This window comes from Dipodomys spectabilis, unplaced genomic scaffold (assembly GCF_019054845.1).
Source record: "Dipodomys spectabilis isolate Male_0828 unplaced genomic scaffold, ASM1905484v1 ptg000498l, whole genome shotgun sequence".
In the NCBI taxonomy this organism is placed as follows: Eukaryota; Metazoa; Chordata; class Mammalia; order Rodentia; family Heteromyidae; genus Dipodomys; species Dipodomys spectabilis.
Window position 1 is genome coordinate 741,526 of NW_024871175.1, and position 72,089 is coordinate 813,614.

The 72,089-nt window shown below is 36.1% G+C and overlaps 1 non-coding gene across 1 annotated transcript; it reads left to right on the forward strand.

Moving 5' to 3' along the window:
• Window positions 1-31,746: 31,746 nt before the first annotated feature.
• Window positions 31,747-31,853, forward strand: LOC122098995. The gene has a single exon (XR_006145831.1). It is a non-coding gene; the product is annotated as a U6 spliceosomal RNA (small nuclear RNA).
• The last annotated feature ends 40,236 nt before the right edge of the window (window positions 31,854-72,089 follow it).

Below are 72,089 nucleotides of genomic sequence, written 5' to 3' on the forward strand. Positions count from 1 at the left end.
TATTAGCATTGCGACTCCCGCCTGTTTATGGGGGCCATTTGCTTGGTAGATTTTGTTCCAGCCTTTCACTTTCAAAATGTCTTTTTATGGGCAAGATGTCACTCCTGAAGGCATCAGGTTGAAGGATCTTGTTTTTTAATCCAACTAGACAGTCTATGTCACTTAATTGGGAAGTTAAGTCCGTTAATGGTGAGAGTTAGGACTGAAAGGTGTTTGGTTGTTCTGGTCATGTAATCAATCTTCTTGGGGGCTGTGACAACTGGGTTCTTCCTATGGTTCTTGGATTCTCACTTCTTGTGCTGTTTCTTTGCCTTTATTGTGGTCTTGTTGGTTTTCTATGTGTAGGACACCTTTAAGTGTCTTTTGTTGGGCTGGTTTGGTGGAGATATATTGTTTCATTTTTTCTTTTCTATGGAAGCATTTTATTTGACCTTCGGTTATGAAGGAGAGTTTAGCTGGGGACAGTATTTTTGGTTGATAGTTATTTGCCTTACGGGCATGATATGCATCATTCCAGGGTCTTCTTGTTTAAATTGTTTCTGCTGAGAAATCTGAGGTGTTTCTAATTAGTTTCCCATTATAAGTGATTGATCTTTTCTACCTGACAGCTGTAAGGATCTTTTTCTTGGTCTGAATTGATCCTGGGTGGACTACAATTTCACGGTGGGATGTCCTGTTCTGCTTTGTTCTATTTGGGGTTCTAAAAGCTTCTTGTATCTGAGTAGGTCTATCTTTTTGCATGTTTGGGAAGTTCTCTGCTAAGATCCTGTTAAACAAATTTCCTAGAATATTAGTTTCTGTTTCTAGGTGCTCCTCTACACCCATTATTCTCAGAGTAGGCCTTTTGATGGTGTGTGCCAAATGTTGAATTGATCTATCATATTTCTTGGATTTGCTTGGAGAGTTGTATGTTATTTCTCTATAATATCTAGGCTGTCTTCCATCCCAGAGATTTGATCTTCCACATGGTCTAATCTACTGTCAGGACTTTCTATATGGTTTTTATTTCTTTTCCTTCTAATTGGTCAGGTTTGATAGCTTCAAATTCATTGTTGGACCTTTGTTTTAGGTCTTGTATGAACTTCTTTACTTCCTTAATTTGGTGTTCAATGTTTATTCTCAGAGCACTTAGTTGATTGGCTATGGTTACCATGGACTCCCATTCCTAATGGTAGGCTCCATTCAGCATTCCCTTTGTAGTCTCCCTGAATTCTTTCAGCTGTCTGTTTATGGATTCCGTGAATGCCTACATTGATCGTTGTGCATTCTCATCCTATTCTCGAAATTGCTCTATTACTCTTTGATTAGCTTCCTCATGCTTATGCAATTCGTGTACTTCTCTTTGACTTTTGTCAGACTACTCAAGCAATTCCTGTGTTTCTTTTTGTCTGTTCTCAGCTTGCTCATGAAATTCCTCTTTTGTCTTTGAATGTTCTCAGCCTGCTCACGAAAGTCCTGAATCAATCTTTGAGTAGCTTCTTCACTCTCACCAGATTCAGTATTAATCTTTGGTTTTCTTCTCTCTCTCAATCACCCCCATACTGAGTCTTTTGCAGGCTTTCAATTTTTTCATTCATTATGTTTACTAGTAGTGTTTGTACCGATTTTTGGGAACTCTTCTCTGGTTTATTCATTAACTATTCTGTCAACTGATTATCATGAGTGGGAGTTCAGATACCAGGACTTGCCAATTTTCTTGTGGTTTTTCAGGCTTGTTCTGCCCATTTGGTATGAAAGTAACACCAATTTTGTGCTAGAACTCAATTTTAAGGCAAACATCACCAAAAGTTCTGTAGTAGCATAGTCAAAAGGCTGCAGATACAGTGTAGTTCAACAGATACAAACTATTCACCATCAAACAACTATGGATTCATGGGCTAAAACCAGCAAAGAAGAATTTGAGGAACCAGAAATGATAAGTTTTAGGGAGAAATGTGGGGAAAAATAAGATTAGAGGGATGTGGAAAGTTAAAGGAGATTGAATTTAACCAAGTCTTTATCTCAGAGCAGGAAATGGATTGGACAGAATGATAGGAGAGAGATTAAGGGAACAAAATGGAAAACAAATTACATTTAAAAAGTGAAACCCTTAAAAATTATGTATGTTTGAAGATGATACTGAGAGAAGAAAAAGATAGGATGAGACGAGGGGAGGGAAAGAAAAGACACATGAAAAACTAAAAAACAAAAATTCTTAAAATTAGTTACTTGAAAATTATATAGGTATAATGAGATAATACTGCTATTAAAGAATTTAACCCTAAGAGGTTGTGAAATGAGTATTAAATTTCTGGATTAAGTGTGTACACAATGGGGGATAATGTCTAATAATTGATGATGGATAAAAATCTGGGGATAATCAGAACAATAATCAAGTCTCGCAAAAAAGAAAGAGAAAAAATTAAAAGAATTTTTAAAAGGACCAAAAGTTCAGAGGAGATAAAAAAAAATGGCATACACACATATACACCTAAAATAAAATTATGAAAGGAAAAAAAGTTTAAGAGAAAACAATTTTTTAATATGAAAAGTTTTAAAACGTACAAAAAGATTTCTTTGATTTTTTTTGGAGCGTGGGGTAGAATGGGAACATCCTGTATCTCCCCTAACCAGTCTGTAACCAGTCTCTTGGTGGGGTCTCTCATATGTTTGTGATATTTTGTTTTCCTGTGGCTTGATTACTTTCTTAAGTCAGTTTGTTTCAGCAGGCAGAAAAAATCCTCTATATTACCCAGGATTTTGTGATCCTCCTCCCAGGCTAGTTCAGTGGGAGGAGATCTGTTTTGAGTATCACAAAAGAAGGAGATGGCTTTTTCCACTAGTTTGCAGATACTCTGAAGAGGCTAGGATCTGGGTAGAGTTGAGGCCTTTCAGCAAAGAGTAGCTTTTCCCTCAGTGGATAGCTTCTGAGACATTCACCGAGCCCAGCCTGGAGCCATTCTCAGGTTTTATCTTTACTGAATTTCAATTGATTGTCTAGGTTGCTGTAGGGAGGGGCAGCCTCAGGCTTTGTTTACCCAGTGAAGAAAGTCAGTCCTCCAAGGGCGGATCTTGCTCTGTCTGGGCTAGATGACTTTCCCTTGGGCAGAGCTGAGCCTGGTAGGTGTGGTCAGGTTCCTTTTACCTTCTAAATGACTCTTGCTTTCTTCCAAGGCCTGAGTTGAAGATAGCTGTACAAATGGGCCTTTGTCAGTATCAAAGATGGAGATCTCCGGTGATGGTGGCCAGGGGGTGAGAGGGACGGTGGGGGGGCAGGAATGGGGGAGGGCTGTAGGCCTTCCCTCCTCTGCTCCCTGAGAAAGAGTGAGGATGTCACTGTTCCTGGGCCATCTCTGGTCTGTGATTTGCAAGATAAAGATATCTGTTCCTTGTCAGTTTTTGCTGGTGTTGAGTACAATCTGCTCGCTCGCTTTATCTGGCATCTATTTCCCTGACTTCCTGTGTTAAAGGTATGGTGGCTATGGCTGCCGCGGCTGCTGCCGCAGCTACCAGCAAGTGCTCAAATCTGTCTCCTTGCCTGGATTTTCCCTCTCTGGCCAAACTGTCTGTACTGTGATGGCACCCTTATGATTCTCTAGCCTAGGACTATTCAATAGAACACTAAAACTGCTTTCTATGTGAGAGCTTGTGTCACCTCTAGCTTCTCCTCTGCCATCGTCCTCTGAATACATTTTTTACTCTTATTGAAGTATAATTGACATTTTAAAGTAGATTTGTCCAAATATAGTATTAATTTAATCAATCATTTCATTACAACAATGTTGTTCAGATTTATTTCCAGTAAATCTTATCCTTTATAAGAAATGAGAGTATGTTGTGTCAGTCTCCTATCAATATGACAAAATATCTTATAAAATTAACTTAAAAGGAGGAAAGATTAATCTTGGCTTCTGATTTTTTACATTTCAATGTACATTTGTTATACCAATTGCTTTGGGTTGGTGGTGGTACAGTACCCCATATCAGGAGCATGTGATGGAATATGTGTATTCATGGAAGCCAGGAAGTAAAGAAGAGAAAGAATAGGAGTAGGAAAGAGAGAAAGAGGAGGAGGGGAAGAGAGAGAGGGAGAAAGAAAAGGAGAAGGAGACAGAGAAGTAAAAGAAGGAAGAGGAAGAAAGTTGTTTGATCTTAACATCCTCTTTGATAACAAGTTCTCAGTGACATAATCTCTACGACTATGCCCACTTGAAAGGGTTCACCTCTTTATGGCAACAAAGTGAAAGATAATTATTATTCCAAATCCTTTATGATTTCAGATTTAATTTCTAGAGTGGTGGGTAGATCTTTCTATACAATTGTGATAACTTCTGTTCCTAAATATCAGAGATGCTATTTGGCATAGAGGTGTTTTGGTTATACCATTGCTGGAAAGATGAATGAAATATTTTGAGTACAAATACATTTTACATAACAGATAAGGAAACTTCTAGAGGTTTCATTTTGTGACCTTCAAAAATGACTATTTCATCTAACTCATAATGACTTGAATTTTTCATAATTTTATGACATTTCCATTCAATTATTTGTCATCTATAGTGAAGTTCTTTCTTTCAAATTGAAGGAAACTTAAATACTATCACAATCATTTATCTTAATTATTCTATAGAGAGTAGGTATAATATGAATTTCCTACCATTCAAAAATAAGTTATCCTCAAGTCTATAGGAATAATTGGATAAGAGATGAAATATCTTGCTTTAGTTATCTTATACTTAGATTGATTCAATTTCTAAAAATCACTGTTGAAATAAAATATATGAAATTCAGTGTTTCTCTGAAATGACTTGGTAATCAAACCTCAGAAATACATGACCAGAAACTAAGATCTTTATATACTTAAAAAATGTATGAATCTACATTTTCATGTCAAAAAAAGTTTAGATTTAAAAGAAGAGAAAATCATGTGACCACTGTAGATAATATTTAATACAATGAAAAATTGCTTCATTCAGCCTGACAGAGCCTTTTGCTTTTAACTTACAAGAAAAATTTGATTTACAATCCCTTTTTTGCTTTTGAATAATAGAGTATTTCAATTTGTCCAAAGATTATGTCATTTAAACCTGTGAGTGCATATTTTTTCATAAAAATGAAAAGTTATTTTCACAGTGCAGGTTCAGGTTTAATAAGTAAATATCTAAATGTTAATTTGTTAAATTGAGCCTCTAGAACTCAAATAATATGAAATTTATTTTATTCTTAGATATATTAAATCTTTGCTAAATATGGGTGTCTCAAGATTGAAATCTTCGGTACTCAGGAAGGGGGGGGTTCAAAGCCAGCCTTGGCAAGAAAGTTTGTGAGACACATCTCAATTAATCACACACATCTTAACACATACACACATACACACACAAAGGCAGAAGTGGAATTGTGGCTCAAATGATAGAGCAATATACTTGAGGGGAAAAAAAAAAACTAAGGGATAGGTCTTGAGTTAAAATCACAAGACCAACACATACACACATACAATTTTATGTCTAAATACTTATTTTAGTTTGAAGAAATAAACAATATCATGAAAAGTAATATTTGTTACATATCTTCCAACAATTGTGAAGTTGTTTTTAGTACAATTTGTCTTAAGACATAACATAGGTTATTAAAATTAATATTAATCTAGTTAATATTTATAATTACTCATAACATCTTGGAGTACAGCATTTGGTACTTTTCTATAGCCATAAGAAATATTCTGAGTAAAAGAAAAAGAGGAAGATTGGGAGAAAAAAAGGAAGAAAGAAAGAAAGAAAAAAGGAAGAAAGAAAGAAAAAAAAGAAAGAAAGAAAGAGAGAGAGAGAGAGAGAAAGAGAGAGAGAAAGGAAGGAAGGGGATAAAGAGAGAAAGGGAGGCAAGGAGGGAGGAAGAAAAGAAGGAAGGTAGGAAAAACGAAGGAAGAAAGGAAGGGAAGGAGAAAGGAAGGGACAAAACAAATTAATTTATAAAATCTATTTAGCAAAAACTTCATGTAATTAATCCTTTAGTAAATTCAAGTTTGCAATGTTCACTTCTTTGCATGTTCTCCACGCATGAATGAAACCAATAAATGAAGGATCATAAATAAGGAGGCGAATCTGTTTGCATCTGTAGTAATATGTATGCAAATCTTTTTCTCATTTTCTATACTTCATCACATAACTACTGTCAAACAAATTACACTTAGTTATGAATATTCTAAAAATTGATGAATCCAAAGGATGTCAATATATTATATAATGTGAATACAAGTATTTATAGTGATATTAATATTACAGTCTTCATGTTATATTAATTATAAAATTTGTTATGTATTTTATCAGAGAAATTAGCATCCTCTGATTTTGGTGTCTGTGGGAATCCTAATAGCAGAAAGTAATTAAAATCAAAGGAGATCTGTATTTGTTGGCTCAAATGCCTATTTCTGAAAGCAATAACTCATTGGATATTGTTCAAACACATCAGAAGGTCCTAAGAAAGGTTGTATAACGTTTACATGATTACCTATGTTGTGATTCAAGAGCCACTAAACAATCTTACTTCACATTACCATCACTATAATTATTCCCATTGTAAGAAGAATCATTCACATAAGTCACATGATATAAGCTTGTCCTTAAGTTATCTTCTATGAAATAATATCCAAATGATACACTACACCTTCAATTTCCTACCCCTTCTATATTGACTCCCCCACTGTCCTCTCTTGGAATATATATATATATATATATATATATATATATATATATATATATATATATATATATGCTGGTATTTATTTTGTTGGGCTTTGACCTAGCCTTTTAAGAGAATTATGGAATTTTCACTCTTCATGGTCTCTGTCACTTCAGATAACTCATTTGTACCTCCTAGCATACCATCCAGTTTGTTTACTTTTACATTTATAGGCACCTTCTGTCTACCACAAATTTGGAAAATCATGGAAGCTAAGTTTCTCTGGGTCTGCTTTATTTCACTTAATATTATTTCTAAGTGTTTCATTTTCCTTAAGAATAGGGAAATATTATTCTTTGTTATGGATGAACCGAATTCCATCAGGTAAATTTATTTAAGTCACATCAACAGTAATGTGAAATAAACATCCCCTAGCTCCTCAAAAGACAATAAGAAAAAAAGGAAACAACAAAGAAAAAAATTGAACCTCAATTTGCACGTGGTCTTTGTTTTTTTTTTACTTTATTGTGAAAATACTGTACAGAGGGGTTACAATTACATGGGCAAGATAATGAGTACATTTCTAATCAAGCATTGTAGCCTCCTCCTTTGTTTCCCCTTCCCATCCCTTCCCATCCTCCCTCGCCCTCCTACCCAATCCTCCCTGCTTGCACGTGGTCTTTGTATATTATGGTGCTTTGCAATTGTGAATTATGTGACTATCCCAAGAATCTGAGTTCAAATCACAAGGGCTACTGAAAGAAAATTTCAAAATCTAGAGCAATTAACAGAGCTCAGCATTTGCTTGTAGTTTTCACTACAGTGGCAGCTGGAAATCAAGTGTACAAAGGAAATAATTCTACTGCTTTGCAAGGAAGAATGTGATGGAAAAGCATACTTTTATCTTGTTAGATGACATAAGAAGACCACAGTTTAAAAGCTGACTAAACGATCAGCCCTTTGAATAACAGTGCCATTTTTAAGGCACTCTAGATAATTTAAGTCCTTCAACCCTCCACAACTATTAATGCCATTCACAAATCATTGTCGAGGGGAATTTCCAATTCTATTTGATATTTCAATTGGCTTAGGAATAACATAAACAATAATTCAAGCTGTTGAGAAAATTTAATTTAGAATAAGCAAACAAGTCAAATTCATCTCCATAGCTTAACCTTTAGGAAAAATGAATTAAGGGATATGGCATGTCCTTTGTAATTTAATATTTGAAATTAGGGCAAAATGCCAGAAACAGACTCTGCAAGAAGGAAACAGAAGTCTTTGATAAGATATATTAAAGATTACCTTGGGACAAGTAATTTTACCTACATTTTTCATTTTATGATAACATATTTTTGTCTGCTAATCAAAGAGACTCAAAAAATTTTTTAATTATGGTATGAAAAATGCATAATCATGAATGAATGAAATCAGGAAGTAGATGGCTCAAGAGCTGGTTGGTTCTTTTAAATATTCTCAATATTTTTAATGAGCGGGTGTTTTTGTGTGTGTGGGATTACGAATGTATTTTATGTCTGGGCAGGAAAGTTTGATTATAAGATCATTTTCTGATACCAGGAATCTATCCTGAGTCAGAGTAGTAGATGTGTGTGTGTGTGTGTGTGTGTGTGTGTGTGTGTGTGTGTATAAGACTTCCTACCTGCAAGTCTGTATTTAGGAGGAAGTATCTTACTTCCTTCAGGGTATATAGTTAATTCTATTAGTTATGTTACAGTAATGACAGCAGATAAATGTAATTAACATTTTGAGACGTATGTTTATTGTCCTATGATTGCATAACTAAAACGTTATGTTTGGGGTATGAGTTTTGTGGAAGGTCAGCTGAAAGCATAAACATTTGGAATCTTGAGAAAGATATAAATGGCAATCATTTCAGGGTAGATCAATTTAAGACAACACTTGCAAGGATATGTTATCCTATATGAAAATGAAATATTTATTGATTTTCCAAAGCTACACTATTCTAGATATTTGTAGGAAAACAAGTTAAATTATGGCATAAAAGTAATATCATTATTTATTGCATACAATTTTACATTTTACTTTTGTCAAGTAAAAATACCATTTATTTCTTCTGTATAGGAAGGAAAACCCTAAATATTACAGTTTGTGCCATATTTTGATTTGGGAAGCTTTGTGCATACCAATAAGTTTATTTCTTTGTTTCTGCTTTCCTATTCATAATTCTGCTTCTCATAGTATTCTTCTAAGGACTTTTTCTTTCTCCCATTTTGGATTTGAGCATATCTCACGATCTCAGTTTGTTTGCTAACTGTAGTCAGTCTACCATTTGAACCAGGCCTCCAGCCCAGAAATTTTTGTAGTTAATTGGAGATGAACCTCATGAACTTTCCTACCAGCCTGAAAACAATTATCCCCCAAGTCACATCCTTCTTAATCACTAGGAATATAGAGATGAGTCATGGACCCCAAGAGTCAATGACTTTTCATGTCTTACAGATTCCCATGTTGCTAGTAATTGTAATAATATACGACCACAGATTGGCTAGCATTAACACTGTATATACATTGCCTCTGAGTTGGTGGAACTAGAACTACAAGATCAGAGTTGACTTCTTCTGAGTCCTCTTTCCTTGGCATATTCAAGGCATTCTGCTTTTCTTGAAGGAGACTTCAAATTAAATGCTAACTTTGAGATTCTGTTTCCATATGCAGTCACTTTCAAAGGCAATGGGTTTTTGATCTTTAGTAAGATTTCAGTGGGACCATATCCAACACATAACATATTACTTAATGGATAGAAGAAAATCTCTAATAAGAAATTATTTGTTGTGGGCATGGAAGTTATGGTTATACTTTTTAAAAATAGGAAAAGAAATAAAAGTTTGATTAGAGCTTGTAAAACCAGTATGAATTCTTGACATTAGACATGCCAAATTCTTACCCTGGCACACACTTAAATTCCTAGTGGTACTGGAGGATTGAACCCACAACCCTATATTTGTGAATCAGCATCTCTACTACTCCCTTACCTGCAGACTATAATTGGATTGCTTATTTTGAGCTAGTATCACTATGCCTGGGCCTGCTTAGACTGCAGTCCTCCTAACACAAGCATAAAACATTGTACCCAGGAAATGGTTAAAGTTTCTTAAACTTCTTTTTGTGTCTGGGTTTGCCTGGAACTGGAATACTGTAATCTCTATTTTCCAAGTAGATAATATTATAGGTTTGAGCCACTTTGTCTAGTAAAAGTATACAATTTCAAAATATCTTGATATTGCCTATATTTGTGCTTAACATGTATAGCTAACCTTAATATTCTCCCTCTTTTCTTTAGTACTCTGAGTTGAAAACATTGGTTTTCTTGATATACATGGCTTTGTTTTGGATGGAATCCCATCATAATCAAAAAAATCTCCCAAAAGTTTATGTCATAAGTCATGGAAAAGAAGGCTTCAGGTTGAATGAAAAACACTGATCCTTAAGTTGTAAATACAGTGTATATATAGTGTTAGTCCATACTTTCTTAAGTATGAGGAGGAAGGAAGAAATATGAAAGATGTAAGGTCTCTGTAGAAATTCTGTAGTTGTCACTTCCTTCATGTTATCTTCCTTCCTTAAAGCTTGCTTTATTAAAACAGTCTGAGTGAATATTGGTTGGACTGATTAGTAATCTTCTCCAGGAAATGAAGCTGATTTTAGAAGGCTGATGATGTGGTAAATAAAGCAATGATCAGAATGAGCACAGATATTGTCACAGAATGAAGCAACCAGGTTAACTGCTCAACAGCAAAACAAACCAGTTTCAAGTCTGATGATCCACATTGGAACATATATATATAAATATACATATACATAAATACAATTAAATCTCCAGTAGAATATAGAGAAAAGTGGCATGACCAGTATTATACAATATCATACTGGTTGCAGGAAAGGCGCAGTAAAACATCAATAGTTAAGCATAGATTTTGCATAGATATTGTAAAGGATGAAAATTCTTCCGTCATTATATACTTTACAAATATCCTTAGTATGTTTTATGTTTTTTTTATTGTGAAAATACTGTACAGAGGGTTTACAATTGCATGGGAAAGGTAATGAGTACATTTCTTATCGAGAATTTTTACCTCCTCCTTTGTTTCCGCTTAGAATCCCTTCTCTTCAACCCCCCCTCGACCCTCTCCCCCACCTGAACCAAAATTGTAAATTTCTTGGCCTGGCACCAGTGGCTCATGCCTGTAATCCTAACTGCTTAGGAGGCTGAGATCTGAGGATCGCAGTTCAAAGCCAGCCCGGGTAGGAAAGACCTTGAGACTGCTATCTCCAATAAACCACTAGAAAACTGGAAGAGGCGCTGTAGCTCAAGTGGCAGAGTGCTCGACTTGAGCTGAAGAGCTGTGGAACAGTGCCCAAGCCCAGAATTCAAGTCCCATGACTGACAAAAAAAAACCCAAACTTGTACATTGCGTTTTTCAACATGAGATCTTGTACATCTCATTGTTGCAATGGGTCCAACTGTATCCCTATTTAAAGAATTTGGTTTTTCCTTTCCCCTCCACAAATTATACCAATATCAAATACAGTGAAAACAGGGTTAAGTTTTTTTGTATATATTGTAGTAGGAGCATCTATACAATGCTGAAAATTGGAATTACACAAAATACGCAACATGGCTAGGCACTGGTGATTCAAGGATGTAATCTTAGCTAGTTAAGAGGCTAACATCTGACGATCACAGTTCAAAGCCAGCCTGAGTAGGAAAGTTCATTAGATTTTTATCTCCCAATAACGACCAGGGGAAATGGAGTTCCAGTTCAGATGGTATGCCAAGCATTGTTCTAGAACACAAAAACACCACCCAGGACCTGAGTTTAAGCCCTGGGATCACCAGAAACTAAAACATAAAACAAAACAAGGAGTTAGATATTTTAGAATGAAGCACAATTTAATATACTCTACATTTTTAGAAAGACTAGACTTCTGTGTTAGCTTTATAACCTACCATAATAAGTGATATTGTCCTTTTATTAAACAGAAAGGCTTATTCAGATTTACAAGTTTGAAGGTGTCAGTGGATGTTCAGTTGGCTTTATTGATTTGGGGGCCTGTGATAAGACAATGTCAAGGTGAGGAGTATGTCAAAGAGAAAAGTTTTGACCTACAATGATTAAAAGATAAAAGGAGAAAGTAGATATGAGTCTATGTTCTCATAGGTTTCACACTGAAGAACTTAACCTCCAGAAGAACTATTCAGGTATTCTCCAGATTCTGGGAGGAACTAGAAAGTCATTTTTCTTTAACACATAGGTCTTTCTGGGGAATTCTAAATTCAAATGGCAACATCTTCACCAATGATAATGACATGTCCAGGGGTGGAAGCAACTAGATATTTCTATAAGTTCTAATCAGACCTCAGCAGACTAAATATTTTATGGAATTCCTATTAAAATATTTTCTTGCAGACTTTCTGGGTTTTCATACTACACATGTGTATATCTGTGTGTTTGTATGTGTGTATGTGTATGCTTGAATAAAGTAATACAACAATGTAGCAGATAAAAGTATTAGTATGACCTTTCATTTTTCTTCTCATACAATGAAAGTCTGTCACAATTCCCAGTCAAATCCTATCCAAGATTCAAACATTAATGGTGTCCAAAAGTTTTGCATGCTATCCCCAGTACATTCACCTCGTTTAAGATGGCCATGGTATATAAAATTTTAAGTCTTCAAATTACGTTGTCACCAAGGAAACAACATACAATATTCCTTTTAAAAATACCTAGATTGTAGAACACTTTAGCCAGAAAATTGAAGGAATATTCTTTATGGGATTTAATTTAAATATTTAGTCACTTAAATGGTGTTCTATGTCCACAACTCAGAGCCCTATTAAACTACATAATCACAAAACTTTTTGATGTCAGTAATAAACTACATAATCACAAAACTATTTGATGTCAGTATAATTTGTGGAGGGGAAGGGGAAAAACAAGTCATTTAAATAAGGATACAGGTGGACCCGTTGCAACAATGAGAAGTACAAGTTGTTATGTCGAAAATGAACTTTACAACTTTGTTGGGGGGCGGGGAGGATTGGGTGGGGGGGTCGGGAGGAGGATGGGAAGGGATGGGAAGAGGAAACAAAGGAGGAGGCTACAATGCTTGATAAGAAATGTACTCATTATCTTGCCCATGGAATTTTAACCCCTCTGTACAGTATTTTCACAGTAAAAAATAAATAAAAATAAAAAAAATGATTTACAGAGTAAGTTTCTGGCATATATTTTCTTTTGTTCCTCTTTTTTTGGGGTGATATATATATATTTTAAAGGCAACTTGGTCTTAAACATTACCCACAAAACTTGTACTGTCATAGATTCAGAGAGTTTTTTTGATTAATTTAAGACAATAGTAGGCCCATTTTATGGCAACGAAAAAATATAAAAACCAATGACATTTTTATTGAACAACCACTCATAAAAAATCATGAAATAATAAAATAAAACTCTATGTCAATTTTTTTTTGTCGGTCTTGGGGCTTGAACCCTGGGCCTGGGCACTGTTCCTCAGCTCTTGAGCTCAAGGCCACCACTGTACCACTTGAGCCACAGTGCTGTTTCTGGTTTTACGTGGTTTATTGGAGAGAAGAGATTCACAGGCTTTTCTGCCCAGGCTGGCTTTCAACCACTATCCTCATATCTCAGACTCCTGAATAGCAAAGCTTACAGCCACCAAAGCCCAGAACCACTGATTCTTCTTGTACTTTCTGATATATCAAACAAAATATAGACACAAAACAATTGAAATAAAATGCACACATGTTGAAATTACCACAGCTGGAAAATCAACCAAGAAAGTGAAACTCTCCCAGGAACAAAAACACGTTGTGCCCAGTTATTTTTTTTTAAGTACAAAAACCTCAAATACATTTTAATTTGAGTAGAGCTATAAGGATAATTTTCTCTCAGAAATAAGGTTGTGTTAATGTAATAAAATTCATCTGGATGAGCCGAATATAGCAAATCCCTTGAATGGATCAAATTATTTAAAACAAATGTAACTGTATATAAAGTAAGATCTGCACATATTTAAAAGAAACAAATGCTGCAATAATTATAGTCGTGCTGGTAGCTTTAGTATGGTCTTTACCCCACTTATTTATTGGGGTTTCTTTGAGGATTTGTTGTTGGGAGAATTAATTTTTTATGTTCCAGTTATATTTTAGATATGAGAACCTCGTACAGTGTACAGCTAGTGAAGACCTTCTCGCAGTCTGTGGGTTTTCTATTGAGCTTGCTAGCTATGTCCTTTGATATGCAGAAGTTCTGCAATTTCATGCAATCCCATTTGTCCAACCATTCTTTGATTTGTTGTGTTTCTATTCTCTATTAAGAAAATTCCGACCTGTGTTAACATATGGAACCAACTCAGATGTCCCTCAGTAGATGAATGGATCAAAAAATATGTGGTATATATACACAATGGAATTCTATGCCTCCATCAGAAAGAATGACATTGCCCCATTTGTTAGTAAATGGAAAGACTTGGAAAAAATTATATTAAGTGAAGTAAGCCAGACACAAAAAAACATAGGTCCCATGGTTTCCCTTGTTTACAATAATTAGTATATGTCTGAGACAAGCACAAAAGATCAGATAAATTAATGTTAGGTGAAATGAACCACAAGATAAGTGTTCAAACGTTTTTGCTTTCATGCAATTGTTTCTAACATATTTATAAGATGATTTATTTGTTGCTTTGTAAGTCCCTCCCCCATGGTATAACCTCTGCTTTCACTGTATTTGATTTTGGTATAATTTGTGGAGGGGAAGGAAAAAAATCATTTAAATAGGGATACAGGTGGACCCATTGCAACAATGAGATGTACAAATCGTTATGTCCAAAAAAGAACTTTACAACTTTGGAAGGGGCAGGGGGGCAGGAGGGGAGATGGGAAGGGATGGGAGGGGGAAACAAGGGAGGAGGCAACAATGCTTGATAAGATATGTACTCACTATCTTGCCCATGTAATTGTAATTCCTCTATACGGTATTTTCACAATAAGAAAAGAAAAGAAAAAAATGCTACATTAGTAAATCACAAAAATAATGGCATATTTTAAAAATTCAGAAATGCATGAATAAGTCCAATCGTATCCAGGTATTTTGAGAACTAAATACCACTGATTTAACAAGAACAAAATATGCAAATAATAGAATCTTAGCAGTGTACATGAGTGTACATAATTTAAAACTACTCTAAATTACAGTTTGTGGAAGACGGAATGTGGGTTTTCTAAAGGAAAACATCAGCACACTGTATAAATGAAATTAAAAATCTCATGAAAAGAGAGAATAGTAGTTTCTGGAAAATACGATTTTAAGAAGTGGTGGTCACAATCTTTCTGGTACTGACAAAAGTGCATACCTATTTAGGTAGATCCAAAAAAGATTCAAGTTACTCGAACTGATTTGAAACTTTGTCAAAGTAGTAAGATACAACTATAACATTATTATGGGTGTTGTCTCTGGCATGGAATTCAATTCCTCTTTTATTTGACAAATGAATATATGTAACTTCTCCAAATAAATGTCAAGACATAACTAAATATATAATCAGAAAAGTCATCAAGCAAGCCATATTGCAACTGGAGTAAAAGAAAAATCAGTCACACTGGTTCTGTATTTATTTTAAATGTTGATATTTTTTCATAAATTATTTCCTTTGGCTTTCATTTCTAAAACACAGTGTTAAATGATGTATGTCTTGGTAACTAATTTTGGATGCCTCCTTAAATTTTGCTCTGAGTATAATGTCTCACTTCAGGTAATACCCCCCGAAATGATGTTGATTACAAAACAAATGCTAATAACCACAGTTAATAATACACAGAATCTCATAAGAATGACACCAGTAAGCATAGGTTAACATTTTGATATCATGGTCTCATGACTGATGAGGCCTACCTGCATGAGTATAGTTGTGCCTAGATTCCTCCACCTAAATTTAGCCACTGTTAAAAAATGGTTATATCTTTATCTGTCCACCATCAGAGATTAAACCTGAGTATAGAACCTAAGGAAAACGATTAGGTAAGAATTTAGCTTTTCTGGATATAAAGTAAACAAAATACAGCATAGAGTAACTCACTGGTTTAAAGTCAAGCTATTTCTCCAAAACATTCTAAGCATTTCCTTACAATGTGTATTATTCTCAAGAAGGGAATGGGGAATGTGAGAAGAGGCCTAACCAAACATTGTCTTTAAATATACAGAATTTGGATTTACCTCTTTATTTCACTATAAGCATTTTTGATAAAAACTACTGTTTGAATAATTGATTTCCAGGTCAGATATAATATATCCTAGTTGCATATACCAAACTACATTCAGAAAACGGTAAATAGGAATTAACTAAATAAACCATATATAATAAATAGTAAAAAGTATATACCTATAGAGATAATATTTTGAAGAATGCATTGGAGAGTTCCCAGAAGGTGGCGGAGGAGAAGCTGGAGGCTAAACAAGCTCTCTCATAGAAAGCAGTTTTAGAGTTCCAGTGAACAGTCCTAAGCCAGAGAATCACACCAAGTGTGTCATTACAGGACAGAGAGTTAGGCCAGAGAGGGAAAATCCAGGCAATAGACAGATCTGAATTCTTGCCAGTAGCCGCCACTGCTACAGCTGCAGCGGTGGTGCCAGTGGCCAAACTCGCCATACCTGAATCACAGAAAATCTGGGAAGAAGGAGCCAGACGCAGTGGAGGAGCAGATTCTACTCAACACCAGCAAGAACCGACAAGGAGCAGACATCTTCATCCTGCAGTTCGCAGACCAGGGACGACCCAGGAACCAACTCGGCATGAGTAGAAGCCTGACGTCCTCACTCCTTCTCAGGGAGCAGAAGAGGGAAGGCCACCCCTCCCCCCCACAGTACCAGAGATCTCCATCTTGGATAACCACAAAGCTTGGTGGAACTGCTAGCCCCAACACAGGCCTTGGAAGAAAACTAGAGTCTTTAGCAGGTCACAAGAACTAAAGCTGACCTGCCAGACTCAGCTCCACCCAGGGAAAAGTCACCCAGCTCAGGTGCAAGCCCTAGGAGTGGCTTTCTTCACTGGGTAATCAGAGCCAGAGGCTACCCCTCCCTTTAGCAGCCTTGACAATCAATTGAAATTCTGTAAACATAAACCCTGAGAATGGCTCCAGTCTGGGCTCTGTGAGTTTCTCACAAACTAGCCCCCAGGAAAAGCTGCTCTTTCCTGAAAGGCCTCAACTCTACCCAGAACCTAGCCTCATCAAAGCATCTCCAAACTTGAGGAAAAAGCCGTCTCCCTCTTTTGTGATACTCAAAGCAGATCTCCCTCCCATTGAACTAACCTGAGAGGAGGATTGCAAAATCCTGGGTAAAGCAGAGCATTTTTCTGCCTGTGCAAACAAACTGACTTAATAAACCAACCAAGCCACAGGAAAATCAAACACCACAAGGCGACAAGAGATCCAACAAGAGGTTGGTTAAGACACAAGGGAGATACAGAATTTTTCCCACCCCTCCCAAAAAAAATCAAAGAACTGTTTTTTCTTCTTCTTTACTTTTTTTTTGTACTAATTATAAAAATTTTTTTGTTTTCTAAAAGTTTTTAATTTTTAATTTTTACCTTTATTGAAAAAAATTGTTTTCTAGTAACTTTTTTTCCTCTTATAATTTTTATTTTAGGGATACATGTGTGTGTGCATTTTTCTTTCTTTTTGTTTTCTTTCTTTTTTAAAAAAAATTCTTTTTGTTTTTTGTTTAGTTCTTCTGAACTTCTGATCTTTTTTACTTCCTTTCTTATCCTTTTCACCTTTTCTTGTCTTTCGTTCTTCTTTATATGACTTAATTGTTGATCTGTACATCCTCAGATAAACCCATAGTTGATTATTAGACCCTACACCCACTGTGTAAAAACTTAATCCACAAATTTATTACTCAATTCAAAACCTCTGAGACTTAAATTCCTTAATAGCAGTACTACCTCTTTACACATATATAATATTGTAGGTATTTTTAAGTTTTTCACATCTCCTTTATATCCCTTCCCTTCTCTCATTATATTCACGTTCTTCTCTGAATAGTGTGTTTTCTCTTCTGCATAATATTTATAATTTTCACTTTTCTATTTTTTCTGGTCTCTTTTCTTTTCCCTTTCTCTTACTTCTTTTTCTCTCTCGCTCTACTTTCATCATATCCAACTTATTTCCTGATTTTAGATTAGGACTTAGTTAAGGTAACTCTCCCTGTACCTTCCCACATCACTCTATTCCTATTTTTTACCCACATCTCTCCCTAACCCTAATGATTTCTGGTTTTCCAAATTCTTTGCGGTTCGTAGCCCGTTAATACATAGTTGTTTGATGTTGAATAGATGTATCTATTGAACTAGATTGTATCCGCAGACTATTGACTATGCAAATAGAGACTTTGGTTGATGCTTGATTTAAGTTAGAGTTCTAGCGCAAAACTGGTGTTATTTTCATCCCAAATGGGCACAGTAAGCCGGAAAAACACAAGAAAAATGGCAAGTACAGGTACCTCAACTCCCACTCAAGATAATCAGGGGACAGAACAGATAATGAATAATCCAGAGGAGAGTTCCCAACTAGCTCTACAAACACTGCTGGCAAACATGATAAATGAAACGATTGAAAATATACAAAGGACTCTGTATGAGCGTGATAGAGAGAGAGGAAGAAAACAAAAGGTCAATACAGGAAAAGATTGAAAACCTACAAAGGACTCTGTATGAGCGTGATAGGGAGAGAGAGGAGGCAATCCAAAGGATTATACAGGAATATCATGAACATGAGGAAGCTACTCAAAAACTGATACAGGATTTGCATGAGCAGCTTGGGAATACCCAAAGAAAAAGGCAGGAATGGCGTGAACAGGCTAACACTCAAAGAGAACTACAGGAATGGCATTAACGGGAGCGGGAGCAAGCTAAGCAAAGGGTAATACAAGAATTGAGAGCAGGATGAGAATACACAAAGATCACTACAGGTATTCATGGGATCCATTAACAAAGAGCTGAAGGAAGTCAGGGAGACCACAAGGGGAATGCTGAATGGAACCCAACAGAAGGAATGGGAGTCCAAGGAAACCATAGACAATCAAGTAAGTGATTTGAGAATAAACACTGAACATCAAATTAAGGAAGTAAAGAAGTTCATAAGAGAACTAAAACCAAGCTTCAACAAAGAATTTGAAGCCATCAAAGCTGACCAATTAGAAGGAAAAGAAATAAAAAACAAAGTAGAAAGTCTTGACAGCAGATTAGACCATGCAGAAAATCAAATCTCGGGGATTGAAGGCAGCCTACATATTATAGAGAAAGAACATACAACCATCCAAGACAAGTCCAAGAAATATGATAGATCTATTCAACACTTGGAAGACACCATCAGAAAGCCTAATTTAAGGATAATGGGTGTAGAGGAGCACCTAGAAACAGAAGATAATGGTATAGGGAATTTATTTAATGGGATCCTAGCAGAGAACTTCCCAAACATGCAAAAAGATAGGCGTATTCAGATACAAGAAGCAGTTAGAACTCCAAATAGACCAGACCAAAATAGGACATCCCACCGTCACATTATAATCCACACAGAATAAATTCAAACCAAGGAAAAGATCCTTAAAGCTGTCCAGGAGAAAAATTAATCACCTATAAAGGGAAACCAATTAGAATCACCTCATATTTCTCAGCAGAGACAATCAAAGCAAGAAGAGCCTGCACTGATGTATGCCATGCCCTAAACACAACAACTACCAACCAGGAATACTGTAAACAGCTATACTCTCCTTCATAACTGAAGGCCAAAGAAAACCTTCCATAGCAAAGAAAAATTGAAACAATACATCTCCATTAAACCAGCCTTACAAAAGATTCTTAAAGATGTCCTACACATAGAAAACCAACAAGACCATGATAAAGGCCAAGAAACTGCACTCAAACTGAGAATCCAAGAACCATAGGAAGAACCCAGTTTTCGCAGCCCCCAAGAAGGTGGATAACATGGCAGGAACTCCCAAATACCTCTCAATCCTATCTCTTAACATTAACGGCATAACTTTCCAATTAAGGGACATAGATTTTCTAGTGGGATTAAAAAATAATACAAGATGCAAACATAAAGGGGATCCATATAGGGAAAGAAGAAATAAAACTCTCTGATAGCGTGGTCGTGTATTTAAAGAATCCCATAGACTCCACTCCCAAATTACTCAAGCTGATTCAAAACTTTGGCAAAGTAGCATGGTATAAAATTAACCCCCCAAAATCACTTGCTTTTCTGTATGGTAACAATGAGAAAAGTGTGGCTGAAATTAGGAAAGCAACTCCATTTGTAATAGCCCCACAAATAACAAAATACCTAGGAATTAACTTAACCAAAGAACTGAAGGACCTCTATGATGAAACTTTAAAAACTTGAAAAAGGAAATCAAAACATAATTTCCAAAATGGCAAAACCTCCATTGCTCCTGCATTGGAAAGATTAACATCGTGAAAATGGCAATACTTCCCAAGGCTATCTACAAATTCAATGTGATACCTATCAAAATTCCAACCTCATTCTTCATGAAAATAGAAGAGGCAATCCAAAAATTCATATGGAACAATAAAAGACCCCGAATACCAAAAACGCTCCCCAACGGAAAGAACACTGCTGGATTAATATCAACACCAAATTTCAAACTCTACTATAAAGCGATTGTAATCAAAACAGCTTGGTACTGGTATAAGAACAGACCTCAGGACCAAGGGAATAGAATTGAAAACTCAGAAATGAACCTATAGACCCATTGCTATCTAATCTTCGATAAGGGAGCTAAAAAAAATGGAAGAAAGACAGCCTCTTCAGTAAATGGTGCTAGCAAAATTGGTTAACTACTTGTAGAAAACTAAAGCTAGATCCTTATATATCACCCTGCACCAGAATCAACTCTAAATGGACCAAAGACCTCGGAGTCAAAGCAGACACTCTGAAGACATTACTGGATGGAATAGGAGAATCCTTAGGTCTCCTTTGCACAGGCCGAAATTTTCTGAATAGAGACCCGGAAACACAATAAATCAAAGTGGACAAATTCGATTGCATGAAGGTGCAGAGCTTATGCATGGCAAAGGACATAGCTAGCAAGATCAATAGAAAGCCCACGGATTGGGAGAAGACCTTCAGTAGCCATACAACGGACAAGGGTCTCATATGTAAAATAAACTTGGAACTCAAAAAATTAAATCCCTCAACAACGTGTCCTCAAAGAAACAACTGCCCAATAAATAAGTGGGCTAAAGACTTAAAGAGAAACTTCTCTGAAGAAGAAAGAAGGATGGCCAATAGAAACATGAAGAAATGCTCAACATCCCTACCCATTGAAGAAATGCAAACCAAAACAACATTGAGGTACCACCTCACCCCAGTTAGAATGGCTTTAATCAAGAATTCTAACAACAGATGCTGGAGGGGATGTGGACAGAAGAGAACCTTACTTCATTGTTGGTGGGAGTGTAAACTTGTTCAACCAATTTGGAAAGCATTATTGAGGTTCCTCAAAAGACTTCACATAGAGCTTCCCTATGACCCAGCAATCCAACTTTTGGGCATTTACCCAAATATTTACAAACAAGACCACACTAAAGCTACCAGCACAACTATGTTTATTGCAGCATTATTTACCACAATTAAGATATGGAACCAACCCAGATGCCCCTCAGTAGATGAATGGATCAAGAAAATGTTGTATATCTACACAATAGAATTCTATGCCTCCATCAGAAAGAATGACATTGCCCCATTTGTTAGGAAATGGAAAGGCTTGGAAAAATTATATTAATTGAAGTAAGCCAAGCCCAAAGAAACATAGTTCCCATGGTTTCCCTTATTTGCAATATCAATTATATGTATGAGTTAAGCAGAAAATGCAGATAATGTGATATTAGGAAAATGAACCCTTAGATATGCATTTAAATATTTGTTTTCATTCATGCATCTGTTTCTAATGCATTTATAAGATTATTTCTTTGTTGCTTTGTTTGTCCCTCCCCATAGTATAACCCCTGCTTTCACTATAATTGATGTCGGTATAATTTGTGGAGGAGAAGGGGAAAAACAAGTCGTTTAAGGATACAGGTGGACCTGTCACAACAATGAGAAGTACAAGTTGTCATGTTGAAAACGAACTTTACAACTTTGTTGGGTGGGTGGAGGATTGGGTGGGGTGACGTGGGGGGGGCGGAGGCTGGGAAGGGATGAGAAGGGTGAACAAAGGAGGAGGCTGCAATGCTTGAAAAGAAATGTACTCATTATCTTGCCCATGTAATTGTAACCCCTCTGTGCATTATGTTCACAATAAAAAAAAAGATATGGTAAGTAAAGTTTTATGAAATGAAAAAAAAAGAAAATGCACTGGAAATATTCTAATAAAGTAATTAATTGGATTGAACAATTTCACATTGACAGCAATTAACTAGAATAATTTAAGGCTTATTGGACAAGATTGTCTTTATAAATGATAAAAACTTATTTCTTCTTTTACTTTGTCAGCGAAATAACTGCAAAAAAAGCAACTTAACATATGAATCTATAACAACTGGAATGAATTTTTGTCTTTTTATTATCAAATATTAATTTCACATAGTAATTTTTTTGTGTTATACACATATGTCCACATAATGTAGCTTGTAAAATTTTATTCCTTTTGTTAATTTAATTATCCTATTTTTTTACTTAATTTTATGGTGTGATCATACTAACTTATAAAGTATTTGAGCATATTTACTCCACACTATTTCTCTTTATTTCCTCATTCACTTTTTTCCAAACTTAATAACTTCCATCTTTTACACTTGGGTCATTTATTTTATTTTCTTGGACTAGAGTCTCCATATGAGAAATCTAGTATTTGTTTTTCACAGTATGACTTATTCCTTTAATATGAAGGTTTCCAGTTCTATCTATTTTCCTGCAGAATAAGTGATTTCATTATCATGTTTGGCTACACAATATATCATTGTGTATATATGCAATTATATATTACAATTTCTTTATTCAATCAAAGATTAAGGAACATGTAGATGAATTCTGTAGTTATTCATGTTTTGGGTTTTTTGGGGGGGGACAAGAAAGGATGTAAATAATGATATTTGGATTGAGAAACGTGATCTTTAGGTTTTCACTCTAGTATTTGAAATATCCTCCCACCTGCTCTTTCATCAGTATTTCAATAATGCTTTATATTTAAAAAGTGAAATTTAATTACACTTGCGAAGGTGTTCTTTTTCAGTATCTATGTTATTTTTATTACAGTGTTACATTTAGTATGTTATGTGAGTATGGGGATGTATGTGAACATGAATATGCATGAATGTTTGTAAGGAAGCTGAATGTATGTGAGATGCAGGATTGAAATAAAAGTTTGAGACCTGTAAGTTGCTAAATTGATGTATATGTCCAGTTTGTGGAATGTGATTTCAAGATCCAATTTTGCTAGGTTTCATACCAAGTAAGTAGATGTTTCTAATCCAAAATCATAAAGAATAAAACAGCTATTCTGTTTCATAATTATTTTCTTAGTACTCCATACATTGTAATAAGTGGAAAAAATGATTGAAAGTGGGATGAGTCAGTGGTAATCCTTTAGAAACTAAAATTTCCTCAAAATCTTCAGATGTACTCTTTGGATAAAAATCACAAATATATTTATAAACATACAGATAAAATGTGAACATCTCATATAAGTAAATATATGTATATAATACAAGTATATCATATACTTAGTTATATTTTAAATGTGTATCATATATATTTATTTATATTTAAATGTAATTCATCTAATAACATGTATATATAAATATATGCATTGTTTTTCTTTTTTCTTTTTTTTTGGTCAGTTGTGGGGCTTGAACTCTGTGCTTGGGTACTGTCCCTGTGCTCTTCAGCTGAAGGCTAGCGCTCTACCACTTGAGTCATAGCGCCACTTTCGGTTTTCTGGTGGTTTATTAGAGATAAGAATAACATAGTCTTTCTTGCTCCGGCTGGCATTGAACTGTGATCCTCACATCATAGCCTCCTGAATAGCTACAATTACAGGCGTGAGCCACAAGCACCTGGATATATATATATATATATATATTATATATATATATATATATATATATATATATATATATATATATATATATATACATATATCTGAGATGTGTTAGTGGAACAAAGGGTACAGAAATCATTATTCTTATCACTAAAGGACTTCACATTGGCAGGTATAATTACAAGAAGACAAATAATAAATATTCACAGTGGTACAAAAATCCCTTAGGTGACTAGCAAGACAGTACTTTTTCCAGACACTGTATGAGATGTGAGAGGTTTGCAACCTAAGAAGCTGTAGAAGATATTGAACCCTAAACATAACTGACAATTGCATGAACCCAGTCTTCTCTGACGGAATTAGCAAGGACTATCTTGGAGATTCTTGTTAGGTACATGATGAAAAGTTTATAGTTTAGTTGCGAGTACAGAGCTCTTTACACCTGTCACTCAGACATTAACTATATTTAATATAGTTCCTTTTGTTCTAACATATTTTCATGGTTCAGGAAACTGGTTTTGTTTGTGAAAACTTGGCTGTTCACAACATAGACATTGGTTTTCATTCCTTTTAAAATTACTGTCTGCATAGTGTTCTATGAGATGAGCTGCTCTTTACCAAATCATAAGGATAAACTTACTCTGATTCAAACTTGGACATCAGCTAGCTTATTACCTCCCCTAGAAAACCATCTGTCCAGTCTTCTTTACATGTCAACAAATGGTTATTTCCTTGCAAAAGTCTGCCAGTGAGTCAAACCTAACTCACCCAAGTGAGGTGAATTCCTCTCCCATGTTTTCCTTACATTAAAAATGGTGATAACTGTTTAGCCATGCACATACTTTTTAATGTAAAGTGTTCCTCCTATTTTCCATAATGTGAATCAAGTAGAGTAACCAGGTTAAGATTTTGAAAGAGCTTTTGAAAGAGTTTTTAACGTTGAAATTTTTCCTGGGTATGAATTTTTGGAGAAATATCCCCATTCAAATATGAAGGATGCACTTTTTTTGTGCTGGTACTTCTGTTTGAACTCCTAGACTTGAGCTCTATCTGGGCTTTAATTCTCAATATTTGGACTATACCACCTGAGCCACACCTTCACATCTTCCTTTTACCACAAGTGGAGAAATGAATCTCTTAGGTTTATTCATTTGGAATAACTTAGAATTGCAATTGTCAAATTTGAACCTACCTGGTAGATAGGTGTAAGCTACGGGTCCTCTGCTAAAACTCATTTCTTACATATAAATAATCATAAAAAAGAGAAAAAAATATTAGCTCAATTATATATGTGTTGTCCGATAAAACAAATCTGGAAGATAGAAAGAGAGAATTTATAGATGAAATGGAGGACAGAGACATAAAGAAAGAAGAAAGGAAAGGAGGGTAAATGAGAGAAGGAGAAGAAAGGAGAGGAGAGGAGGGAGGAGCTGAGTAGAATTGTCTATAAGGTATTATTCGACAATCAGTGCTTTGCATTTATGTAGCCAAAGCTTTATATATTTGGTAGTAGTAAATTGAGATATAAAATACCAATTTACAGGTAATAACCTGTTAGTGTGCTTCCTTCTGCACCAAGGGTGCCACAGTGATGTTACTGTTACAGAAAAGGCAAGAGTAAGCAGTTTAAGTGATTCTGAGAAACAATAAATTATATGCCAGGAATGCTCCCTTGTATGGTGAAGTCAAGCATCACTCTTGTTCTCTGATCTAGTCTTCCTCTCAACAAGAATAATACAAACAGAAGAGGAAGGAGATACCTGAGTAATGATCATCTCTCTTTTTACCCTCTTCCCTTGGCCTCTCAAATAGTAAACCACAAGAGACTTAACCTGAACTAGTGGGGGTAATGGCAGGAAAAAGTTCAGTTTAGCTTAATGGAAAAGTTTAAAAATAATTGGGGCAGCTTTTCAAATACTGAAATAAAACGTTTGTAATTGTTAATAAAAAGTAACTCTAAATGTATTGAAAATTTAGAAGACTACAGGGCTCACTCCATAGTGGAATCTGCATAATTAAACTCACTCCTGCTTCTATCAGAAATTGAAGACCTTTCCAAACTTCCAATACTAGGTAAATTTCCCTTGATGTTTACTTAAAGTGTGTGAATATGATGCAGAAAACATTACTCATGTAACTGTAACCCCTCTGTACATGATTTTTACAATAAAAATGGATAAAAATTTTAAAAAAAGATTGCTGAAGTGATAAGCAATGGAAATTCATGATGGATAGTATAATGCTGAGAGCATGGAAATTATGTTCCTTCCATCTTCTGTGTGTAGAGAAGAAAAACGCTTTATTGGATGGCCTTGAAGTTCCAATTCTGAAATAATAAAGGAGACCTATCTCAGCCATTCAGAGATTAGAAATGTGGAGAAATAGCCTCATTTATGTACATCAAACATGGAAGAGAGAATGTGGTAAGCCCAAAGCCAAATGCCAAAGGCAGAGAAATTTAACAAAATACCATGAAGTTGAAACAAGTCTTAAAAGGGAGAGTTGGGCTTAAGGGGAGTAGTGCAGAAGAATGGAGAGAGAAATGGTGTATTAATAGAGTCATAACAATCAATGTACATATGTAAGAATATTAGTAGGAAACTTGAAGGGATAGGTGGGGTTGGGAAAGGGAAGGAAGAAAAATGAGAAGTTTGACAATGATCCGGATGCACTGTACATTGAAATGCAGATACACTCTATTCAACACTGACAGGATGAAGCGAAATCCCTTTACACAACTACCTAAAGATAAACTTTCTTTTGAAGTTTTAATATTAAGAGACCAGAAACATAAACCTTTAGAGATAAATAAGAAGATATCACTGACATATTATTGATGATTGTGCTCCTTTCAATATACAAAAATTAATGTTTCAAGTCTGCTGTAAATGTAAATTTTATTTTGCCAATCATTTTTTGCAAATTTCTTAAAATGTAGAGAACCAAAGTCCAATATCCTTTCACTTCCAATAAAAAAATCTTTTGACCTTTAGGTTACTCAATTGTTACAAATATCTTACTGTAATTCATTGGGACTAATTTCATTCCATATTTAAAATTACATTTTATATCTCTAAAATCTTTTAAAATCCTCTCTCCGGCACAGTTATGGATAGATAACTGATGTGGGCAGAATCAGAATTATTCAGAAGGTTGTAAATGGATGTTTACCTAGTTTTCTCTCTACTGGATCATAGAATACAGATTGTCCTAATTGGAAAAAGTTAGCCTTCCCAGGTTTTCTGCATATAAACACTCCATCAACATTTTCTTATTATAGGAATATTCAAGATTAGTTATTTGTTGATTGATAATGACTGAGGATGACAGAAAGGTGAAGGAAGACCATTTACTCTTCAGTGAAGTTCTGACGTGTGCTTCACAAAATGTTATGAAAGCTCTCCATGAGAAATCTAGCAGCTGCATTTCTAAAAAATCCTTGGGTTGTTACACTTTCTGATAATGTCTGAATTCAAGTACTTCTCCTTGGAGATCCATACTATTCAATGATGCTGTATTAGCTCCTTGTTACAGTTTGCAGACCGGTGTTGGTGATGAAATTTGTGCTTTTCAAAATTGCTCTCGAATTCCATCCACAAACTGCAGACAAAATTTATCTGAAAAAATTTGTATCTGTTGATAGTGCATATATTTTTATTTTTTCATTATAAACATAGAATATGGTAAAATTTTTCATAGCAATTACACTGCACTAGGTTGTGGGCAGATTTTAATATAAAGAATATACTGTGTTCATGTAGAGAATTTGAGTATCCAAAATTTTAATATACTTGTGATCCTAAAACAAATACCTTACTGATATTGCGTGACAAATACAATTTCCATAAGTATAGAAGTTTTCTTGTATCTTTTTTATATGTATTTTTATTGTAAAGATACTGTACATAGGGGTTACAGTTACATAAGTAAGGTAATGAGTACATTTCTTATTAAGCATTGTTACCCCCTCCTTTGTTTTTCCCTACTATCCCTTACCTTCACACCTCCCCAACTCCCCCTTCCAGCCCCTCCTCTGATAGTGTCTAGTACATCTCAGTGTTACAATGGGTCAACCTGTATCCTTTCCTTATATATTAAATGAAGATATGCTGGCTTGGTTTATGATGATTCTACTTGTGTAGAAACACCTAAAATCACTTGCCAAGTCCAAGAGCACATAAAAGAAACGCCATCAAATTTTTGTCCATTGGTATAATTGTGTTTGACACATTTGACAGGTTACAAATTATTCTCAAACTTCACTACATTAAAAATACTTTCTTTTTTCCCTTATTTTCTTGGCCAGGAAATCAGCAAGACTTCAGTCAGCATTTCTCACATAGGGCTTTTCACATTAGTTGGTTAAATGTATATGTAGAGACTAGTCATCTGAGAATTCACTTATCTGCTTAGGAATTGATGCTGGCTGTTAGAAAACAGCTCAAGGAAGGATGTCATTCAAAGCCTTATAACTTTATTCTTTGCCAGGGTATTCTCCTGCTACTTTGGTTGTTGAGAGTGTCTACAAGACCAAGCATTCCGTGGGGACCAGGGATACAACATATGGCCTATACTTACGGAGATTTCTGAGTGACTTGCTATCATCTGTACTGCATTTTGCAAGTCAAATCTGTCTAAACCTACCAGTTTTAAGAGATAATAGTAGCGGTAAAAGAACTCTTAGAGACAAATACATCTTCAACATATCTTGTTCCAAGCATTCCGTCTAAGGCATATTCAGGAAGTGAAACTTTTGTTCTCTGTAATTATTTGTCTTTCTCCATGTGTGCATGTATGCATGTGTATATGTATATGCGTATTTGTGTGTAAAGTAACGTACAAGTGTACATATATAAGGGCATATACAAATTTATATATGCATATGTAAATAAAATTACATATATAAATATATGTGCATATCTATCAGTTGTTCATTGATTTAATATAGAGTTCCCAGCACATTGTCATTCTCACAAAGTGTACAAGATAAATTGCTCTGAGGGTCTGTGCTCTATGATGAGCATCCCTTGTACTCACTTCCCCCATGACTTTGTTTTTCATCACTATGAAAAACTTGGGTCTACTTTCCATTGGATAGCTTTATTTTCATTACATGTAGTTACTAACATAATAAAAACAAAAGATTTCTTGTAAAAGAAAAAGAACGTTCAGGTCACAGGTTAAAAGTATCTTATCGATGGAGGCATAGAATTTCATTGTGTATATATACCACATTTTCTTGATCCATTCATCTAATGGGTTGGTTCCATATCTTACCTATAGTAAATAATGCTGCAATAAACATAGTCGTGCTGGTAGGTTTAGTGTGGTTTTGATTGTAAACATTTGGGTAAATGCCCAAAAGTGGGATTGCTGGGTCATAGGGGAGCTCTATGTGGAGTCTTTTGAGAAACCTCCATACTAATATTCTATGCCTCCATCAGAAAGAATGACATTGCCCCATTTGTTATGAAATGGAAAGACTTGGAAAAAATTATATTAAGTGAAGTAAGCCAGGCCCAAAGAAACATAGGTCCCATGGTTTCCCTTATTTGCAATATCTAGTATATGTCTGAGTCAAGCAGAAAAGGTCAGATAAGGTGATGTTAAAGAAATGATCCCTAAGATATGCATTCAAATGTTCTTTTTTCTTTCATGCGATTGTTTCTAACACATTCATAAGATTATTTCATTGTTGCTTTGTATGTCCCTCCCCCACAGTATAACCCCTGCTTTCACTGTATTTGAGGTTGGTATAATTTGTGGAGGGGAAGGGGAAAATCAAATCGTTTAAATAGGGATGCAGGTGGACCCAATGCAACAATGAAATGTATAAGTCGTTATGTCGAAACAGAAATTTACAACTTTTGTGCGAGGGGAAGGTGGGAGGGGAGGGGAGGATTAGGGGAGAGTGGGGGGAGGATGGGAAGGGATGGGAAGGGGACAAAAATGAGGAGGCTACAATGCTTGATAAGAAATGTACTCATTACCTTGCCCATGCAATTGTAACTCCTCTGTACAGTATTTTCACAATAAAAAAAAGAAATAGAAAAAAGTATCTTATCCATCCCAATGATTCCTATGAGATAAAATTTATAATACTAGTAAAAGTGAAAAGGAATTCCTAGATCTGGTGTTTTTCCATTTAGAATGGCAAAGAATAATATCACATCGCTGTTATAACTCTTAAAGAATGCGAAGGTAACTTATGGTCTCTATCATGTTCCCACAAAACCAGGAGATTCTGAAGGATAATAGTAGAAGAACAGAAATTCTAAGTAGCAAACATGGAGCATGAAAGAGAATAAGAGGAAATGAGAGAGAGTGAAAGAGAGAGAGAAATATAAAAATGAAAGTGCATAACAGATTAAAAAAAGAGCTGAATGAGAAAATTCATACTGCTATCTTTAGACTCTATGTGTACATTCGAAGGTATCTGATGTATGATAAACCATCAAAATGAAATATAAAGTTACTTTGATGAAAATAAAAATGACTCAGAAGTTGCAAATGCAAAAACAATCTTCACAGAAGCAAACTCTCAGAGATATTTCATGACTTTGGAAAGGATAAAGTGGCTGAAGTTAGTATAAATTTAGAAGTACGACAATTCACCAAAATATAAAACAATATTTATATCTTTCATTATATAACCCAAAGCAGAAAGCAAATGTTGTTTAGATGATGTTTTGAAAACACAGTCTCTCAGGTGCTGGGAAGGTGGCTCAGCGGTAGAGTGATTGCCTTGCATGCATGAGGCCCTGGGTTTGATTCCTCAGCACCACATAAGCAGAAAAAGATGGAAATGGTGCTGTGGCTCAAGTGGAAACGCTAGCCTTGAGATGAGGGACAGCACCCAGTTTCCAGACCCCATGACCAACAAAATAAAAATAAAAAACAAAAAAATCAGTGTCTCACTTTTGTGGCCTCAACTCTGTAATATTGTTGCTTCAGTCTAGGGCTAAGTTTTAAGATGTAGACACTTATCAACACTCCTGATTCAGATTCTACTTGATCATTTTTTAAATAAATATTTTGTTCTTAATTTTGCTCTTTGTAAATTCACATGCACCTATAAAAAATTGTTTGGCCATCCAGTAACCTTCTCAAATAACCTCCTAATGATGACTTACAAAAAGTTGTATTATATTATAAGTAAAATAATGCTACAAATAAAGAAAACTAATAATTAAATATTAATGAATATTAAAATAAAAAACAAAACAATTACTAGTATTTTCAGTATTTGAAGTGTACTACATATTAGATTTTAGCATTTTCTCATATTCCTATACAGTTAACACTGGCTACGGTTGTGATGTTCAACAAGAGTTTTATAGAATATGACTACTCTTTAAAATTACCCACTAAGATTACTATTTATGGCTCATCTCATCATTTGTTTATGGTTTATATCATCATTTGTTCCTTGCTAGCATATAAAGTAAGGAAGGTCTAAGGTTTTAACAGAAACTGTGTAGTTAACAAAATCTAAACTCTTCACTCTGCTTCTTTACACAAAGACTGCAACATTTCTTTAATCAAGTTTCTATAAACTCTGAAATGTACATTCTTAGTAGTATATGTCTGCTACCATAAATCTTAAATACTTCATAGAAAAGTTTTATATCTGCCAAAAGTCCTAATTTTGGCATATATAACCAAATACTCAAAATTAAATATATTTAAAACATTAAATCTTTTAACAAACCTTAACACTTGCTGCTGTGTTCATTATGACAGGTGCTTTGTATAGAATAATTGAATTCCTCCTCCTACACATCTCTTGAACAACAAATATCTGGAATTATTTTGTTTTTGACATGTCAATCTTGACTTTATTTTTAAATGTGTGCTTATGTAAGAAATATATGGTTCTAAAATTTCATGACAATTTTTTTGAACTTACTTTTTGTTGAATTGTATAGTTTAATAAAATCAATTACACTTTATATATAAAAAGTGTTCTCTGCTCAATTCAGCATCACATACACTAACATTGGAACGATACAGGGAAGATTAGCATGGCCCCTGCACAAGGATGACATGCAAATTCATTGAGCATTCCACATTTTTACAAGAACAGATGCTGGTGGAGATGTGGCCACAAGGGAACCGTATGCATTGTTGGTGTGAGTGTATACTTGTTCAACCACTTTGGAAAGCAGAATTGAAGTTCCTCAAAAGACTCCACATAGAGCTCCCCTATGACTCAGCAATTCCACTTTTGGGCATTTACCCAGATGATCACAAACAAGACAATACTAAAACTACCAGCACAACTATGTTTATTGCAGCATTATTACCATAGCTAAGATATGGAACCGACCCAGATGCCCCTCACTAGATGATTGGATCATGAAAATGTGGTATATATACACAATGAAATTCTATGCCTCCATCAGAAAAAATGGCATTACTCAATTTTTTAGGAAATGGAAGACTTGGAAAAATATTAAGAGAAGTAAGCTAAGGCCAAAGAAACATAGGTCCCATGTTTTCCCTTATTTTCAATAATGAATATATGTCTGTCATATGACCTGATAAAATGATGTTAAGGGAATTGAACCCCAAGATAGGGACACAATTGGTATTTTGTTTCTTGCTGTTGTTTCTAACATATTTATAATGTGTAATGTGATTTTTTGTTTCTTTATATGTTCCTCCCCCACTCTGTAACTTCTGTTTTCACTTTATTTGAAGTTGGTTCACCTACATCTTGTATGTACACTTCTCTAATTTGCAGAGGGAAAGGGAAAAAAGGCTCAAATAAGGATACAGGTTGACCCATTATAACAATGAAAAGCACAAGTAACTATGTTGAAAAATGAACTTTACACTCTCGTTGGAGGCAGGGAGAGAAGAGTGTACTTGTTGAGGTGGGAGGGAAGGGATGATAGATGAAATATAAAGGAGGAGGCAACAATGCTTGTTAGGAAATGTACTAATTATCCTGCTTATGTGAATGTGAACCCTCTGTACAGTATGATTACAGTAAAAAACATAAAATTGTCCTGAGATGGAAGAGTTTATTTCCTCTATTTTACCCATATAATATCATTAACAATGAAATTAATGTGACTTCTGGGAAGATGGTGGAGGAGAATCTCTCGTATAGAAAGCAGTTTTAGTGTTCTAATGAACAGTCCTATGATAGAGAATCACAGCAAGTGTGCCATTACAGTACAGAGAGTTTGGCCAGAGAGGCAAAATCCAGGCAAGTAGACAGATCTGAGCACTTGCCTGTATAGCTTCAGCTGCATCGGCTGTTGTGGCTGCCGTGGCTGCAGTAGCCACAATACCTATAACACAGAGAATCTGGGACAAAGGTGCCAGACACAGGAGGCAAGCAGATTCCACTCAACACCAGCAAGAATTGACAAGGAAAAGGTATCTTCATCTGGCAGATCACAAACCAGAGACGAACCAGGAACCAACACTCCGGCATGAATAGAACCCTGACATCCTGACTCTATCCCAGGGAGTAGAGGTGGGAAGGCTGCCCCTCCCCCCACCTGCCGGAGATCTCCATCTTTGATACAGCAAGGACAAGCTGAGCAGCTAACTCCAACTCAGGCCCTGGAAAGAAAAAAAAGAATCATTTAGCAGGTCACAGGAACCTGACCTGACCTGCCAGGCTCAACCCCACTCAGGGGAAAGTCACCCAGCCCAGACAGAGAAAACTCTGCCCCCAAACGAGTGGCTTTCTTCACTGGGTAAACAGAGGGAGAGGCTGCCGCTCCCTACAGCAGCCTAGTCAATCAATTGAACTTTAGTAAACATAAATTCTGAGAATGGCTCCACGCTGGGTTCTGTGAGTGTCTCTGGAGCTAGCTCCTGTGGGAAAAGCTACTGTTTGCTGAAAGGCCTCAATGCTACCCAGAACCTAGCCTCATCACAGCATCTCCAAACTAGAGTTAACAGCCATCTAACTCTTTTGTGATACTCAAAGCAAAACTCCCTCCCACTGAACTAGCCTGGGAGGAGGATCTGAGTAAAGCAGAGCATTTTTCTTCCTGCTCAAACAAACTGAATTAAGAAACCAAACAAGCCACAGGAATACCAAAAACCACAAGCAGACCAGAGAGTCCACCAAGAGAAGGGTTTTGGACACAAGGGAGATACAGGATCTTCCCATGCTCCCCTGTCCCCCCACCAAAAAAAAATCAAAGAAATGCTTTTGTCCTATTTATTTTACTTTTTATGTTTTAAAAATCGCTTTCTATTAATCTTATTTTTCAATATAATTTTTACTTTAGGTGTATATGAGTGTGTTTGTTTTTTTGTTTTTTAATCTCTATTGACATTTTGGTGCTTTTTTTTTCTTTTCTTCATTTTTTTAATCTTTTTCCTCTTGCTGTTTTTTTTTTTTTTTTTTTTTTACTTAAACGCTGTTCTGTTCATCTTCAGATATATAGCCCTCTTCGAATATTGTACCTTATCCCCCATTGTGTACACATTTAATCCAGAAATTTATTACTCAATTCACAACCTCTTAGGCTTAAATTCTTTAATAGCAGTATTACATCTTTATACCTTGTTTTTCTATTTTTCTTGTTGTTTTTTGTTTTATTTTTCTTCTCTTTTAATCCTTCTCCTATCACTCTGTCCAATTCATTTCCCTCTCTGAGATTAGGACTTGATAAAATTCACTCTCATTTTACCTCTCCACACCACTTTAATCCTATTTTACCCACATTTCTCCATAAACCTAATAATTTCTGATTTGCCAAATTGTTTCTTGCTGTTCTTATCCCATTAATCCATAGTTGTTTGATGTTGAGTAGATTGTATCTGTTGAGTTAGATTGTACCTGCAGCCTTTTTTTTCTTTTTTGTCAGTCATGTGGCCTGCACTCTGGGCCTGGGTGCTGTCCCTCAGTTCTTCCTCTCACGGCTAGTGCTCTATCACTTGTGCCATAGCATCATTTCCGGCCTTTTCTGCTTATGTGGTGCAGAGGAATCAAACCCAGGGCCTCATGCATGCAAGGAAATCACTCTAACACTGAGCCACCTTCCCAGTCCTCCGCAGCCTTTTGAATGTGCAACTACAGAACTTTGGTTGATGCTTGCCTTAAAATTGTGTTCTAGCACAAAATTGATGTTACTTTCATACCAAATGGGCAGAGCAAGCCAGAAAAACAAAAGAAAAAATGGCAAGTCTGCGTATCTCAACTCCCAATCAAGACAATCAGGTGACAGAACAGTTAATAAATAATCCAGAGCAGAGTTCCCTAAAAGCTCTACAAAAACTCTGGTAAACATGGTGAATGAAAAGATTGAAAACCTGCAAAGGACTCAGTGTGAGCGTGATAAGGAGAGAGAGGAGCCAAAACAAAGGTAAACACAGGAATCTGGTGACCATGAGAAAGCTACTCAAAGATTGATACAGGAATTTCGTGAGCAGGTTGAGAGCAGTCAAAGATGAGAATTGTGTGAGCAGGCTGAGAACAGTCAAAAAGAAAATAGGAATTGCATGAGCAGGATGAGAACAGACAAAGACAAACACAGGAATTGCGTGAGCAGTCTGACAAAAGTCAAAGAGAACTACAGGAATTGCATGAACATGAGGAAGCTAATCCAGGAGTAATGCAGGAATTGCGCGTGCAGGATGAGAATAGACAAAGATCAATACAGGCATTCATGAAGTCCATAAACAGACAGATGAAAGAATTCAGGGAGACCACAAAGGAAATGCTGAATGGAGCCTGCCAAAAGGAATGGGACTCCAAGGAAACCATAGCCGATCAACTAAGTGCTCAGAGAATAAAAACTAAACACCAAATTAAGGAAGTAAAGAAGTTCATACAAGATCTAAAAAAAAAGCTCCAACAAAGAATTTGAAGCCATCGACCAATTAGAAGGAAAAGAAATAAAAAAAAAAAACATAGTAGAAAGTCTTGACAGTAGTTTAGACCATGAAGAAGATCAAATCTCGGGGATGGAAGACAGCCTAGATATTAAAAAGAAAGAACATACAACTATCCAAGACAAATCCAAGAAATATGATAGGTATATTTAACATTTGGAAGAGACCATCAAAAGGCCTAATCTGAGGATAATGGATAGAGGAGCACCTAGAGACAGAAGTTAATGTTCTAGGAAATTTGTTTAACAGGGTCCTAGCAGAGAACTTCCCAAACATGCAAAAGGATAGGCTTATTCAGATACAAGAAATTTTTAGAACCCCAAATAGACCATAAAAGAACAGGACATCCCACCATCATTATAATCCACATGGGATCAATTCAGACCAAGGTAAAGATCAATCACTTATAAAGGGAAACTAATTAGAATCACCTTAGATTATTCAGCAGAGACAATTAAAGCAAGAAGACTCTGGAATGATAAATGCCATGCCCTAAAGACAAACAATTATCAACCAAGAATACTGTACCCAGCTAAAATCTCCTTCATAACCGAAGGTCAAATAAAAACCTTCCATAGCAAAGACAAATGAAACAATATATCTCCATCAAACCAGCCTTACAAAAGGTACTTAAAGATGTCCTACACATAGAAAACCAAGAAGACAATAATAAAGGCTAATAAACAGCACCCAAACAGAGATTCAAGAACCATAGGAAGAACCCAGTTGGCACAGCCCCCAAAAAGATGGATAACATGGGAGGAACTCCCAAATACCTCTAAGTCCTAACTCTTAAAATTAAGGACCAGCACAACTATGTTTATTGCAGCATTATTTACTATAGCTAAGATATGGAACCAACCCAGATGCCCCTCAGTAGATGAATGGATCAAGAAAATGTTTTATATATACACAATGGAATTCTATGCCTCCATCAGACAGAATGACATTGCTCCATTTGTTAGGAAATGGAAAGACTTGGAAAAAATTATATTAAGTGAAGTAAGTCAAGCCCAAAGAATCATAGATCCCATGGTTTCCCTCATTTGCAATTGTTAGTATATATATGAGTCAAGCAGAAAAAGTCAGATAATGTGATGTTAAGAAAATGAATCCTAAGATATGTACTTAAATGTTTATTTTTCTTTCATACATTTGTTTCTAACGCATTTATATGATTATTTCTTTGTTGCTTTGTATGTCCCTCCCCACAGTATAACCCCTGCTTTCACTGTATTTGAGGACGGTATAATTTGTGGAGGGGAAGGGGAAAAACAAGTCTTTTAAATAAGGATACAGGTGGACCCGTCGCAACAATGAGAAGTACAAGTTGTCATGTCGAAAACAAACTTTACAACTTTGGTGGGAGGGTGGGGGAAGAATTGGGTGAGTGGGGGAGGCTTGGAAGGGATGGGAAGGGGAAACAAAGGAGGAGGCTACAATGCTTGATAAGAAATGTACTCATTAACTTGCCCATGTAATTGTAACCCCTATGTACAGTTTTTTCACAATAAAAAAAAAGTTAAAAAAAAACAACTTTTGAAAGTGAAAGGCTGGAACAAAATATGCCAAGCAAATGGAGTCCATAAACAGGCAGGAGTTGCAATGTTAATATCAGATAAAATAGACTTCAAATTAAAATTAGTGAGAAGAGATCAAAAAGGTCACTACATACAAATTCATGGATCTCTCCTCCAGGAGGATATTACAATACTAAATATCTATTCGCCAAACAATGGAGCACCAAAATTTATCCAAGAACCACTACTTTCCACCCAAACTCACATATATCCAAAGACACTAATTGTTTGGGACTTTAACACACCATTATCCACAATACATAGATCAACTCAGAAAAACTTAACAGAGAAAACACAGATATAAACAACTGCACAGATCAACTAGATTTAACAGACCTCTAACAAATATTTCGCCCAGCAGCATCAGAATACACGTTTTGCTCAGCAGCACAAGGAACATTTTCTAAAATAGACCATATTTTACATCGCAAAGCAAACTTGTCCAAATTGAGAAACATTGAAATTATACTTTATATTCTCTCAGACCACAAGGGAATAAAATTAAAACTCAACACCAAAAGACACCAAAGAAAATCCAGTAACACATGGAGGCTTAACAACACACTGCTGAATCAAGGGTGGGTCATGAAAGAGATTAGAAAGGAAATTCAAATGTTCATGCTATTCAACAAAAATGAGCACACAAATTACCAGCTCCTCTGGGACACAGCAAAGACAATACTGAGAGGCAAGTTTATAGCTCTGAGTTCCTACATCAACCAATTAGAGAGATCTGAAACCAACAATTTAATAAGACATCTGAACCTCCATGACAAACCGCAACACGATAATCCCCAATCCAGTGGACGGAAAGAAATAATTAAAGTTCAATATGAATTAAATGTATTAGAATCCAAAAATTCCACAGAAGGAATCAATAAAACAAATAATTGGTTCTTCGATAAAATTAACAAATTTGACAGACCCTTAGCAAATCTTATCAGAAAAAGAAGAAAACACACCCAAAAAATAAACTCAGAGATGAGAATGGAATCATCACCAAAGAAACAACCAAGATTCAGAACATTATAAGGGAATACTTCTCAAAATTTTACGCTAATAAGTTTGAGAACTTGACAGAAATGGATCTTTTTTGCTAGCAAATATTGTCATGCTGAAACTAAACCAAGATGAGCTAAACCATCTTAACAGGCCCATATAAAGCATTGAAATAGAAACAGCAATGAGACCTCCCATCTAAGAAAAGTCCAGGACCAGATGGTTTTACAGCAGAATTCTACAAGGCCTTCAAAGCAGAGCTCACATCAGTACTCTTTCACCACTTCACAGCTGTTCTACTCTTTGTATAATACAGTATTTTCCCCAGTCCCATATCTTGTATTGCTGCTCTCATATATTTTATTTTATTTTTTATTGAAATTTTAGTGTCAATTTAATGTACAAACATGTTATAGTTACATAAGTAAGGTAATGAGTTCATTTCTTTTCTAACTTGTTACCCCTTCACCCATTTTTCTCCCTCTTCCCTCCAAACGGCCCCTCCAAGATTATTTCAAACATGTTGTCTTGTCATTATCACTGTTGCATAGGTTCCTCCTTTGTCCTTTGTCTCACCATTTTTTCCCTTTCCCTTCCCTAGTTCAGATCAACATATTTACAATACCCAGGGTATTAAAAACAAATACAGTGACTACAGGGGACAAACCATATGTGGGGAAAAAAAAAACGATGAAAAAAAATCACATAGTACATTAAGAATAACAAAAATAAAAAACAAGTCTTGGGGTTCATTTCACTTGGAATCACCTTATATGGTCAAATGTACATAACTATAGAGCTATTCTGCTAATCTACTAAGATTATCCATGATGTACACAATAATGCTCCCCTATTACCCAATAATCCCACTTCTTGGCATTTAACCAGGTGAACACAAACAAGACCACAGTAAAGCTACCAGTACAATTTTGTTTATTACAGTATTATTTAACATAGCTAAGATATGGAATGAGCAGAATAGCTCTATAGCTATGTACCTATGACCATATAAGGTGATTCCAAGTGAAATGAACTCCAAGACATGTTGTTTGTTGTTCTTAATGTACTATGTGATTTGTTTTTATCCTTTTGCGTTTTCCCCACCTATGGTTTATCCCCTATAGTCATTGTATTTGATTTTGATACCTTGGGTATTGTAAATATGTTGATCTGAACTAGGGAAGGGAAATGGAAAAATGATGAGACAAAGGTCAAAGGGGGAACGTATGCAACAGTGATACTCACAAGACAATATATTGGAAATAATCTTGATGGGGCCATTGTTAGCAAATGGAAGAAAAGTGGGGGAAGGGGTAACCTTAGAAAAGAAATATATTCGTTTCTTACTTATGTAACTATAACCCCTCTGTACATTACCTTGACAGTAACATTTCAATAAAAAATAAAATAAAATACATGAGAGCACCAATACAGGATATGGGACTGGGGAAATACTGTACTATACAAATAGTAGAAGAGATGTGGAGAACAGTAATTTTACTTCAACCTAGCAAAAAATAAACTAGCATACAGATTTTCAGCCTCATGTCAGTCACTAAAAAGGGAAAACAAAACGCACAATCAGCAATCCAATAGAGATAAAATAGAAAACTAAACACGTAAAATGAAGAGACAATTTTGACCAAAAATAACAAATGATAGAATTAGGAAACAAATAACAAGCTGGTAAGTTTAAAAAATATTACCAATAATTCTATTAAATATTGTTACATCACAATGTGTTAGAACTATTATTAAAATTATAGTTTAGAACGCTATCATTTTAATAATAGCTTACTTATTATTGATTTCTTGATGTTGAATGTTTAGTATATAATTTTACTTTTAGGAGCTATAGAAAAGAAGAAAGTAAAGTAATTTTAATAATATATTTCATGAATTGTAAAACTGAGAAGCATTAGAATTTAAACAAATAATATATCATTACTGTTTTAATTCCATGAATTAATGTAGTAATTCAAAATGTATTCTACACTTAGCAGTTGTCTTAACATCAAATAATAAATTATTGCACATGACTCTTGGTATTAGGTGGAAGGGTTCAGCACTGTGGTAAAATTCACACCACACAAAACATGAGGGTATGACTCCTCTCATCTTGCTTAAATTGTGGAAATTTTATTTCTATAAGCCTGTTAAATTCCTCTCTAGGTGACATCTATACAAGTAAATACAATTATATACATGAGGAGTATTTCAGATGATACATAATAGACATATTCATTAATTAAATTTTTCTATTCTGTACCAAATTAATATTTATAGAGACACTGAATTTCTGAGTAGATGATGGTATATGTGTGCCAGCTTATACGTATTGAGGCTTATTTTATATTTCTGACATTCTACAGTTGGATTTAATTTTCCATAAGGGGTTAAGTGTATTATATTGGATATATGAAAGTAAACTGAATATTTATTCCATTAATACTTTGCCTCTTGTCTAATCCCAATATAAATTATCCATATATTTGAAGTAATGAAAATAACAACAGATATAAGCAAGATAAATCATTCTGTAGTAGACAAGTATTTTCACCTTTATTTTTATAGTTGGTCCTCTTTTACACTACAGAATATTCTTGGGGAAATGTCCTCCAGGCTGACCACAACTGCAGAATATTATGGTTTGATGTATCATGAGAGAAGGAAGGAAGGGGCAGCTTCCTTCCAAAAACCTGCTCTCAGCCATGTGATCAGTTTTATGGTTATGAGTTGGAAATGACATTTTTCACAGTCAACCTTGAAAAATCATCTTGATAGATTATTTCTGTAAGTGGTTACAGAGGATTATTGATGGCTTTGCTAGGATGCAAGTTTGCCTCATTTTGAGACAATTTAAAGAGGACATTAGTCAGTTGTTATTTGCATCTTTAGGAGAAAAACCAATTGACTCTAGGCCAGAGGATCACTTGGGGCCCAAGAAGCTACTACCTTAAATAGTAATCCTAAACTTCTAAAAAAAAAAAAAAAATCAAAAACAAAACAAACAAAAACTCTATTGAGCACAGCCAGTCAGGGCTACTATCACTGCCTACATGAAATCAGGCAAGAAACAGAAGCTGAGATTCATTTACCTGATAACTAATATATATTTTTATGAGGCAGACTAAAATTAGACTACAGAGAGAGGGTCAGAAAGACTGATGAGAGAGACTAAAATTGGTCACACGAAGATTGGAAAGTAGAATGCCTTGTGGAGCAAATAAATCATACAAAGCCTGTGCATGTAAAAACAAGATAGCAGACCAAATTCCAAAAGTGCACGTTTTCTTAGAGGACAGCTTAATGAATTATCAATGGAAATCTTTGAAATCTTAAATATTTGACCACATGTGGGAGAAGGCCAATTGTTGAAGAGAAAGAAAATGTCATCACTTTCTTAAGAGGTCCAATATCACTTTAGGAACTAATCAAGCACAGATTTGTAATAAAAAGAGAAAATAATTATTCCAAATGAGGGTTTCATTTGTTTTGATGTAACAGTTCTTGATTTACATGCTAGCAATTAACATACAATTGATCCAGTTCCACAGCTGAGTTGATATTGACTGCAGTATTCCTACATGAAGGAAAAGAGAACATTTACAAATGTCTGATGAAATGAGTTGAGGATGAAGTGTTCTAATAGTGATATCTGAGGGTTAGACACAGGTGAAGAAGTACATATTCTTTTCTAAAAATCCCCCATTTTTAGCCTGGTGGTAGTCACTCAAAGCTTTATTCCTAGCCACTCAGGAAGCTAAGATCTGAGGAGTACAGTTCAAAGACAGCCTGGGCAGGAAATTCCCTTAGACTTTTATCTCCATTTAACCACCAGAAAATTAGAAGTGGCTCAAGAGTTAAAGAACTCACTTTGAGTTGAAGAGCTCAGGAACAGTGCCCAAGCCCAGATATAACAACAACAACAAAATAATGTGTCCCGTTTCTTGGACTGCCTACATCTTTTCCTAACATTCAACAAAGAAGCCATTTTATCACCCATTACCTTTAAGTCCTATCCTAGCTACTGCAAATAGAATGATTTGGTATCTTATGTCAAAAGGTTCATATTTGAGGAAACAAATACCAACATTGGTAACTATTTTTCCAGCCCTTGAATTCTGGGCCTGGGCCCTGAACATGGTTATGTTGGTAGCTTTCATGGGAACTTGTGGGATTACTGCCCATGAGGGGAATTACTGGGTCTTAAGGGAGATCTATGTTTAGTCTTTTCAGGAAACTCCATACTGCATTCCACAGTGGTTGAACAAGTTTAATTTCCCACAAACAGTGTAATAGATTTCCCAATCGGCTACATCCATGCCAGCATTTGCCATTGTTAGTTTTCTTGATAATGGCCATTTTAACTGTAATGAGGTAGAATCTGTCATGTATACATGTAGATTTGTGGGCACCTTCCAGCTACCATAAATGAATGAATCCATGAAACCTATATTGCTCTGAGTCTGCATTCCTTTCTCTTTGCTCTTAGTATAATTTTCCCAAGCCTCTTAATTTCCTTTAATACTGGTGAGAAGTCATCTTTCTGGTGGATGTTCAGAATTCCATTATGTGTGTGTGTGTGTGTGTGTGTGTGTGTGTGTGTGTGTGTGTATAAGATGACTATAGGCCCATGATTTCATTTCTAAGCCTTCTGCTTCATGTGTAATTTTGCATTTCCATATTAAATTTGGATTGTTTTCTCTACTGCATTGAAGAATATTGTTGGGATTTTGATGAGTATTGCAATGTCAATTATTTGCGGTCAGTATAGCAGGTTTTGCCATGTTAATTCTTCGAACCAGAAGCATAGAAAGATTTTCCATTTCCTTGACTCTCTTTCAATTTCCTCTTTTAGATTTTAAAGTTTTCACAGTAGAGATCCTCACATTTCTAGTTAAATTTATTAATTCCTACTTGTTTTTTTGTTGTTTCGTTTGTTTAGATTTGATTTGATTTTGAGGCTACTATATATGAGGCTGATTTTTGGATTTCAACCTGGTTCTTGCCATTGTTGGTCACACAGGAAAACTACATATTCTTGTGGCTTTTATACCCTGCTACATTGCTGAAGGTTAGCATCACCTTTACTTGATGGAGGAAGCTATAGGGTCCTTTAAATATAGGATCATTTCATTTATAAAAAGGAATAGTTTTACTTCTCCCTATTTGTATCCCCTTTGTGTTTTTTTTAATTGTGGTAATACTGTTCAGAGGGGTTACAATTACATGGGCAAGTTATTGAGTACATTTCTTATCAAGAATTGTAGTCTCCTCCTTTGATTCCCCTTCCCATCCCTTCCCATTCTCCCCTCTTCCCCCACCCAATCCTCCTCCTCCCTATCCCCCCACCCCTCACCAAAGTTGTGAAATTATTCTCTTGCCTATTGCTCTTGCTAGAAAGTCCACTACCATATTGAAGAGTATTGGAGAGAGTGGACATCCTGGTCTCATTCCTGATTTTAATGTCTTCATGTTTCCACCGTTAGGTAAATGCTAATTATCTCTGTCATATACATACTCTGTATTATATTGAGGAAATTTGCATGCATTCCTAGCTTCTCAGACCTTTTAATCATAAAGGGGTTTTGGAGCTTGTTGAAAGCTAATTCTACATCCCTATAGACAATCATGTGTTTCTTGTCTCTGCTTCTGCTCATGGTTTGTATTATGTTTATTGACAAGTATATTGAATCCAAATGTATCCTAGGATGAATACTGTTTGATCATAGCATATGATTTTTTGTTATTTGTTATATTTTGTTAGTAAGAATTTTATTGAGAAGTTCTGTATCATTCCTCATCAAAAAAGAGTTGGGTTCATAGTTCTCTTCTTTGGTGAGTCCCTATGTGTCACTGACCTTGGCTGGGGGAGAAGTTGTGGAGATTGGAGGGAAGGGATGGTAGGGGGAAAACAAAGGAGGAGGCAACAATGCTCAATAGGAAATGTACTCATTACCTTGTTCATGTAACTGTAACTCTCAGCACAACATTTTAAAATAAAAAACGTGCAAAAAAAAAGAAACAATGTAATGCTCAGAGAACCATTTGGGGGGCAAGGGAAAGATGGCTAAATAGCTGTACAAAATTCTACACTTCTTTGCTTTTAATGCTCAGTATGGAACTGAATAAACATAACTGCTTCCATTAAAAAAATCAAGTCACTGCCATGGAACTGGGCCAGTATTTTTGCCATTGCTGGGATTTTATTGCACCGCCCAGGTAACTCTTTTGCAAAAATGGTGAAGGCGAAGCTCACTGTACTTGAGGAAAAGAAATTCAGGCTAGAGTTCTCAGGGACTGAATGAAGGCCCTGCAAAGGAAAAAATATTTCCATACATGTGTAATATATGATATATACTTACATATGTATGTTTATTACATATTTTTATTTTCTTATTGATTTTGTATTTATGTATTATTTGATTCATTTTTATTGTACTAAGGGTTGTTATACACATATTCTTACATGTTATACATTTATTATAAAAATATACAAAATAAATTAGGACATTGACTCATTTTACATTAATACTATATTAAGTGTTGAAACATAATACATAATTAAATGGAGGCATTTGTCACAGTCTTCACATGTTTAGAGTCTGTCTCCAGTATGAGCCTTGTCTTATTTATCTATGGACATCTTCCTATAGGGATTTCTTTACATGATTTATACTCAGAAGCCTTTTCTTGAGGATAGGCAAGTTGAGGCATAAAATTGCATCGTTGGGGTTAAAATATGGCTTAGTAATAAAGAGCTCGCTCAGCATGCATGAATGACAAGGTTTGAATTCTCAGTGCCACATATTCAGAAAAAGCCAGAAGCTGTGGAATGGCTCAAGTGGTACAGCGAAAGGCTTGAGAAAAGAAGCTCAGAGACAGTACCCAGGCCCAAAGTTCAAGCCCCAAGACTGTTAAAAACAATAGACCAGATGCCGGTGGCTCACTCCTGGAACCCTAGCTTCTAGGAGTCTGAGATTTGAAGACCACAGTTCAAAAACAGCCTACACAAGGAAAGCCTGTTAGACTCTTATCTCCAATAAAGCACAAAAGACCTGACATGGCACTGTGGCTCAAGTGTTAGAGTGTTCACCTTGAACTGAAAGGCTCAGGGACAGTGCCCAGGCTTGATACAAGACACACAACTGGAAAAGATGAGGATTAAAGAAAGTATTTTTCCTATTTGCTAACTAAGAGAACATTCTGTGGAAAATGAATGCTGATGTACACCAGAATTGGAGTCAGAGCTCAAGGTTCAAGTGTAGCACATCCATATACCCAGCCTCTCTGACGCTATCATTATAACCTTGTGTCCTACAGGGTTCTGAAAGGACCAATGTTGGAGGGCTTAATATGATCCACAAGCCTTTGTGATAAGCAGTTGACTTGTATCGTCAATTTCATTACACTTCTGAAGCTAGTAGAGCACCAGAAGCTCATGACCATCAACCTAGCTCAGAAGGCTGAGGTCTCAGTATCACAGGCTGAAGCCAGCCAGGGCAGGAAAGTCTATGACACTCTGACTTCTACTTCTGAAAGGTCTGATGTTCAAGAGCCTCCTGTGTTTCCCTTGGTGATGAGAAGTTATTCGCACTCTAAGTATTGTTAGAATTCTCTAGCTATAGATGCAGGAAAGAAACATTGGCCCATCATGGATTCAAATGAAGTTCTCAGGATCCAAGCCTTAGCCCTGTTGGCAGGAAGAACTCCAATGAAACACCAGGGTCAGGCTTTTCTCAGCCTCTTCAAACAATGACTAATTAACCTTCCTCCCTCAGGTGAACCGAGCCTCAGGCTATCATTAGGTTAATAGTGAGCCAGTTTAGTGGGGGAGAAGGGAGGAATAGAGTAGAAAAACCCTGCTCTCTGGTCTTAGGGAGTGGGTTTTTGACTCTCCATCTGTGAGATTTGAATGCCCTTCTTCTACCTCTGCCAGTCCATTCTCCTTCCTTCATTCTCCACATCATTAATGTAAATACCCAGTCCAAGGAGAGGCAGGGCCATTTCTCTACTGTCTCCAAGCACCTGAGTTAGAACCTGGCTCTGCCCTCTTGGCTCTGGCGCTTTCCGCTGCCTGAGAAGTGGGAAGGAGTCAGTCTTCTCGCTCTGTGGTTGTGTAAAGGGGATGCTGGTGTCCTGACACACTGTAGAAGGCCTCATGAGAGAATTGTTCCCTTGTTTCCTTCTAACGTCCAAGACCAGATTCATTTATTATCTTTTTATCTATCTATCTATCTATCTATCTATCTATCTATCTATCTATCTATCTATCTATCTATCTATCTATCTATCTATCATCAATCTATCTATCTACCTACCTACCTACCTACCTAACCAGCTAAGTAACTTTGAGTGAGTTCTTGGGTTGAACTCAAGGCCTGCGCACTATCTACAGCACTCTACTACTTCAGCCACAGCATCAATTCTGGCGTTTTCGGTGTATGTGCAATTGAGAAAGTGAAACCAGGGCTTCTTGCATGCTAGGGAAACACGCTCTCACTAATCCACATTCCAAGCCCCCTCATCTTTTTCTTTTCATTTTTTAAATTTTTATAAATTTTTTATTGTGAAAATACTGTAGAGTGGGGTTAAAATTACATGGGCAAGATAATGAGTACATTTCTTATCAAGCGTTGTAGCCTCCTCCTTTGTTGCCCCTTCCCATCCTTTCCCATCCCCCCCACCCCCCCACCCAATCTTCCCCGCCTATCCCCCAACAAAGTTGTAAAGTTCGTTTTCGAAATAACAACTTGTACTTCTCATTGTTGCAACGTGTCCAACTGTATCCTTATATAAACGACTTGTTTTTCCCCTTGCCCTCCACAATTTATACTGACATTAAATACAGTGAAAGAAGGGGTTATACTGTGGGGAGGGGCATACAAAGCAGCAAAGAAATAATCTTATAAATGCGTTAGAAACAATCGAATGAAAGAAAAAAAACATTTGAATACATATCTTAGGGTTCATTTACCTAACATCACCTTATCTGACCTTTTTTGCTTGACTAGATATTGCGAATAAGGGAAAAAATGGAACCTATGTTTCTTTGGGCTTGGCTTATTTCACTTAATACAATTTTTTCCAAGTCTTTCCATTTCCTAACAAATGGGGCAATGTCATTCTTTCTGATGGAGGCATAGAATTCCATTGTATATATACCACATTTTCTTTTTTCTTTTTCTTAATTTTTTTTATTGTAAAGATCCTGTACAGAGGGTTTACAGTTACATGAGCAAGATAATGAGTCCATTTCCTATCAAGCATTGTTACCCCCTTTTTTATTTTTCCCTACCATCTAAAATTATTTTTAACTAGTTGTATAATGGAGTTGCCATTTAACAAAGCAGTTTATAAATACAATGCATCATGATCAATGTCACCCTTTCAACATTCTCACCTCTTCCTCCCAATATACCCTTAGTTTCACTTTTCTTTTTTTTCTTTTTATTTTTTTGTGAACATACTGTACAGAGGGGTTACAATTACATGGGCAAGATAATGAGTACATTTCTTTTTTTTAATTTAATTTTATTTTATTTGAGAACATACTGTACAGAGGGGTTACAATTACATGGGCAGGATAATGCATACATTTCTTACCAAGCATTGCAGCCTCCTCCTTTGTTTACCCTTCACCTCCCTTTCCAGCCTCCACCCTCCCCCCACCCAATCATACCCCTCTCCCCCACCACCGACATTGTAAAGCTGGTTTTGACATGACATTTTGTACTTCCCATTGTTGCAACAGGTCCACCTGAATCCTTAAACGACATGTTTGTCCCCGTCTCCTCCACATGTTATAATGACATCAAATATAGTGAAAGCGGGGGTTACACTGTGGGGGAGGGACATACAAAGCAACAAAGAAATAATCTTATAAATGCGTTAGAAACACATGCATGAAAGAAACAAAAACATTAAAATACATATTTGAGGGTTCGTTTTCCTAACATCACATTATCTGACTTTTTCTGCTTGACTCATACCTATACTAGATATTGCAAATAAGGGAAACCATGGGACCTATGTTTCTTTGGGCCTGGCTTACTTCACTTAATATAATTTTTTCCAAGCCTTTCCATTTCCTAACAAATGGGGAAATGTCATTCTTTCTGATGGAGGCATAGAATTCCATTGTGTATATATACCACATCTTCTTGATCCATTCATCTACTGAGGGGCATCTGGGTTGGTTCCATATCTTAGCTATGGTAAATAATGCTGCAATAAACATAGTTGTGCTGGTAGCTTTAGTGTGGTCTTGTTTGTGAACATTTAGGTAAATGCCCAAAAGTGAGATTGCTGTGTCATAGGGGAGTCTCTATGTGGAGTCTTTTGAGGAACCTCCATACTACTTTCCAAAGTGGTAGAATAAGTTTACACTCCCACAAACAAAGAAGTAAGGTTCCCTTCTGTCCACATCCCTCCAGCATCTCTTGTTATTAGAGTTCTTGATTTTTGCCATTCTAACTGGGGTGAGGTGGTATAATGTTGTTGAAGTAGTTTGGCCAAAATTTTGTTTAGAAGTTTTGCTTCAATGTTCATCAAAGAAATGGGTCTATATTTCTCTTTCTTTGATGAGTCCTTGCCTGGTTTGGGATGAGGGTTGTGATGGCTTCATAGAATGTCTTCGGTAGTGAACTTTCTTTTTCAACTTCATTGAAGAGTTGGAGGAGTATTGGTGTGAGCTCTGCTTTGAAGGCCTTGTAGAATACCGCTGTAAAACCATGTGGTCCTGGACTTACCTTAGATGGGAGGTCTTTTATTACTGTCTATTTCAATGCTTGATATGGCCCTGTTAAGATGGTTTAACTCATCTTGGTTTAGTTTTGACCTGTCAATATTTGCTAGGAAAAGGTCCATTTCGGCCAAATTCTCAAACTTATTAGCATGAAGTTTTGAGAAGTATTCCCTTATAATGTTCTGAATATTAGTTGGTTCTGTGGTGATGTTTCCATTCTGATCTCTGAGTTTATTTATCTGGGTGTGTTCTCTTCTTTTTCTGATAAAATTTGCTAAGGTCTGGCAATTTTGTTAATTTTTTTGAAGAACCAACTCTTTATATTGTTGGTTCTCTCTATAGTTTTTGGGATTCTAATTCATTTAATTCTGATTCAATTTTAATAATTCCTTTCTGTCTAATGGATTTTTGTTTATCTTGCTGCTCTTTTTCAAGGAGGTTCAGATATCTCATGAAATTGTTGTTTTCAGATCTCAATTTGTTGATGCAGGAGCTCAGAGCTATAAACTTGCCTCTGAGTACTACCTTTGCTGTGTCCCAGAGGAGCTGATAATTTGTGTGCTCATTTTTGTTGAATAGCATGAGCATTTGAATTTCCTTTCTAATCTCTTCCATGACCCACTCGTGATTCAGCTCTGTGTTGTTCAACCTCCATGTGTTACTAGACATTCTTTGGTGGCTTTTGGTGTTGAGTTCTAATTTTCTTTTCTTGTGGTCTGAGAGAATGCAAGGTATAATTTCAATGTTTCTGAATTTGGACAAGTTTGCTTTGTGGCCAAAAATGTGGTCTATTTTAGAAAATGTTCCATGTGCTTCTGAGAAAAACGTGTATTCTGATGCTGCTGGGTGAAATGTTCGGTAGATGTCTGTTAAATCTAGTTGATCTATGCAGTTGTTTAGATCTGTGGTTTCTCAGTTGAGTTTTTGCCGAGTTGATATATATAGTGGGGATAATGGTGTGTTAAAATCCCCAACATTTAATGTATTAGGATCTATGTGGAAAAGTAGTGTTTCTTGGACAAATTTGGGGCATTCCGTTGTTTGGCGAAGAGATATTTAGAATTGTAATATCCTGACACAGAGTTCCTGGAAGATGGCGGAGGAGAAGCTGGAATCTGAACAAGCTCTTGCATAGAAAACAGTTTCAGAGTTCCAGTGAACAGTCCCAAGCCAGAGAATCACACCAAGTGTGCCATCACAGGACAGAGAGTTAGTCAAGAGAGGGGAAGCCAAGCAGACACATCTGAGCAGCTGCCGCTGTGGCGGCAGGGTCACAGTGGTGACCACCGCCGCGGAGGCATACCTGAGACGCAGTCCGGGACAAAGGAGCCAGACGCAGCGGACGAGCGGATTCTACTCAACACCAGCAAGAACCGACAAGGAGCGGACAACTTCATCCTGCACTTTGCAGACCAGAGACGACCCGGGATCCAAGAATCGGCGTGAGTAGAAGCCCCACTTCCTCACTCCTTCTCTGGGAGCAGAGGAGGGAAGGCCACCCCTCCCCCCCCCAGCACCGGTGATGTCCATCTTGGATACCGACAAAGCTCGGAGGAGCGGCTAGCTCCAGCTCAGACCTTGGAATAGAGCTAGTCATTTGGCAGGTCACGGGAACTTGGCGGCGAGGTGACCTCACAGACTCGGTTCGATCCAGGGAGGGGTCGCCCAGCTCAGGCGCCAGCCATTGGAGTGGCTCTCCTCACTGGGTGGCCAGAGCCAGAGGCTGCCCCTCCCTCTAGCAGCCTCCACAATCAATTGAAAAACAGAAACCCTGAGAATGGCTCCAGGCTGGGTGCTGTGAGTTTTTTTTTCACAAAATAGCCCCAGGGAAAAGCTACGGTTCGTTGAAAGGCCTCAACTCTACCCAGAACCTAGCCTCATCACTGCATCCCCCTCTTTTGTGATTCTCAAAGCAGATCACCCTCCCAGTAAAATAAGCTGGGAGGGGGATCTCAAAATCTTGGGTAAAGCAGAGCATTTTTCTGCCTGTTCCAACAAGCTGACTTAAGAAACCAATCAAGGCACAGGACCTCAAGCTGACCAGAGACTCCAACCAGACTCTGGTTACAGACAAAAGGGAGATACAGGACTCTTCCCACCACTCCCCCCCCCAAAAAAAAAATCAAAGAACTTTTTTTTTCTTCTTCTTTTTTTCTTTTTTTCTTTTTCTTGTTTTGTTTTTTTTTCGTTTTTTGTTACCTTATATATATATAAAAAATTTTTTTGCTTTTCTAAAACTTTTATTAATCTTTAATTTTTGCCTCTTCTGAAAAAATAATTGTTTTCCATTAACTTTTTTTTTTTTCTCCTCTTATAATTTTTATTTTAGGAATACGTGAATGTGTGTTTTCTTTTCTTTTCTTGTCTTCTTTCTCTTTTTCTTTCATTCATAATTATCTTTTTGTTTTTTTTTCTAGCTCTACTGAACTTCTGATCTTTTCTTCTCACTTTCCTATCCTTTCCATCTTTTCCTCTTTTTTCATCTTTATGTGACTTAACTCTTGTCCTGCACATCCTCAGATAAACCCGTAGTTAACCAGTAGACCCTATCCCCCATTGTGTACACACTTAATCCACAAACTTATTACTCAATTCAAAACCTCTGAGACTTAAATTCATTAATAGCATTACTACCTCTTTATACCTATATAATATTTTAAGCATTTTTTTAAAGTTTTTCTCATCTCCTCTATGTCCCTCCCTTTCTCTCAACATATTCATATTCCTCTATAAATAGATGGTCTTTTAATCTCTAAAATAACATTAATTTTTACGTTTCTATTTTTTTTCTGGTCTCTTTTCATTCCCCTTTCCCTTTCTTCTTTTTCTCTCTCTCTCTACTTACATCCTACCCAACCTATTTCCTGCATTGTGATTAGGACATAGTTAACTCTCCCTGTGCCTCCCCACACCAATCTATTCCTATTTTTTACCCACATCTCTCCCTAACCCTAATAATTTCTGGTTTTCCAAATTCTTCTCTGCGGTTCGAAGTCCTTTAACATATAGTTGTTTGATGTCGAATAGATGCATCTGTTGAACTAGATTGTAGCTGTAGACTATTGACTGTACAAATGCAAACTTTGGTTGATGGTTGCCTTAAGATAGTGTTCTAGCACAAAACTGGTGCTATCTTCATCTCAAATGGGCAGAGTAAGCCGGAAAAACACAAGAAAAATGGCAAATTCGGGTATCTCAATTCCCAATCCTGATAATCAGGGGTTAGAACAGATAATGAATAATCCAGAGGAGAGTTCCCAAACAGCTGTACAAACACTGCTGGCAAACATGATAAATGAAAAGTTTGACAACGTACAAAGGACTCTGTATGAGCATGATAGGGAGAGAGAGGAGGCATCCCAGAAGTTTATACAGGAATATCATAAGCGTGAGGAAGCTACTCAAAAACTGATACAGGATTTGCGTGAACAACTTGAGAATACTCAAAGAGAAAGGGAGGAATGGCGTGAGCAGGCTGAGAACACTCAAAGAGATCTGCAGGAATCCCACGAACGGGAGGAAGCTAATCAAAGAGTAATACAGGAATTGAGAGACCAGGTAGAGAACACACAAAGATCACTAAAGGCATTCATGGAATCCATTAACAAAGAGCTGAAGGAAGTCAGGGAGACCACAAAGGGAATGCTGAATGGAACCCAACAGAAGGAATGGGAGCCCAAAGAAACCATAACCAATCAACTAAGTGATTTGAGGACAAACACTGAACACCAAATTAAGGAAGTAAAGAAATTCATACAAGACCTAAAACAGAGCTTCAACAAAGAACTTGAAGCCATCAAAGCTGACCAACTAGAAGGAAAAGAGATAAAAAACAAAGTAGAGAGTCTTGACAGCAGGTTAGACCATGCAGAAGATCGAATCTCAGGGATTGAAGACAGCCTAGATATTATAGAGAAAGAACATACAACCATCCAAGACAAGTCCAAGAAATATGATAGATCTATCCAACACCTCGAAGACACCATCAGAAGGCCTAATCTAAGGATAATGGGTGTAGAGGAGCACCTAGAAACAGAAGTTAATGGTCTAGGAAATCTGTTTAACAGGATCCTAGCAGAGAACTTCCCAAACATGCAAAAAGATAGGCCTGTCCAGATACAAGAAGCCTTTAGAACCCCAAATAGACCAGACCAGAATAGGACATCCCACGGTCACATTATAATCCACACAGGATCAACTCAGAACAAGGAAAAGATCCTTAAAGCTGTCAGAGAGAAAAGGGTAATCACTTATAAAGGGAAACCAATTAGAATCACCTCAGATTTCTCAGCAGAGACAATCAAAGCAAGAAGAGCCTGGAATGATGTATGCCATGCCCTAAAAACAAACAACTATCAACCAAGAATACTGTACCCAGCTAAACTCTCCTTCATAACTGAAGGCCAAATAAAAACCTTCCATAGCAAAGAAAAATTGAAACAATACATCTCCACCAAACCAGCCCTACAAAAGATTCTTTAAGATGTGCTACACATAGAAAACCAACAAGACCGCAATAAAGGCCAAGAAACTGCACCCAAACTGAGAATCCAAGAACCATAGGAAGAACCCAGTTTTCGCAGCCCCCAAGAAGGTAGATAACATGGCAGGAACTCCCAAATACCTCTCTGTCCTATCTCTTAATGTTAACGGACTGAACTCTCCAATTAAGCGACATAGACTGTCTAGTTGGATTAAAAAACAAGACCCTTCTATCTGCTGCCTGCAGGAGTCACATCTTGCCCGTAAAAACAAACACATTTTCAATGTTAAAGGCTGGAACAAAATCTACCAAGCACACGGACCGCATAAACAGGCGGGAGTTGCAATCCTAATATCAGATAAAATAGACTTCAAATTAAAATTCGTGAAAAGAGATAAAGAAGGTCGCTACATACTAATTAAAGGATCTCTCCTTCAGGAGGATTTTACAATTCTAAATATCTATTCACCAAACAATGGAGCACCCAAATTTATCAAAGAAACACTACTTTCCCTCAAATCCCATATAGATCCAAAGACATTAATCGTTGGGGATTTTAACACACCACTCTCCCCACTAGATAGATCAACTCGGCAAAAACTCAACAGAGAAACCTCAGATCTAAACAGCTGCATAGATCAACTAGACTTAACAGACATTTACCGAACATTTCACCCAGCAGCATCAGAATACACGTTTTTCTCAGCAGCACATGGAATGTTTTCTAAAATAGACCACATTTTAGGCCACAAAGCAAACTTGTCTAAATTCAGAAACATTGAAGTTATACCTTGCATTCTCTCTGACCACAAGGGAATAAAATTAGAACTCAACACCAAAAGCCACCAAAGAAAGTCCGGTATCACATGGAGGCTGAACAACACACTGCTGAATCATGAGTGGGTCATGGAAGAGATTAGAAAGGAAATTCAAATGTTCATGCTATTCAACAAAAATGAACACACAAATTACCAGCTCCTCTGGGACACAGCAAAGGCAGTACTCAGACGCAAGTTTATAGCTCTGAGCTCCTACATCAACAAATTGGAGAGATCTGAAACTAACAATTTAATGACACATCTAAACCTCCTTGAAAAAGAGCAGCAAGATAAACCCCAATCCAGTAGACGGAAAGAAATAATCAAAATTAAATCAGAATTAAATGAATTAGAATCCAAAAAAACTATAGACAGAATCAACAAAACAAAGAGTTGGTTCTTCGAAAAACTTAACAAAATTGACAGACCCTTAGCAAATCTTATCAGAAAAAGAAGAGAACACACCCAAATTAATAAACTCAGAGATGAGAATGGAAACATCACCACGGAAACAAGCAAGATTCAGAACATTATAAGGAATACTTCTCAAAACTTTATGCTAATAAGTTTGAGAACTTGACAGAAATGGACCTCTTCCTAGCAAATATTGACATGCCAAAGCTAAACCAAGATGAGGTAAACTATCTTAACAGGCTCATATCAAGCATTGAAATAGAAACAGCAATAAGAGACCTCCCAGCTAAGAAAAGTCCAGGACCAGATGGTTTTACAGCGGAATTTTACAAGGCCTTCAAAGCAGAGCTCACACCAATTCTCCTCCAACTCTTCAATGAAATTGAAAGAGAAAGGTCACTACCGAACACATTCTATGAAGCCATCATAACCCTCATCCCAAAACCAGGCAGGGACTCATCAAAGAAAGAGAACTATAGACCCATTTCTTTGATGAACATTGATGCAAAACTTCTCAACAAAATTTTGGCCAACCGACTTCAACAATTCATCCAAAAAATCATACACCACGATCAAACAGGATTCATTTCAGGGATGCAAAGCTGGTTCAATATAAGCAAATCAATTAATATTATTCATCACATCAACAGGAGCAAGAATAAGAACCCCATGGTTATCTCAATAGACGCAGAAAAAGCATTCGACAAGATCCAACACCACTTCCTGATGAAGGTTTTGGAAAAATTAGGAATCCATGGAACATTCCTCAATACAGTAAAGGCTGTATATGACAAACCTACAGCCAGCATTATACTCAATGGTGAAAAACTAAAGCCATTTCCTCTTAACTCAGGAACAAGACAAGGATGCCCACTCTCTCCACTTCTCTTCAATCTAGTATTAGAATGCCTAGCTACAGCAATAAGACAAGATGCAGACATAAAGGGGATCCAAATAGGGAAAGAAGAAATAAAACTCTCCCTCTTTGCAGATGACATGATCTTGTATTTAAAGAATCCCATAGACTCCACTCCCAAATTACTCAAGCTGATTCAAAACTTTGGCAAAGTAGCATGTTATAAAATTAACCCCCAAAAATCAATGGCTTTTCTGTATGCCAACAATGAGAAAAGTGTGGCTGGAATTAGGAAATCAACTCCATTTGTAATAGCCCCACAAAAAATAAAATACCTAGGAATTAACTTAACTAAAGAAGTGAAGGACCTCTATGATGAAAACTTTAAAATCTTGAAAAAGGAAATCAACACAGAACTTAAAAAATGGCAAAACCTCCCATGCTCTTGGATTGGAAAGATTAACATCGTGAAAATGGCAATACTTCCCAAGGCTATCTACAAATTCAACGCAATACCTATCAAAATTCCACCCTCATTCTTCAAGGAAATAGAAGAGGCAATCCAAAAATTCATATGGAACAATAAAAGACCCCGAATAGCAAAAACGCTCCTCAACGGAAAGAACACTGCTGGAGGAATATCATTACCAAATTTCAAACTCTACTATAAAGCCATAGTAATCACAACAGCTTGGTATTGGCATAAGAACAGACCTCAGGACCAATGGAATACAATTGAAAACCCAGAAATGAACCTACAGACCTATAGCCATCTAATCTTCGATAAGGGAGCTAAAACAATAGAATGGAAGACAGACAGCCTCTTCAGTAAATGTTGCTGGCAAAACTGGTTAACTACATATAGAAAACTAAAGCTAGATCCTTATATATCACCCTGTACCAGAATCAACTCCAAATGGATCAAAGACCTTGAACTCAAAGCAGACACTCTGAAAACATTACAGGATGGAATAGGAGAAACCCTGGGTCTCCTTGGCTCAGGCCGAAATTTTCTGAATAGAGACCCGGAAACACAACAAATCACGGAAACACAACAAATCAAAGAAAGGCTGGACAAATGGGATTGTATAAGGTTGCAGAGCTTCTGCAGGGCAAATGACATAGCTAGCAAGATCAATAGAAAGCCCACGGACTGGGAGAAGATCTTTACTAGCCATACAATGGACAAGGTTCTCATGTCTAAAATATACTTGGAACTCAAAAAATTAAACCACCCAACAACAAATCCTCAAAGAAACAACTGCCTAATAAGTAAGTGGGCGAAAGACTTAAAGAGAAGCTTCTCTGAAGAAGAAAGAAGGATGGCCAATAGACACATGAAGAAATGTTCAACATCCCTAGCCATAAAAGAAATGAAAATCAAAACAACATTGAGATATCACCTCACTCCAGTTAGAACAGCAAAAATCAAGAACTCTAACAACAACAGATGCTGGAGGGGATGTGGAGAGAAAGGAACCTTACTTCATTGTTGGTGGGAATGTAAACTTGTTCAACCACTTTGGAAAGCAGTATGGAGGTTCCTCAAAAGACTCCACATAGAGCTCCCCAACGACCCAGCAATCCCACTTTTGGGCATTTACCCAAATGATCACAAACAAGGCCACACTAAAGCTACCAGCACAACTATGTTTATTGCAGCATTACTTACCATAGCTAAGACATGGAACCAACCCAGATGCCCCTCAGTAGATGAATGGATCAAGAAGATGTGGTATATATACACAATGGAATTCTATGCCTCCATCAGAAAGAATGACATTTCCCCATTTATTAGGAAATGGAAATACTTGGAAACAATTATATTAAGTGAAGTAAGCCAGGCCCAAAGAAACATAGGTCCCATGGTTTCCCTTATTTGCAATATCTAGTATAGGTATGAGTCAAGCGGAAAAAGTCAGATAATGTGATGTTAGGAAAACGAACCCTCAAATATGTATTTTAATGTTTTTGTTTCTTTCATGCATGTGTTTCTAACGCATTTATAAGATTATTTCTTTGTTGCTTTGTATGTCCCTCCCCCACATTGTAACCCCGCTTTCACTATATTTGATGTCAGTATAACATGTGGAGGAGATGGGGACAAACATGTCGTTTAAGGATTCAGGTGGACCTGTTGCAACAATGAGAAGTACAAAATGTCATGTCAAAACCAGCTTTACAATGTCGGTGGTGGGGGGGGAGGGGGGGTATGATTGAGTGGGAGGGAGGGGGGAGGCTGGGAAGGGAGGTGAAGGGTAAACAAAGGAGGAGGCTGCAATGCTTGGTAAGAAATGTATGCATTATCCTGCCCATGTAATTGTAACCCCTCTGTACAGTATGTTCTCAAATAAAATTAAATTAAATTAAAAAAAAATTACATACAGATAAACTTGTTTTAACATGATTAAAAACACTTCAGACTTAATGTATTCTCTGCAATATGGAAATGCCAGGATGAATTTAAGATCAAGTTATAATTTCTTTATAATGTAGTCTTGTAGGAAGATGGCAATTGAAGTAGCTTTGAGTTCAAACTTAATTATTGTTAAATAGGGATACAGGTTGACCCATTGTAACAATGAGATGTAGAAGACTCTATGTTGAAAAGGAACTTTACAATTTAGGCAGGAGGGGTGGAGAGATGTAGTTGTGGAGGTGGGAGGGAAGAGATGGAAGGGGAGGCAACAATGCTTGATAGGAAATGTACTCATTACCTTGCTCATGTAACTGTAAACCCTCTGTACAGTATTTTTACAATAAAAAACTTATTAAAGATAATTTACATATAAAAAAAAGAATTGTAATATCCTACTGAAAGAAAGATTCCTTAATTAGTATGTAGCGACCTTCTTTATTTGTTCTCACGAATTTAAATTTGAAGTCTATTTTATCTGATATTAGAATTGCAACTCCCGCCTGTTTATGATGGCCGTTTGTTGGTAGATTTTGTTCCAGCCTTTAACATTGAAAATGTGTTTGGTTTTATGGGCCAGATGTGACTCCTGAAGGCAGCAGATAGAAGGATTTTGCTTTTTCATCCAACTAGATAGTCTATGTCCCTTAAGTGGTGAAATAAGTCCGTTAAGGTTGAGAGATAGGACTGAGAGGTATTTGGGAGTGTCTGCCATGTTATCCACCTTCTTGGTGGCTGCGAAAACTCGGTTCTTCCTATGGTTCTTTGATTCTCAGTTTGGGTGCAGTTTCTTGGCCTTTATTGTGGTCTTGTTGGTTTTCTATGTGTAGGACATCTTTAACAGTCTTTAGTAGGGCTGGTTTGGTGGAGATGTATTGTTCGAATTTTTCTTTGCTATGGAAGATTTTTATTTGGCCTTCAGTTATGAAGGAGAATTTAGCTGATTACAGTATTCTTGGTTGATATTTGTTTGTATTTAGGACATGGCATACATCATTCCAGGCTCTTCTTGCTTTGATTGTCTCTGCTGAGAAATCTGAGGTGATTCTAAGTGGTTTCCCTTTATATGTGATTAATCTTTTCTCCTTGACAGCTTTAAGGATCTTTTCCTTGGTCTGAATTGATCCTGTGTGGATTATAATGTGATGGTGGAATGTCCTGTTCTGGTCTAGTCTATTTGGAGTTCTAAAACCTTCTTGTATCTGAATACGCCTATCATTTTGCATGTTTGGGAATTTCTCTATTAGGATCCCGTTAAACAAATTTCCTAGACCTTTAACTTCTGTTCCTAGGTGTTCCTTTACACAGATAATTCTCAGATTAGGCCTTCTGATGGTGGCTTCCAATTGTTGAATAGATTTATCACATTTCTTAGATTTTTCTTGGATGGTTGTATGTTTTTCTCTATAATATCTAAACTGCCTTCAATCCTGAGATTCAATCTTCTGCATGGTCTAACCTGCTGTCAAGACTTTCTACTTTGTTTTTTATTTCTTTTCCTTCTAATGTGTCAGCTTTGATGGCTTCAAATTCTTTGTTGAAGCTTTGTTTTAGATCTTGTATGAACTTCCTTACGTCCTTAATTTGGTGTTCAGTGTTTATTCTGAAATCACTTAGTTGATTGGTTATGGTTTCCTTGGACTCCCATTCCTTCTGTTGGGTTACATTCAGCATTCCCTTTGTGGGCTCCCTGACTTCCTTCAGCTCTTTGTTAATGGATTCTATGAATGCCTTTAGTGATCTTTGTGTATAATCATCCTGCTCTCTCAATTCCTGTATTACTCTTTTCTTAGATTCCTCACGTTCACGCCATTTCAGTAGTTCTCTTTGAGTGTTCTCAAGCTGCTCATGCAAATAATGTATCAGTTTTTGAGTAGCTTTCTCATGCTCATGACATTCCTGTATAAACCTTTGGTTTGCCTCCTCCTTATCACTATCACGTTCATATAGAGTCCTTTGTAGGTTTTCAATCTTTTCCTGTATTGACCTTTTGTTTGCCTCCATTGACATTTTGTTTTCCTCCTCTCTCTCCCTATCACGCTCATACCGATTCCTTTGTATGTTTTCAATTTTTTCATTTATCATTTTTGCCAGCAGTATTGTAGAACTATTTGGGAACTCTCTCCTGGATTATTCATTATCTGTTCTGTCCCCTGGTTATCATAAGTGGGAGTTGAGATACCAGGACTTGCCATTTTTCTTGTGTTTTTCTGGCTTACTCTGCCCATTTGGGATGAAAATAACACCAGTGTTGTTCTAGAACACTTTCTTAAGGCAAGCATCAACCAAAGTCTGTATTTGCACAGTCAATAGTCTGCAGATACAATTTCTACAGATACATCTATTCTAAATTAAAAAACTATATATTAATGATCTATGAACTGCAAAGAATTTGGAAAACCAGAAATTATTAGGGTTAGGGAGAGATGTGGGTAAAAAATAGGAATAGATTGATGTGGGAAGGCACAGGGAGAGTTATCTTAACTAAGTCCTAATCTCAAAACAGGAAATAGGTTGGATAGGATGAAAGTAGAGAGATTGAAAAAAAGAAGAAAGGGAAAGGGAAAAAAAGAGACCAGAAAAAAGAAAGTAAAAATTTAAAGTATTATAGCACATGAAAAAGAAATATACAGAGAAGTACATGGATATAATGAGAGAAGGGGAGGGATGGAAAGGAGATGTGCAAAACTTAAAAATACTTAATATTATATGGGTATAAAGAGGTAGTACTGCTATTAAGGAATTTAAGTCTCAGTGGTTTTGAATTGTGTAAAAATTTGTGGATTAAATGTGTACACAGTGGGGGATAATGTCTAATAATCGATTGTGGGTATATCTGAGGATGTGCAGAACAACAATTAAGTCACATAGAGAAGAATGAAAGAGAAAAAACGGTGAAAAGAATAAGAAAGAAAGAAAAAAGATCAGAAGTTCACTAGAGTGAAAAATAAAACAAAATTTTTTTAAAAAGAAAAAAAAAGAAAGAAAAACGCACACACACACATATACTCTAAAATAAAAACTATAAGAGGAAAAAATGTTACTAGAAAACAATTTTTTTCTTTTTTTTATTGTGAAAAAACTGTACACAGGTGTTACAACTACATGGGCAAGATAATGAGTACATTTCTTATCAAGCATTCTAGCCTCCTCCGTTTTTTCCCCTTCCCATCCCTTCCAAGCCTCCCTCCCTTAACCAATCTTCCACCCACCCCCCCCACCAAAGTGGTAAAGTTCGTTTTCAACCAGACAACTTGTACTTCTCATTGTTACGACGGATCCACCTGTATCCTTATTTAAACGACTGGTTTTTTCCCTTCCCCCACAAATTATACCGACATCAAATACAGTGAAAACAAGTGTTATACTGTAGGGGAGCGACATACAAAGCAACAAAAAATAATCTTATAAATGCATTAGAAACAAATGCTTGAAAGAAAAAAACATTTAAATACATATCTTTGGATTCATTTTCCTAACATCACCTTACCTGACCTTTTCTGCTTGACTTATACATATACTAACTATTGCAAATAAGGGAAACTAGGGGACCTATGTTTCTTTGGGCTTGGCTTACTTCACTTAATATACTTTTGTCCAAGTCCTTCCATTTCCTAACAAATGGGGCAATGTCATTCTTTCTGATGGAGGCATAGAATTCCACTGTGTATATATACCACATTTTTTTGATACATTCATCTACTGAGGGGCATCAGGGTTGGTTCCATATCTTAGCTATAGTAAATAATGCTGCAGTAAACACAGTGGTGCTGGTAGCTTTAGTGTGGTCTTGTTTGTAAACATTTAGTTAAATGCCCAAAAGTGGGATTTCTGGGTGATAGGGGAGCTCTATGTGAAGTCTTTTGAGGAACCTCCATACTAATTTCCAAAGTGGTTGAACAAGTTTACACTCCCACCAACAATGCTGTAAGGTTCCCTTCTGTCCACATCCACTCAAGCATCTGTTATTAGAGTTCTTGATTTTTGCCATTCTAACTGGGGTGAGGTGGTATCTTAATGTTGTTTTGATTTGCATTTCTTTTATGGCTAGGGAGGTTGAGCATTTCTTTATGTGTCTATTGGCCATCCTTCTTCCTTCTTCAGAGAAGTTTCTCTTTAAGTCTTTCGCCCACTTATTTATTGGGCAGTTGTTTCTTTGAGGATTTGTTGGTGGTGGATTTAATTTTTTGAGTTCCAAGTATATTTGAGATATGAGACCCTTGTCTGTTGTATGGCTAGTGAAGAACTTCTCCCAATCCGTAGGCTTTTATTGATCTTGCTAGCTATGTCCTTTGCCATGCAGAAGCTCTGCAACTTCATGCAATCCCATTTGTCCAACCTTCCTTTGATTTGTTGTGTTTCCAGGTCTCTATTAAGAAAATTTTGGCCTGCGCCAGCCAACCCTCTCCCCCACCCACTACCGGAGATCTCCATCTTGGATACCGCCAAAGGTCCGCAGAGCTGCTAGCTCCAACTTAGGCCTTGGAAGAAAACTAGAGTCATTTACCAGGTCACAAGTACCTAACATAACCTGCCAGACACAGCTCCACTCGGGGAAAAGTCACCCAACTCAGGCCCCAGCCCCTGGAGTGGCTTTCTTCACTGGATAATCAGAACCAGAGGCTGCCCCTCTCTTTAGCAGCCTTGACAATCAATTGAAATTCTGTAAACATAAACCCTGAGAATGGCTCCAGGCTGGGCTCTGTGAGTTTCTTACTAACTAGCCTCCTGGAAAAGCTACTGTTTGCTGAAAGGCCTCAACTCTACCCAGAACCTAGCCTCATCAAAGCATCTCCAAACTTGAGGAAAAAGCCATCTCCCTCTTTTGTGATACTCAAAGCAGAACTGCCTCACATTGAACCAGCCTGGGAGGAGGATCACAAAATCCTGGGTAAAGCAGAGCATTTTTCTGCCTGTGCAAACAAACTGACTTAATAAACCAACCAAGCCACAGGAAAATCAAACACCACAAGCAGGCCAGAGACTCTAACAAGAGACTGGTTATGTACACAAGGGAGATACAGAATTTTTCCCACCCCTCCCAAAAAAATCAAAGTACTTTTTTTTCATTTTTTTTGTACCTTTCATAAAATTTTTTTCTTTTCTAAAATTTTTAATTTTCACCTTTTCTTGAAAAAAATTGTTTTCTAATAACTTATTTTTCCTCTTATAATTTTTTTAGGGGTATATGTGTGTCTTTGGTTTTCTTTCTTTTTTTCTTTTCTTTTTTTTTGCTTCAGGAGTTGCAGTTTAGCATTTAAGACTTCTAGTACATGACAATGTTTTATTCAGGATTAAATGATTTCAGGAACTAAATTTTTTCTAGTTATATTTCATTGAAGAAATATGTTGTTCAAAATTAATGAAAGGATAACAGGTTATAGTAGAAAGAAAGCTTAAACACTCATTATGGTAGGCAGTAAAATACATTCCCAAAGTATCCATAGTCCCCATATATCTAATCCCTCAAATATACATTTACATTTTGTATATAATTTTGTAAAATAATCACCTTTCATTACCTAAGTAACACAAATTTCAATAATTATCAGATGGGGAAGGTATACTCAAACGGGTACTTAAAAGTCTCAGCTGTAGTTCAAAGGGACATGATTAGGTACGAACCATCAGAAAGATGTAAAGATGCTACATTAGAAGATAAAGGAAAAGACAACAGATTCTGAACTTTATGGAAAGCAAAACAGGAAGTAAATGCCTTTTCCACTAGAATCATCTGAAAAATATTTTAGCTCTGTAGGTTGCTTGATTTTAATCTAGTGTGACTTCTTTTAGATTTCTGTCCTTTAGAAATGTAAAATGATAAATATGCATTAGTCAAACCAATGAACTTGTAGAAAATTTTTACAGCACATTTGGTTTTGTAAACTAGCTAAATTTCGACCTTTTCGTGATGCAACTACGGGGACACCATATGTCCTAGTTTCTGAGAATAAGAAAAAGTTGCCACCGGCTTTGTACATGTGTATGATGTAAATACTACTAAGGGCCTTGCAAGAATGAGTCTTGAAATTCTAAATAATATCTGAATAAGAAGCTCCCTAACTTCAATTTCACATTTGTGTATTACTAACTACCAAAGTTATGTAGAAGGCTAGGGTAAGAATATGGAAATGAAATCTGTATCCTAATATTATAAAGATAATTTCTGTCATTTTGAGTTATAGTTTGTAATGTAATACAATACATGGTAAGACAGGAACTCAATTTCCTATTCTTCCTAACTTTCCAATAGAAATTAAAGAATCCAGTGAAGATGTAGACTCCCAGGATGGCATACGATGTTATAGGATCACTAAATGGTGAAAAAGAAGATGACAAAAATGGGTCCCCTGGAACAATGTGAAACAAAATCTACACCTACAGATTGTGATATAGCTAGAAAATAGTTTCCACTATGCTAAGCCTTTGATATTTTATGTTTGTTTTCACAGCAACTTTCCTCTGTTAGGAAATGACTATTAATACTCAAGGGTTTGCAGCTTATAACCCAGCAACAAATAATGCTTCTAAATGTAAACAAGCATGATTCTAAGAATAACCAAGGCTACTTTTGTTGCTATAACTGATAAATAAGAAAGATCTTGGGGAATAGTCAAACAATCTTGAACTTTTTCATACCTTTCCTCTTCTCCAACCCGAGAAGTCCTAGTCAAGATATGTAAAACATTAATAAAGGATTTTTATATATTTTATTATTCCCACTAAAGCAAATACACTTTTCCTCTTTGCAAGCCTGACTTTGAAAGAGTCAGAACCTCACAATTATTTTCTAGACAAAAGGTTATTGCTTTGGCTTAGTCGTTTTCCTGCTTTTGGGTCTTGCTCTCTATTATTTTGGCAACAACATAGAAAAACAAGATAAATCCCTTATGCTTATTTTGGATTGTTCAGTCAAGCTGTTTTCAAACAAAGATTTCTTTTCTCTTCTTCACTGCTAATTAAAGTTTAATTATTGCTCTTTAAATGATAATAAAAACATGATACTTTAACGTATATTCTCATTGAAACTGGTGAAAACAGGAGTGTCTGTGATTGCTTTTTTAATTGGTTTCAAGTATTTTCCTTGGCTATTTTCATTATTGCCTTTGTTCTGGTCTTCTAATCAGGAACACTGGGTTACACAAAAAGATCTTCCTAAGATATAAGATGTAAGACAGAAAAAATATATATATAATTAAAGATTTTCATCTCTTAAGAGACTGAAAACCTCAGAAGACATTTTTGTATTACTGGTATGGTTAAGATAACTTGAATGTTTTGGTTCTTGAACTAAGTGAAATGCATGTAAATTGTTACAGTTGTTCCAAACAATGATTTTAACTTATAATTTTCTGCTCCAATAAGATGAAATCTCTGACAAGGTTGGAGTGCATATTGATCTTCGCGTAGAAGGGTTAATGGTAGAAAGCCAAGGGAGATTCCTAAAACAGCAGTGCCTATCACGTATCAGTTAATTGTATTTATGGCATATACGTATATAAACCTACAAATATGAATTAAGTTAGTAATATGTGATTTATACAATTGATTCAAGGACAACTAAAACCAGAAAACACTTCTCTACATTTCTATAAACTATTAAATCTAGTGAAGATTTAAAAAATTTTTAGAATATATTTTAATATTTAGGTCAAAATATTTGTTCATTTTTAACTGTTTATTTTTAGTTTTTGTCGGTCATGGGGCTTGAAATCGGGGCCTGGACAGTGTCCCTCAGCTCTCCAGCTCAAGACTAGTGCTCAACCACTTGAGTCACAGCCTGTTTTCTGGTGGCTCCTTGGAGATAAGGGTGTCAGGGACTTTCCTGCCTAGGCTGGCTTTGAACCATGATTCACCTCACCCCAGTTAGAAAGGCTGTAATCAAGAACTCTAATAAAAATAGATGCTGGAGGGGGTGTGGACAGAAGGGAACCTTACTGTATTGTTGTTGGAAGTGTAAACTTGTTCAACCACTTTGGAAAGCAGTATGCAGTTTCCTCAAAAGACTGCAAATAGTGCTCCCCTATGACCCAGCAATTCCACTTTTGGGCATTTACCCAAATGTTAACAAACAGGACCTCACTAAAGCTACCAGCACGACTATGTTTATTGCAGCATTATTTACTATAGCTAAGATATGGAACCAACCCAGATGCCCCTCAGTAGCTAGGGTTACAAGCATGAGCCAGTGGCACATAGCTACATAATTAGTTTATACATATTTATGACGTATTGAGTGGTAATCTCATTCATTTATATGTTGTGTAATGATAAACTACATCATATCCATTAATTTCGCCATGTAACATTTCTTTTAAGTGATAATGTCAAATACTTATCTTCTGGCTTTGGTGAAATATCTATTCGTAACTATAATCATTTTGCATCTTGTGGTATACAATTCATCGATTTACTTTTAGCCTAGAAGTCTGCTAATTGAGGTTATATAAAACATGAATTGTAAAGAGAAAGAAACTCATGGTACCATTACTTGTTTTAAGAAAACAATTATTCAATTTTTTCAATTATATTTCTTTGGGAATGTGTAATATTCATTGATTTAACTGTTAAAGTTGATAACAGTTACATTATATCAAGTTGATTCAAACTTGTATATGAAAATTGCACACTTAACACAAATATACTTCCACTTTCTCCTAACACATGATTTAAATAATAGTAAAGTAAAATTTGATGATAGCAGCTCATGTGTAGAATCCTAGAAACTAAGGAGGCTGAGATCTGAGGATTTTGGTTCAATGCCAGTCTAAACAGACAAAAATGTGAAAACTTATCTGCAATTATCCAGCAAAAAGCAGAAGATGAGGATGTGGCTCAAGGAATAGAGTGTCATCAGCCATAAGCAAAAAAATACAAGGGAGACCATTACACATTGAGTTCAAGCCCTAAAAATGGCATATACACACAAGACAACAACAAAAAGTAGTATGAAGTGCAAAAATAGAAGAAAATATCATGAGAAATGTTGTGTAAACATCCGGAAGACAGAAATTATTTGACAGAATTTTGACTCACAAGAGGGAAAAGTCCTAGTCTCATTTGTACAATCGCATTGTAGTCATTTGTGATGAAACCTGGCTATTGCTTAACATGTGAAAGAGTGGATCGTATTATCTGAAATAGCAGACATTACCTGTGACTATGACCATCCCACTCAGCAAAAATTTTAAATTGTGCTTGTTATTTTAAAAAGAACTTCATGTTAAGTCCACACAACCTGGGATCCTTATTTGAGGCTTTATACCAGTGCTTTTGTTTATAACGACTCCTGTTTTACCCCGCTTCCTTTGTGCAGCTATACCTTACTTAACTGGCACCAAGCCAAGGTTTTGAACTAGACCCCCTGACTTAATCCCTCCTTTGTCCAGTTACAACTCATTTCACATGCTATCTATGTTTTAGCATTAGTTGTTTTTTACTAACCCCCACCAGAAAACTCTTGTGTTCATGTAAACCCACTATAAATAACGTACGTAGAAAAGGGAGTAAAGGTTTAGATTTGGCTTAGGCCCTCATCTGTAGGTTTCCTCCCTAATAAATCTGTGCTACACTATCTCTTTTTTCTTCAAGGGTTTTGAGTCTGACAAATGATTGATTTGTTTTGATATAATCCCATTTATGTAGACTTACTTTGGAAGTTTTGACCTGTGCCAAGGAGCCCTCTTGTTTCCCCAACTCTTCCTGTAACATTCCCAAGTTATCTAGACTTACATTAAGGTCTTTGATCCATTTGGAATCAATTCTGGTGCAGGAGGATATATAAGGATCTAACTTCAGTTTTCTGAGTACAGCCAATTCTACCAGCACAATTTTTTGAAGAGGCTGTTTTTCATCCATCCTGTGTTTATGGCTCCCTTATTAAAGATTATATGCCTATAGGAATGGATTCATTTCTGGGTCTTCAATTCTGTTGTATTGATGGAATTCTATGATTCCATTGGAAAGAATGGCATTACACCATTCCTAAGGAAATGGAAAGACTGGAAAAAATGATATTAAGTGAAATAAGCCAGATCGAATTAAACATATGCTGCATGGCTTTCCTCATTTGTAATAACTGGACTATGTCCATAAATCTACAAGTTAAACCAATAGATAATAAAAGACAAATAATTACACTTGGACATGATTAACTAACAGCACTCTAAGCATTTCACATGGCAAGAAAAAGGGAAGCTATTCTTAGAGAGGATCACAATGGCTCAATACCCATGCACATGTGACCATATAAAATGTTGCTTATGGCAATGACCTTTAGAATCAATCATACATGTTTAATTCATATGTCTATATATAATTTTATAAGATGTCATAAAACAACCGACTTCTCTTTAAACTCAAAAGCAACATTCTAAGTTTAGAAGATAAAATTGAAGAAAGTTTTCAGCACATAAACTAAAATACATAGAGGAAAAGGTGAGAGAGAAAAGATAAGATGAAAAGTAGAATAGCTAACTGTAGAAGAATTCATAAAAAATTTTTGAAACTATTCAAGAGAGCTGAGGTACTGCTCAGTTGTAGAACTCGACTAATATGTACAAAGCCATGGGTTCAATCTCCACGAAGGCCTAATAATAAGTTAATAAATAGTAGTAATACAATAATTACTTGAAATAAATGCCTTCATATTAGAGAGACCTGAATCCTCAAAGAGTAAACAAAATACTCTCAATTCTTGGACCCAATGACAAGAAAATACAAGAACGAATAGGAAATAATTTTCCCTTTCTCTCCTTTCCTTTCCTTTCCTTTCTGTTTTCTTCTTTTCTTTATTCCTTTGGCACTACTAGGTTATGAAGTTTTTAAGGCTCTAACCACTTCAGATTATTTTTCAGGCCAAACCTCCCTGGAGCAGTGATCTCTTATCTACAGCTTCCACAAATGTGAGATAACAGGGAAATTACACTATAACAAGCTTACTTTTTTTTGAAAATTCTCACTTTTATTGTCAAAACTGGCCCTGATATCAGTTTCTAATTCACTGCCTTCTAATTAGCAAGGTATGTTTCATCTCAAGCTTGGATCTAGACTATTTTTCAATGTAAAGATTCAATGTTGACTTCTGTTTTGTAGATCTCATTGAAGTCTATTGAGGTTAGTATAGACCTTTATGATGTAATAAGAACACAGATAAATCCCTTGAATAGTTTTTCCAATTTATTTAAATATTTATAGTATGACATCACAAGTAGGACATTAATATTTCACAAGTACATCATGCAGACTTCAGTTGTTTTAATTATTTTGTGCACACATTATGTCCAACATATTTTTATCAATTATATGAATATCCCATATCTACAGATACATTTCTTTGCCAAAAATAAGTCTGTTTCATGCTTCCCTTTAATAATTGAACCCACTACTTCTCTTTTTCCTATCCCAAACCTGTTTCATCCTGGCAACCGACTTGTAGATCATGCAATAAATAAGTTTTTAAGATCGCCTTCGAATTTATGGTAGATTATTCCCAGTTATTGTATGCCTTAATATTGTGTTGTACTCACTCGAGTTGCCTTTTGGTTCTGTTATTAGAGAATGTAGCACAATTCTTTTTCCATTCACCTGAAGAAAGCCTGAATTGATTTCCATTTCTTTGACTACAGGAAATAATGCTGCTATAATACTCTGTGTTTTGGCCTTTGGGTGAATGTTACATTTTATTCCTATGAGACAAAGCCTGAAGAGCTCAATTCCTGTGCTATACGGTGGGTATTTGTATATTTTGTATTCTAGGAACCTGTCAACATGTTTTCAGAACTGGCTTTCCCATTTGACATTCCTGCCATAATTCAGTTTCTCTATTTCTGCATTATTAAGGTAATTATTGTATTATGTGAAGTAATACTCATACATGTTTTATGATGCCATTTTAGTTTTAATTTGCATTTATTTGAGGACTGATGGTGATTTTCTTGTGCTTAGTTTTCACAAGATGTATTTTGCTGGTTTCGAATTGATGTTCTTTTTAACATTAGGTTTTGAGAGTTCTATGTAGAGTCTAGATTTGAGGCCTTCTTCAGGTATAGGATTTGCAAATATTTTATCCTTGACTATAGGTACACTTTATCATCATTATCATCAGCCGCAGCAGCTGCAGCAAAAGCATCATCATCATCATCATTACTATTAGAATTACTACTATTACTTTTGTACATGTATGTATGGTCCTGGGGCTTGAACTCAGGGTCCCTGTGATTGTTGCATTTTGTTAACAATTAACCCTTTGAGTCATGCCTCACTTCTGCTTTTTTTGCTGATTAATCAGAAATAATATTCTCAGGGTCTTTATTTTGTGGTCTGGCTTCAAACAGCAATACTCAAATCACAGACTCCCAAGTAGCTAGGACTAGATATATGAGCACCCTACTCCCAAATTCTACTCACTACGTGTATACAAGCTTTCACAGACCAACTTATTTTACACTTTTATTGAGGTCTACTATATCAAGTTTTCCTTTCCAATAATTTTAATGCCTAAGTTAAGAATGCTTCATCACCAAAATTGTCAAGACATCTTTCTTTGCTTTATTTTTACATCACTCTTTTTGTTTTTTATGCCATGTTTTAAATCCTGCTTGAAAGTAATATTTGAATAAATTGTTATGCTTATGTCAATGTTTACTTTATAATTCTCCCCAATACTGTCTAACCTATTACCACTTATTAAACAAAATGTCATTCCACAAATATTTGGTTTTATCTCTTCTTAAATATTCCATGATAAAAAATTATATGAATCTAATCTGGACCTTTAACGACCCATTAAGCTGTGTAAGATTTCCTCTAGAAACATAACAATGTTACACTAATAGCTTTAAGATTGAGCAGAGAAATAGATTCCAGTTTATTTTCTTTTGTCAATGAGTCAAATAGTGCTGGTCAGGTGTTTTTAGAAATTGTCATAAACCTATAAATAAAACTGGGAAGTTGGGTGCTGTTGGCTCATGCTTGTAATCCTAGCTGTGTAGGAGGCTGAGATCTGAGGACTGCGGTACAGGAATATCCGTAAGACACTAATGTCCAATTAACCACCAGAAAGCCAGAAGTGGCACAGTTGCTCAATGGCTAGAGCACTCACTTTGAGCTGAAGAGCTGAGGGATAGCACCCAGGCCCAGATTTCAAGCCCCATGAATGACCCAAAAAAGGAGGGAGGCAATTTATGTCTTTGCTCAATTGTACACCATCATTTTATTCATTTTTGTTGTTTCCTTTTGAAACGGTAATATTACATGGGAGAAATGGATAAAATAGACTACATTTTCTAATTATATGAGCTTTTTAAAATTGGCACATCTGTAGAGGTAGAATATGAAATGATAGCTTCTCAAGGGGAAGGTAGGTTGAAATGATGACAGCAAGTGACTACTAATAAATATTGAAATACTTTGAGAGAGTAGTAATGTAATATGTTCTAGAACTGAAGGTGATGTTCTTACTCCAATTCTTTAAGAATCATTGTACATTATCAAAGAATTACAGATTGCATTTGCAATAACCTTAGGAAATTTTTATAATAGTAGTGGGTGAATCTAAGTGATAATTTAGAATTGAAAATCACAGAATTCTGTAATGTATAACTTTAGTATGTTGATGATAGGACTATCAATAAAATATGATCTGTGATATATCCTCTGAGTGTCTATACATGATATTGCGAGTCAGTGAATATTCTACAAAATTATGTAAATAGAGGGATGAGATAGGCTTGAGAGGGATAATGAACCTCAAAGCGCATTGTATTGGCCATGGAATGTGGCTTAGTGGTAGACTGCTTGCCTTGCAGGTTTGAAGCCCTGAGTTTGATTTCTCAGTACTACTTAAACAAAAAAAGCTGGAATTGACACTCTGACACAAGTTGTAGATTGCTAGCCTGAGGAAAAGAAGCTCAACAATATTGCCAAGGCCCTGATTCAAGCCCCAGGACTAGCCAAAAATAAAAAAGATGCATTGTATTAAGCTGGGCACTAGCGGCTCATGCCTGTTGTCCTAAATACTCAGGAGGCTGAAGATTGAGGTTTGATACCAACACAGACAAGAAAGTCTGTGAGATTCTTATCTCCAATTAAATCTCAGAAAAATCTGCAAATGCTGCTGTGCCTCAAG